Source organism: Castanea sativa, chromosome 10 (genome assembly GCF_040712315.1).
Source record: "Castanea sativa cultivar Marrone di Chiusa Pesio chromosome 10, ASM4071231v1".
NCBI classification, from domain to species: domain Eukaryota; kingdom Viridiplantae; phylum Streptophyta; class Magnoliopsida; order Fagales; family Fagaceae; genus Castanea; species Castanea sativa.
The window spans coordinates 13952820-14024908 of record NC_134022.1 but is presented as its reverse complement, the minus strand read 5'-3'; the positions used below and the strand labels follow the sequence as shown (position 1 = coordinate 14024908).

General features: G+C 37.2%; 1 long non-coding RNA gene across 2 annotated transcripts; it reads left to right on the top strand.

Annotated features, from left to right (window-relative positions):
- The first annotated feature begins 57702 nt into the window (after positions 1-57702).
- Positions 57703-71386, top strand: LOC142613072 (uncharacterized). 2 transcript variants are annotated; one of them, XR_012840229.1, is made up of 6 exons: positions 57703-58242; positions 58737-58850; positions 59957-60029; positions 61614-61719; positions 71001-71062; positions 71285-71386. It is a non-coding gene; the product is annotated as an uncharacterized LOC142613072 (long non-coding RNA). The 2 variants fall into 2 exon arrangements; XR_012840228.1 differs by lacking the exons at positions 71001-71062; positions 71285-71386 and adding an exon at positions 62219-62382.
- The last annotated feature ends 703 nt before the right edge of the window (positions 71387-72089 follow it).

Here is a 72089-nt window from a genome sequence, read left to right as displayed (position 1 = left end):
AAGTTTTGCTGAGTTGCCGAGTTGTTAGTAATACAAGTTTTCTTCTTGTTAAAGCTTAAACTTATTTCAAGGTGCAAGTGCAAATTGTCTTCTCACATGGATTCCGAGTTCATTAAGAGACTCCAATGTATAAGCTTGACAGCTGAGGAGGGAGAAATAATAAAGGTCTGATCAGATAATAGAGCGAAAATACTCGAGGAATGTTCCCTGAGCTTGATGGGGTGATTTCATACAAGTAAACCACTCAACACTAGAGTGGCAAAAAATCTTCTCCGATCGGTTTGGAAATTTGGCCAAGACCTAAGGATCACTAAAGTTGGTGATGGCCTTTTTCAGTTTAAGTTTTCCATGGAAAGCCAACTGAATTAGGTCATGAAAACTAGCCCTTGGAGCTTTGATAATCATATTTTGTTACTAAGAAGATGGGAGAAAGGGATGACAGCTTATACAATGAAGTTCCCATGTATACCTCTATGGGTGCAGGTGTGGGGATTACCCTTCGACCTGATTAATAAGGAGACTAGGAAGGACATCGAAAAGAGTATTGGTAAGGTTATGGAGGTCAATTACAAGGCTATTGTAGTAAACCAAGCACGATTCTTATGAATCCGTGTGGAATTGCCACTGGGAAAGCCAATCAAGCGAGGCACTCCAGTCCTTAGTCTAGAAGGTGATAAAGTTTGGATCGCTTTCAAGTACAAGCGATTCGTTGGTTTATTCTTCAACTGTGGCTTGATTGGAAATGAAGCTAAGGACTGCCCTCAACCAATATCATCTGTCAATGGAACTAAGCCATATGGGGATTGGTTGCGGGCTGGACAGAGATTGGCAAAGGAACTAAAGGGAGGAAAATCGACTAGCCCACCACAGCGGAACACGAAGGAGATGAACAATCGGGCTAGGGATCAGCCACAACCAAACCGAGAGCAGTAGGGAGATGAGCCGATGAACATAGGTGACAACCTAGAAGCCGTTACAAGTGCTGAAGCCGAGGCAATTGATTTCACGAGGGAAGAAGTAATTGCATCGGTTACAAATATGGATAGCATGAATCACGCTCCTAATTACTCAGTGATGGTAATGGATAATTCAATAGGGGAGTACGTTACCGATAGTATGGGAGAAAAATTAGTGAGTGTGCCGATTACATTTATGGATAAGGATAACGCAGGTCTCATTGATTCATTAAACAATGAAACCCTAGCAGCTAGTGAACCTATTAATGAGTCACGTGGGTCTTCACATGAGAGTAAGGGAAAGCAAGCATGCAATACACGCATGTGGAAAAGAAAAGAAAGAGTCGTGAAACAAAAAATAAAAAAACAAGGGACATGTAGTGAATTGGGAAAGGAGGCAAAGGGGAAAAAACGTAGGGGGCTGATTGAGGGAACGAATGGAAACAATGGGGAAAGAAAAAAAATAAAAAGTTCAACCAGAATCTCAATGCACAACGATAGAGGCTAATATCCAGCCCCGCTGAGCACAATGAAAATCACGAATTGGAACTGCAAGGGGCATAGGAACCTCCGTGCACGTGTAGTCCTCTCTCACTTAGTGAGGAAAAAGCTCACAAAGTTTTGTTCCTCATGGAAACAAAACAGACGGTTGATGAGATGAAAAAGATTAAGACGGATTTACAATATGACAATTGCTTTGCTATTCCTTGTATTCGTAGGGCAGGTGGATTAGCCATGCTTTAGAAGGATGAGGTTAATTTAGATGTCCAAACCTACTTCTTGAACCACATCGATGCTCGTATCATGACTGAACCAAACCAACCATGGAGACTTACAGGGTTCTATGGCAGACCAGAGGAACAAAGAAAGCAAGAATCATGGCAGTTTTTGAAACACCTTCACTCTCGTGATGATGTGATGTGGGTATGTATTGGAGACTTTGATGAAATCCTAAGTGCTTCGGAGAAACAAGGACGCCTTCCAAGGCATCCTCGGTTTATGGAGGAGTTTCGGAGTACACTATTGCATTGCGGATTAGTGGACATGGGATATCAAGGTAATATGTTTACATGGTGGAATGGCAGTCCAGGTGCAGATTTTGTTCAAGAGAGGCTTGATAGGGCTTGTGCAATGATTGAATGGAGGGAATTATTTCCACAGGCCATGATGAGGCACCTTTAGGCATCATACTCAAACCATGATCTGATCTTACTCACTTTACAAAGGGATACACATAATGGCAGAAGGAAAAAATTTCCAAGGAGGTTTGAAGAACGATGGGCGACACATATGGAGTGTGAACATATTATACAAGAAGCTTGGACAAGGGAAGCTCCTAGGGGCAGCCCAATGTTTCGACTTTTATCAAAGATTAGAGCATGCAGATTGGCCCTTGTAGCATGAAGTCGAAATATAGGGATCTTTACATCTCGGCTTGCAGAAAAGGAAAGGATGCTAGAGCAACTCATGGCAATGAATGATGTAGACAATTTGGAGCAATACAGGTTGTCAAAGGGGAGATTAATGCAATACTATACTAGGAGGAGCTATTTTGGAGACAGAGATCGCGTGCCATTTGGTTGCTTGCAGGTGATAAGAACATGAAATACTTCCATCAAAGGGCCAGCCAATGCAGGAGGAAAAATCACATTGCTGGCTTTATGGATGAAAGGGGCCGATGGTGCACAACAAATGAAGAGAAGGAGAGGGTGGCTAAGGAATATTTTCAGCAGCTTTATACCACCACAAATCTGATTGAGATGGGGGATATTTTGGACAAGGTAGATTGGGTTTTCACTCCTGATATGAACCAAATTCTCCTCCAACCATATACACCTGATGAGATCAAAAAAGCACTCTTCCAAATGCACCCTTCAAAATCAATAGGCCCGGATGGTATATCCCCTTTCTTTTAAAAAAAATATTGGAATATAGTAGAAAGAGATGTAACTGAAGTTGTATTGTCTATATTGCATTCAGGTCATTTTTTGCAAAAAATGAATTACACCCATATTGTCCTAATCCCCAAAATAAATGAGCCTAAAACAGTAGCTAATTTTAGACCGATTAGCCTCACAAATGTCATCTCTAGATTGCTCTCAAAAGTGATAGCAAACAGGCTAAAGTTAATTCTGCCAAACGTTATCTCGGACTCACAAAGTGCTTTTGTTCCTAACTGGTTAATTAATTACTGATAATACTATAGTAGCTTTTGAAGTTTTGCTCAAACTTGGTTATTTTTTGGTTTAATTGTTTCATTTCAAGATTACCATTGTTTTTATTACCTCTATGTACAATTTGTATTTTATCAAAGAATAATTTTTTAAAAAATTTCTATATTGCACATTTGTATTCTAAAGTTAGTATGTGGATGCTATATTGTGTATTTGCCAAAACCTTTTTTCAGTCATGGGCAATTGTAGGGTGACAAGCAAAAATGGACTAAAATTTCTGAAACAAAAAATATTGTGTATAAAGAAGTTTTTACCAAAATCTGAGTTAAAGAACAAACTAATAGAGGTAACATAATTTATATTGTAAAAGTCACTCATAATTTCTTTGCATTTATATTATTTATATTTGTGTTTATCTCCTTCTCCAAATTGATTTAGCCACTTTGTTTGGAGTAGTTTCTATTTAGGTCTTTAAGTTATGTTTTTCTCTTTGCTTTTTGGTTTGTGCATTAAATATGATCAAGTTTTTTGATATTTGTGTGGATTGGTTTCAGTTTAGGTCTTTAGGTTATATTTGTTTTTGATTAAGGTATTTGAGTAAAATTGGTTTTAGTTTGGTTATTTTTGTTAATTTGTTCGTATTTATCTATCTATGGTGACTGGGTTAAAACACAGAGGAGCAAATTTAAAGAACTTAAGAGAGTCTTAGTCTCTTTCGGGCACTTTGAATATCGAAATAAAGCAAGAGTTTATTCTAGACAAACTTATAAGCAATTCAAATTAGGTGGGAATGAAAAAGTAAATTAGGCATTGTCCCTTAATCTATATAAGTAGTAACATGAATCTCTGTGGAGGGAAGGCTTTTCAATTCCTTTAATAGGTTCTGGCTTTCTTTTAAGATTTTTTGTGTTGGCCTATAATGACTTTTTCGCGAAGGATATTTGCCTATATATATATTTTTAATTATCAATATATATTTTTTGCTTCAATTTCGGAGTTTGGTGGGCTTAGACATCATCAACTATAGATTTAGATGCTCTAAAAAACACTTTTATGGTGACATGCTTTTGGGGATATTACACAAAGTAATAATGGAAGAACAAGATTAACATAAAATGTTAAGGACATATTTTATGTCGTTGGCTAATCCTTTGACAAAACGCACTTTACTTGTATTTGGATTGATCTAGGATGTGTTTAATACTTCAAAGAACATGTTGTTCAAGTCTAGTATTAAAGTCACGAAGATTGGACCGAGAAACAAGTGAAGAAAAGGTGTTTACTAAAACTGGACACCTGCTGAACACCTACGGATAGCTGCTGGACACCTGGTGGACAGCTGCTCGACAGATAGCTATCTATCGAGGTTTAATGAGGCTCGACAAATGCTATCTATCGAGGCTATCTATTGAGGTTACGGAAATCAAAATTTTCAGATCTGATTTTTGGGCCAAGCTTTTGTATTTGTGTAGGGTTTCTTTTCTCACAACCCTAGGCATATATAAGGCTTATTTTAGAGGTCGTCATATAAGAGAATACAAGGAGAACATATGCAAAAGGTGACCGAAGTCTTATTCTCTCAAAAAGAAGCTATTACGTCTTTGCGCCTTAGGGTTTTGTAATCAAGTGCTTCTTGATCTTCATTGTTGATGAAGTGAAGAACTTTGCAACCAACATCTTCTTCTCTAGTTGGTGATTAAAGTCGCGTACTAGGATCCGCACAATTGGTTAGTCACGTATTGATATTCGTGCATTAAAGGGTGGCATTCATATATTGAAGAGTTCAGAGGTTCTGAAACGGTAGAAGGTTTCTGCTGTGAGTTCATCTACAGGGATTGTAGAGTCTAGGGACAAAGGTTTTGTACTAGATCTGAAACTTCTTTTTACTATAGTGGATTGCTTTTCGGGAAAGTTTCCCCCTAGGTTTTTTACTGTGAAACTAGTTGGTTTCATTGGTTGTCCTGAGTCATCATATCTTGTCTTATTTATTTTTCCGCTACACTTAGTTTTGACATGATATTGATGTTTGTTTGTTTGTTTGTTTTAACATGTTTTATGCATAATAGATCTAATTAATAACTTGGATTTAAAAACTTGTTAATTCTATCAACCGGGGTCTAAATTTCCCAACAGGTGGTATCAGAGAAGGTACACTCTGATTGGATTAATTTCCTGAGTGTGATCCTTGACCCCCGTTGTCATGGATCGTGGACAATCTCTTTTGATTCCTCCTTTATTTGATGGCACTAATTATGCGTACTGGAAAGTCCGTATGAAAGTGTTTTTGCAAGCTCTAGATGAACAGGTATGGAAAGCTGTTGAAGTTGGCTGGATTAAGCCAAAGAAATCGCTGGTGGATTGGGATGATGCAACAATCATAGCTGTAAATTTCAACAGTAGGGCCTTGAATGCTTTGTTTTGTGAGGTGACTAATGAGGAATTCAAGAAAATTTCATCCACGGAAGTTGCCAAGGAAGCATGGACCATTCTTGAGACCACCTATGAAGGTATCATGGCAGTAAAGACTGTAAAGCTTCAAAGACTCACTAGTAGTTTTGAAGAAATAAGGATGGAGGAGGATGATACCTTTGATGAGTTCTATGCTAAACTCATGGATATTGTGAATTCTACCTTCAACCTTGGAGACTGTATAGCAGAATCCAAAATTGTTAGAAAAATCCTTAGGTCCTTACCTGAAAGATTCCAGGCCAAGATCACTATCATTGAAGAAGCAAAGGACATTGATCAAATTCCTTTGACTGAGCTTGTAGGGAACCTTCAAACCTATGAGATGGGATTAGGCTCAATGGGAAAAGGTGGAAAAAGCAAAAAATTGGCTCTTAAGGGTATAGAGGAATATATAGAGGACTCTGAAGATGAAGATAATGATGAGGATGAGGATCTAACCTTCATAACTGATGAGATTATCAAGCTTCTTCAGTTTAGGAAAAAGAATAAGGGCAAACCTCCTAGGAAATCTAAATCCTCTAGGAATGGTAAGAATGAGAAGCCCATCATCCAATGCCATGAGTGCAAGGGTTTTGGTCATATGAGGATAAAGTGACCAAACTACCTTATGAGGGAAAAAGCCAAGTCAGAAGATAAAGGGTTGGTTGCTACTTGGAGTGACACTAAGAATGACCCTTTTGATGAGTATGTTGATGAATATAGTCATGTTATGGCCTTTGCTGCCTCAACCGATAAGGTAATTGTGGAGAGTGCTAGTGACAGTGATGATTCTTTTGATGATGAAGTGTCCAAGAAGATGACCCTTCAAGAAGCCTATGATAAGCTATGCATTGAATTCATAAAATCTTAAAAGACTTCTCATCTTTGTAGAAAAGAGCTTAATGAGGTAAAAATTGAAAAGCTGAATTATTAGTCAAACTAGATGAGACTACAAGGTTAGTTGAGACTCTCATTGTGGAGAACACCTCATTAGAAGAGAAGCTCAAGAATCTCGAGGTTGAACATAGTCAAGCTAGAACTCAAATAGAGAGGATGTCTAGTGCAAAGCTTGAAGAGGTCTTGAGTGCTCAAAAGCCTAGTTCTGATAACACTGGCTTAGGATATGTTGTCTCCTCCGGCCCCTCCTCTTCCACAGCTTCTGGATCAAGGACTATCATTGTGCCTCAATCTGAGAAAGGTAATAAAGGTATGAAATCCAAAACTTTTTTGGCTAATTCTAAATCCTTTGTTAGATCTCATGTTTGTCACCATTGTGGTGTTTCTGGACACATTCGTCCTAATTGCTTTAAGTTGTATCCTCAAAAGCAAGTGTCTAAACGGTCATAGGTTTCCTCTCAAGAACCTACACCTTTGTTTGGAGATTTATTAAAAGTCTTGAGCTTTTTAACTCAATTTCAGGAGAATCTTAATTCTTCTATGTCCTTTAATAGACATACTAGGACACGTGCATTTTCATATTCACGGCCAAAGACTCGTGTTGTGTGGGTGAGAAAGGAGCCTAAGACTTAATTGTCTTTTCTGTTTGTGCTCTGCTTTAATTCTTTCTATCTGTAGTAGGACTCTCTTTGCTTGATTTCTCTTCTGTCTTTGGAATCATGTTTTCATGCATTTGCATTTTTCTATCATGCTTTCATGCATATGCATCTTTCTTTCATGCTTTCATGATTGTTTTTCTATTTTTTTTTTATTTTTTAGTTTTTATTTTGTTTTGTTTTCAAAAAAAAAAAAATACAAAAACAGTGTGTTTGTGTACATCGGTTCTTGTGAACTTTAAAATGGCCTTTGAAACAGAGTTTTCTAAACTTTGTGTCTCTTGTAGCTTAGATGAGTATTTTTATGCACAACTAAGCAAGTGAGCTTTGTAGCTCTTTGTTTGTGATAAGTAAGGTTAAGTGATCTCTTGAACTTGACACTCGAATCACTCTTTTTGACGGGTAGAACTAGAAAATCCTAAGAGAAAGGCATAAATAACCATCTCACCACTGTTACTCGCCAATCATGATATGACATCTGTATGCTTCGGCATAGCAAAAGTGCAATGTCAAAAGTTTAACATAATTAGGTATTTCTTTTCTCTCCTTTGTATACCCAGGCATGGTTTGCTTAATAAAAAGAAAATATGCAAAGAAAATAAAAGCAAAAAGATTAAAAAAATACTTTAAAAATGATTGCAAGCGTGTTTTCTAGGAGATGTGGAAGTTATAGAATGTACCTCAAAGGTGATAGTCCCTATCAAACAAGTTATGATTGTGTGTGAGTTAAAGTGATTTTCTCATATCTCAAATCGTCATAACTTAGAGACACTTATGCAATCTTGTGATGTTTTACACACACAACACACAATATTCTTTGCTACTTTTGATACATGTGCAGGTACAATGTGATTTGGCCATCACAAAGTTTACATGTGTTGATGTATACTCTCTAAACTGTCCTGACTTGTTTTTGAAATATAAAATCGGTTAGACTTGTTTAGTGTGTGTATGTGTGTTTTGGATCAAATTGCATGACATTTTTCTTGTTGAGAGATGTTTTTGAGAGGTTAAAATGTTGATTAGATCATTGGCTGAGTTGCATGTTTGATTGCATTCATATCTGTGTTTTTCTTCGCTTTGAAAAACTGGTTTTAAGCCATCTCGACACCTCTCAATACTTGGCTTATCTGTCGAGCTCTTTTGTTACATCTTATCATAATCTCGACACCTCTCAATAGCTAGGTGGATCGATCGAGAAAGTTTATGTCCCCTCGGCAGCTTCTCGATAGCTATTCAATCCATCGAGGTATGTTCGATAGCTCCTCGATACCTCTCGATCCATCGAGATCCTCTACATGCATTTTTTTTACATGTTTTGCATGTTTCTTTTATCTTGTCATCCATAGCATCTTGTTTCATTACATTCATGCATTTTTATGGATTCTTTGTGCCCCCTTGATCATTTTTTATCATCTTTATGTTTCTCGAGTGAAGCTTTATAGCTTCCTGTACCATCGGTCAATCGTGACAAAAAGGGGGAGAAATTGGAGAATTTGTGGTTTCTTTTTAAGATTCTACAAGTTAGGGAGAGAAATACATGACCTTGTAAGGGAGAGATGTGTTTTATCTTGTTAGGGGGAATGTTTACCTCCTTTTTGTTGTAGGAGCTACTTTTAGCTTCTTCTTCTTGTACCTAAGTCTTGTGACCATGTTTACATACATTATGCTCATCTTTGTTATATATGTGATGATGTATGTTTTCTTCACCTATCTCTACATGTGTTATTTCTTTTCTATCTTTATACACATGTTTCTTTATTTGTATGCAATCTATTGTTTCTGTCTTACCCTAAGATGCCTTGATGAGTTTTGTTTAAAGTGTTTCAGAAATACAGGTTGTCAAAGTCTTCCATGCCATGAACTCTCTTCTTGCAAAGTTTTTCAAGAGTTTGTGTTAGGATAGATTTTATTGTATTCAACAAGTGACTATGAGTTGAGTGATTTATGATTTCTCTCATATGTTCATTTGTTTGTTGTGGTTTTGTTACGGATTGCCAAAGGGGGAGATTGTTAAGGACATATTTTATGTAGTTGGCTAATCCTTTGACAAAACGCACTTTACTTGTATTTGGATTGATCTAGGATGTGTTTAATACTTCAAAGAATATGTTGTTCAAGTCTAGTATTAAAGCCATGAAGATTGGACCAAGAAACAAGTGAAGAAAAGGTGTTTACTAAAGCTGGACACCTGCTGACACCTGCGGATAGCTGCTGGACACCTGGTGGATAGCTACTCGATAGATAGCTATCTATCGAGGTTTAATGAGGCTCGATAGATGTCTATCGAGGCTATCTATCGAGGTTACGGAAATCAGAATTTTCAGATCTGATTTTTGGGCCAAGCTTTTGTATTTGTGTAGGGTTTCTTTTCTCACAACCTTAGGCATATATAAGGCTTATTTTAGAGGCCGTCACGTAAGAGAATACAAGGAGAACATATGCAAAAGGTGACCGAAGCCTTATTCTCTCAAAAAGAAGCAATTGGGTCTTTGCGCCTAGGGTTTTGTAACCAAATGCTTCTTGATCTTCATTGTTTATGAAGTGAAGAACTTTGCAACCAACATCTTCTTCTCTAGTTGGTGATTAAAGTCACGTACTGGGATCCGCGCAATTGGTTAGTCACGTACTGGGATTCGTGCATTAAAGGGTGGCATTCATATATTAAAGAGGTCAGGGTTCTGAAGCGGTAGAAGGTTTCTGCTGTGAGTTCATCTACGGGGATTGTAGAATCTAGGGACAAAGGTTTTGTACTAGATCTGAAACTTCTCTTTACTATAGTGGATTGCTTTTCGGGAAGGTTTCCCCCCAGGTTTTTTATTATGAAGCTGGTTGGTTTCATTGGTTTTCCTGGGTCATCATATCTTGTCTTATTTATTTTTTCGCTGCACTTACTTTTGACATGATATTGATGTTTGTTTATTTTAACAAATTTTATGCATAATAGATCTAATTAATAACATGGATTAAAAAATTTGTTAATTCTATCAACCGGAGTCTAAATTTTCCAACATAAAAGACAAACAGAAAATAGATAACTTGGAGGCACAATATCATTTTTCTTAGACAATATTTGCTCTCCACACTTTTGTTGCTGAAGGGTTATCACAAATTTGTCTCCAGGATACAACCAAGATGTTGGGTTCTATAGATAGCAATTCTGGAGAATGACATAAGATTTCTTGTTATTTTTTCAAGTGAACATAAGCCTTTATTTATATTCATATGGTTATGTTTCACGAAAAGACACATATGGAGAGTTAGTTATTTTTTCAAGTGAACATAAGCCTCTATTTATACCCATAGGGTTATGTTTCATCAAAAGGCACGTATGAAGAGTTAAAATATTTCATTAAACGGTTAACAAAGATTAAAACATCTTCAATCTTTCTGAACAATCACTAGAAAATTTCAAAAAATTATGATTTTCGAATTTTCACTTAGAAAATTCCAAAACTTGAATCTTCACTTTATGAAACCATATTCTCCAAACTCAAACATCATTATTACAACCTATCCTTGTATATACCTATATATACAACACATGCTACACAATATTTAACAATGCTATTACTTGGTTCTCTTTTAGTATAACATTTTGTTATTGCCTATTGGCTTTTCATTCATATATGGATGTTAGAGGCAATTTTGTGATGCCATCTCTAATCACCTATCCTCTAGATCATATGAAACCATATACAGTTAAAATATTTCATTGCGAATCCCTATAGTTTTTTTTTTTGGATAAGTCGCAATAGGTTTTAAATGCTTATATTGTGATTGAGTTATATAATTTCTTGTATGTATGCAATAAATCTTTTATTTGATCATGTAAAGTTTTAGATCCCTTAAAACTAGATTGTTTAACCTAATTAATTAACCAAGTAAATACTTAGGTTTATTATTCAGATCTAGGTTAACACAATAAAGTCATATCATGTCAAGCAGCGGAAAATAAATAACACAAAGATCTGGTGTCCCAGGAAAACCAAACTGATAAAAAACCTAGAGAGGATTTAACTTAGCTATCCTCAAGGTAAAAAACAAATCTACTATAAAAGAATTGAAGTTTGTACAATAGAACTTAGACCACTAACATCCTATTGCTACCTCGAGTAGAAAACTTACTACCATGACCACGTGACAGCTCCAAGTCCACGGACTACTTCTTTCCTTGATCTGCAGCAACCACAAGTTCACCTACTTGTGACTTTGAGACACTAGTCAAAGGTTTAAAATCTTCTTGAAAGTTATTTATGCAGCAACTGAAATAAAAATCAAGTTCTTGATGCAAATCTTGATCTTCATAGCTCTATGTGTGTGTATGAAGATAAACACCTCTAGATCTCACAAAAGATTCAACACACAACTTAACAAAGACTCTAGAGAGCTTTTGGGTACAAAACCCTAGATCTACAAAAGAGTCACACTCTTCTCTCTCTGAAAAGCCTTTTAAAAACATGTTTATGGCTTCCTTTATATACTAGAAGAAGTAGATATGAAACACTAATCCTTTTTAGGCTTGAACTGTTGTTGGGCCAAACTTAAAATTCTGCAAACCCGTATTTCAATCGATCGAGCCTGTCTTTCGATCGATCAAACCAGGTAGATTCTGAACTCTTCTTTTTGCAGCTTGTACATTCTTGAATCTTGACTTGTATCACCTTGAGCATTGTCTAATAATACCTATAGACTCTAGGATCTATATCTAGACAAGTTTGTGTTCACGATTTGCCAATTGTTCTGAACTTTTAGAACCTAACAAATCATATTGTCACACCATTCTTGAATATTGAAGAAAAAAAATTAAAGCTCTCTATAGTTTCTTTAAATTGGTTTCTAAAAAACTTTTACTCTTGAGGAAATTTTCTTGATGATGGGCTGTAATTGTTATAGTTGTTATTGTCTTATCAAAGTTGGTGCTAAATTTGATGTCTAAACTTCTTTACTGTTTAGATGAAGAAGTATTAAAACAAAGAACATGGAACTGACTACAGCCATGATTCTCTACCAAATTGCTTCCAAGGATATTCTCATCATTTACTGTTTTCTAGCTTTGACAAGCTAATTACTTTTCGGTATCTTTGTTGTACTACTTTGTTTTGTTTGGGTTCAATTTTTTTGTGTTACATTTGCAGAGTAGTATTTATTCTATGGAGTATCTAAATGAAAGTTTGAATTATTATATAGAAAAACAAAAAGAAAATTAGAAAGTCATGATCAAAGTATCAAGGATGTGGGATGCAATCAACACAAAAAATAATGAAATTATTAGTTTAGATATGATTTTAATTGATGAGCAAGTTTGTTTTTCATTTATAGTTTTTAATATTGTTCGATTATTATATTAACTTATGTCTTGCAAAATAATGACTATAATCTCAAGTATGGATGGGAATTCTTCAGGAGGTGCACTCTTTATCTCTCAAGGAAGTAATTGAATTCATTTTTGATTAAAGTAGATGATGCAGAAACTTAGTGTTAGTTGCATTGTGATAATTGGTAGCTGTTGGCATTGTACTAGGAATTGATGCAAAGTTTAGGATGTCTTGGTAGATATTTGGCAAATTCTTAAAAAAGGACTTAGTGAATAGTGAGAAATATTAATACGGGTTTTGTTTCCTTGCTTCATGTTAATAGAAAGTTGCAGGTTTATTCAAATGTTAATAAGATAAATTGACCATCCCACATTATGAAATCAGAAGGCAATAAAATTTTACATATTAAATGTAGGAGAGTATAACTTATCATCAACAAGTTGAACAAGAATTCATATTGATTTGGAAATTCCTAAGACTGCTAATTTCAAAGATTAGTAAGTGCTTTGTTTTGGATTCATGCTTTTTATGTATTTCAGTATTTACAATCTCTAAAATCCTATATCTAATATCTTTATGTAATATAACGGGCTGGTGGAAAGTAACCAACCAATAGTACAAATGCCAAAACAATTTAAATCGTAAGTGACAATTCAAGAAGAGATGAACATCAACAAAAGAACCATAAGTGAAATAACCAAAATTATGTGGAACTCTGATAATGAGGTAAGAAGAAAGAAAACCTTGAACAATCATATTGTGTACTTAACATTGCTTTATGTACTTTAGACCTGCTTTTACAAAATTTAACTATAATGTTAACGCTCGACCCAAAACGGAGAACCGTGGGCCTTCGTTCGACCACCCGCCGTGGCAACACTCCCGCACATGCAAGGCCTGTTGGAGGCCCCTCTTAATAATGGTGTGGTTCGCACGAAGCTTTGGGTGCTCTCTCTTTCTTGATGGAGGAAGGTATTTGTCTACCTTTAGAAGTATGGCAAGAATCTTGGCCAAATTTTAGGTGATTACCAAAGGTAAGTGAAGTTGCCACCAATCATTGGGTTTTTATAAGGTGTGATTGGTCACCTGTTTCTAGTTGATTTTATTACCAATCCTACGCTAAGAAAAATGACATTTTTCCTAATCTAATGTGAATAGCAAAAAATCTTAATTCTTGGGTTCGAAAGTTTGGTTACATGTGGGGAAGGTGTTTGGCACCCCACAACGCCTGTCCAAGGACAGTCCTTTGTTTTGATAAAACCTTAATTTTCAAAGATTGGCAGTTTAAAACATGATTTTTGGCATTGGCTTTTAGGGCCTTGCATGTGTGGGGGGCTTTGAGGTTTGGCTTTTGAATATGTGTGGTCTTAATCTATGCTTTCCAAAGGCATTCGGGCAAAGTACCAAATTTCCATGGTGAAAATCCAACGACATGTCACCTTACTTTCATGGTAGAATCAGGCATCGCTTTGCGTTAGGTGACATGGACTATGACAATCACGCCGGAAGGGGGCGAGCAGGTATATATATATACACATCATGCACAATGCAAGCACACAGAGTTGGAAAGTAAATGCCTACATCCCTAAAGCATGGCCCAAAATATAGGTGCAGGAAAGTAAACAGGGGTCGCCATACTTTAGAGATGAGGATGAATGGTAGATGGCATGATATACCTAATACAACCCATCTAAGAGAGAAAGGAGTGAGGAAGGAAGGGGGCTTAATAGAGTACATAATCAAATGGGAAAGACTAAACCCCTAAATCTATTGAACATAGTCGCTTGGCTTATATCCACATGCTCGCATCCTCACCCTTTTTGCTTGCGCTTGGGAGACCGTGTCGTAGCTTCATGCATCCTTGCTCTATGTGTGTACATGCAAAGGTAAAGACAAGAAACCAGTAGACAAGCAATGGAAGGAGAAGATTCAAAGAGCATATGAAAAAGGCATAAAGCAGATAAGCATGATAGACATGGCAAGCAAAGAAACAAGAAAGCAAGCAAACAAAGGGTAGTGTCTGCGAGGGACAAATGTAGGTTTGGATCGAATGCCATAATTTCATTGTGTTAAAGCATGGACGACACACTAGCAAGCAAGACTCATGCATGGACAAGTAAGCAAGCGTGTAAAGATGCATAGAAAGCCAACGGGTGGCATAAACAAGCATGGTAAGCATAGCATCACGCGGAGCAGAAAAGGGAAGGGTACGCACGGAGCAACTTGGCATCCGGAGATGCCTCCCTAATGGTTACATCCGAATAAGGCCTCAAGGGCATCGGATGTAACCACACAAGATCAAGCCCGCGGAGGGCGCCAAACATGGCAAATTCTAGAACTAGAGGCTAACACAAGCATAAAGCATAGAAGCAAGCAAGCATAGACATGCAAATAGGATGATCCAAACCCTTTGATGGGGGCCTTGGTGTATGGACGATGAGAAAGACCATAGGGTCTAGATTGGGTCCTAACCATTAGGCCAAAACATAAGAAAATGCGATAAAAGGAACAAAAGGGCTGCAATAGCACATGGCATGACAAACAAGGTCTAAGCCTAAGCACATAAACGTGGTGTGAAGCACGTAAGCCCATAGATGATGGCATAAAGCAAGTAGAGAACATTTATCTAAGCATGTAAACACACTGATCTACACATATAAGTATGGAAATGCGCATGTAAGCATGTGGATATACATCTAAGCATGTAGATATAAACATAAAGGCATGGGAGAATGCAAACCCAAGCATACAAACATGTGACCAACATGGACATAGGCATAAGAGCATAGAACATGCATACAAAATGTTGATCTAAGCAAGGCATTGCCGGAGACATAATATCAAGCATGTGAGCATGTAGACCCAAACATCAACACATGGGAAAGAAAAGATCTAAGCATCTAAATCATGACATAAAGCATAAAGCATGAAGAAAAGGCAACTAGCATATGAACAAACATGGAAGCATATGGAAATAAGCTAAAAAAGCATGCTAAAAGAAAGATAAAGCAAGAATCGTGCTAGATAAAGCAATAAATCATGTTATTAAGGCAAAAAGAGCAAGATATAAGCTAGATGAAGTTTTAAAGAAAAAGGGGTATGGATAGTAGCTAAAAAGCTACATCCATACCCCTTAAACCTTAAATCCAAGATATGGAACCAAGGAGATGAAGATGGAGGGTATGAACACTACCTTATATTTTTGGTGAAGAGAAGAATCAAAAGGCTTTAATGTGTTTTTTGTGTTTGGAAGAGAGGAGAAAAGCTCAGAAATCGTCCAAGCAGAGAGCAGGCAGCCAAGAAGTCTCTTCTCTTTTGGTCTAGAGGTGCCTGGGGCCTTTTTATAACCTCGGCATGCTTTACGAGGCAGCGGCCCTTGTAGGGCCGCTGTAGGGCCGCTGGCGCACCTTCAAGGGCTGGCACCTGCAAATTGTCTCGGATCGGGTTGATCTTGACACCCCTGAAACTATCTTGATTTTTTTTCTAAAAAGGTATGGAACTTGAAAATCTAACGATTAGATCAAAAGTTATGGCTCCCGGAAGGTAGCAGTGCATCAATCGGTGCGTTAGCCCAGTTTTCTTGATATCTCAGCCGTTCTAACTCCTATTTCGACCCATGAATAGTCGTTGGACTGAGAATTTGATAATCTTCGCAATGGCATTGATTTCAACCCGTTTTGACGACTAGATCAAAATTAGTGTTTCTAGACCTGTTGGGAGTCAACTTTAGGTCAAACTTGGTCAAAGTTGCCAAAAGTCTCCGAAAAGCTCGGGTTTGATGTAAAACTATGAGAGGTGTTGTTTTGAGGGGATTTGGACTTTATTTGACTTTTGGTCAACTTAGGGTTGACTAGGGGCATTTTGTTCATTTTAGCTAAAAAAGGCACTTTGAGTGCTTCGGTATTTGAACGGGTTGTGTCACGTCATTCTGAATGTTCTCGCAGCCCCATGAAGAGAAATTAATTTTTTTGGATTTTTCGAGATCCGACATGCAGATTGAGGGCGGACAAAATACGGTATCCACATATAAAATTGTGAATTGATTGATATTCATTAATTAAACGGAAAATCTAAGTGGAAAAGAATTTGTTTTCCAAATAAACTAAATGGCTATAATCTCAAGTATGGATGGGAATTCTTCACCTTGAAGAAAGTTTTTGAATCTTTTGAAGAAACTGACAAAGCAATTCAGCTTGATAAAAAGGCAAAAGTAGGTATTCTTTAATATAGCAAAATTACAAATTTGATTTTTAACTTTTATATTTTGTAATCGATTTCTCATCCTGTTCTATTGCCAGGCTACATTAGTAACACTTCAAATGAATGTAACAACAACTTATCAAGTAATGTGCAACTCACATCAACATCTGTAATCAAGGAAAACAAAAGGACATATTTAGTAACTACTACGAAGCAACAAAGGAAGAAGATACAAAAAACACATTAAAGTTTTCTTTCAATTTATTTGAAATATTGATTAAGTAGTTCTTTAAATTTGTGTTTCATTCATTTAATGGATAATTGAGGATGCAAAGGATTTGACTCTTCATTTTAATTTAAACTTAAGTTTGATTTCTATATTTCATTATGGAACTTATTGTTTCATATCAAAGATAGGAAACTACGAAACTAGTATCCAAATGTACAATCAATGAGGAAGAGAAAAATAGTAATTTACATCTTTATACATAATAGTTTTTCCATGCATCACACGGATTAGCGACTAGTTATTATTATTATGAAATTGCTTTTATTAACAACAATAACGGCCTTGCCCTAGGTCCGAAAGCTTTTGAATTTAACATTCTCTGACATTACACGCGCTCACGTCAAAAAATATATTTTTCTCAAACTGTCAAAATTATATTAGGCTTAACTATATCAAACTTCAACTTCGCGCTCTCTTGAAATTTGTGATTAAGGTAACAACCAAGTCATTGTCCTCTACAATGTCACCGTGTATTCTCCAATGACCCTTCGGTTATATTAGTTTTTTCATTTTAAGAGAAAGATGTCTAAAGTCAAATTCATGTACTCCCACTTCAAATATCAAAAAAATTATGACAATAATATAATTAAGAGAATTCATATCAGCTTGTACAAAAAATTGTCTATTTTAATATAAGAACTTACTTTTTTATTTTTTATCAACAAAAAAAAAAACTTATTTTTTCTATTTTACATACTTAGGGCCCGTTTGGTAGAGGAGTTTGAGTAATGTTGTTTGTAGTTTTTTGAAATATGTGTGGGTGAAAAAGTTTGTAATATTGTTTAAAAACTGAAAATGAGTTGTTTAACAACTCCACCAAACGGGGTCTTACTTTTCAAAACACCCTCACATCACATTATCTATTTTACACTACATTTCATTAAATATCAATTTTTCTTTATTTTTTTAATTGTTTCTCTCTCTTCACACACAACAAATACCATTCACTTTCTTCTTTTATCTTTAAGATACATAAAAAAATATAAACCACTAAATATAAATTAAATAGTGTTAGTGTAAATTTATATGATTATTGTAGCAAACTTGTAAATTTGCACCATTATATACAAACTGATGTAGATTATTTTTAAGTAAAATTGTGTAAATTCTACATATTTTTCTATTATACATGGATGTGAATGTTGTCTACAAAGGAGAGCAAGATTCAGATCCTCTAGATTTCTTAGGATACTCTACCAATAAATTTCATTAAATCCTAACCACTCTTTAATTATTTAATGGTCTAGATTTTGCCATATCAGCATTCCACTAATAATATTCTTAAAATAATTAAGTAATGTAGCAAACAAAACAATTAAATTATTATTAGTGGAATGCTAACATGACAGAATCTAGACTATTATTAAATCATTAAATCTAAGGAAATATATTTGGTAAAGTACTCTAGGAAATTTAGAAGATCTAAATCCGAGCAATGAAGGATAGTGTTGTATTGTATCATTCTTCACTTTGCTCTTTTCTCCTGGTGATTAGAGCTCATAAATAAAAATGGATTTCTTGAGCGGTAGAATATGTCTTTCCCTCACCTGGCTCTTAATCCAAGCCTTGCATATAATTTTTAGAAGCAAAGCAACCCCCAAAAAACTTCCGCCAGGTCCAAAACCTTTTCCATTGATTGGAAACCTCTTAGAGGTTGGTGACAAACCCCACAAGTCCCTAACAAAACTTTCCAAGGTCCATGGCCCCATAATGAGCGTAAAACTTGGCCAAGTAACCACAATAGTCATTTCTTCAACAGCTATGGCCAAAGAATTCCTTCAAATACATGACCAACAATTGTCCAATCGAACCATCTCAGAAGCACTCCGAGCCCACAGACACGACGAGTTTAGCTTGGCAAGTATACTTGTTTCATTCCAGAGGAGAAACCTTCGCAGAATATGCATGGAACAACTATTTGCCAACAAGACACTTGATGCCAACCAAGCTATAAGGCACGAGAAGGTGCAAGACCTCCTAGCTGATACTCATCAAAGCAGCCTAAACGGTGAAGCAGTAATATTGGAAGAGCTGCTTTCAAGACCACGCTTAATCTATTATCAAACACCATTTTTCGGTGGATTTGGCTGACTCCAATTCTGGCCCGATTAGAGAGTACAAGGAGATCGTTTGGAATATCATGAAAGAGGTTGGGAGACCAAACTTGGCAGATCATTTTCCTGTGTTAAAAAGATGGACCCGAAACGCGTAAGGCAACGTATGGAAGTTCACTTTGGAAAGATGTTAGGCCTCTTTGACCGCATGATTACCCAACGGATCCACTTGAGAAAAGTGTGTGTTTCTAACACAAGCAAGGATATGTTAGACACCCTTCTCAACATCAGTGAACAAAACAGTGAGGAGATGGACAAAACTAAGATAGAGCGATTGTTCCTGGTTAGTATTATTTATTATACACAAACTGTTTTACATAATTTAATACATACTCCAAAAGTAACTGAAATTGTGACTTAAAGTCACAATTTTCAACTTCAAGGTGTGTACAAAACTATGTAAAACAATTTGTGTACAACAAATTTTACTCTTATTTGTTACCCTTTTTGCTTTGTCTTGAATTTCTTTCATTTTTGCTTTCTTTGGAAGAAATAGAAATTTTATTCAAATTCAAAGAACAGTACCTGCTGCAGCAAGTAGAGAGTTTTGCTCTAGAGCACCTTCACACTCTCATATACTATAAGAACTTTTGTCTCATTTTTTGTGTTCAATGTTATGCCCTATCACATTTTTAGATTTCGGTTCGCAAACCATGAGTAAAAGTGTCATATTTTGTGCTTTGAGAGTGTTTGGGATTGGAGTGACAAATGTCCTCTAGAAGCAAGGATGCCAGTGCAGTAGATATTCTCCTCCGGATATGTTGCTGACAAGAGATAAATATGTTGTGGAAAAAGGAGAAGAACATCATGCAATAGTGACAGTTGTGATCTTAAGGCAATAGATACGGCAAAACTATTATAGGGAAAGGAAGAAAGTCCACATTAGTGGCTTTGTTGAAAAGTCCACAATAGTGGCTTCTGACACTTTTTTTTTTTTTTGAATATATATTTATATATAACTATCTTTAGTCGTCCCACCCATCTCTTCCTTGGAACCATTCTTCATCAACATCTGCATCTAGATCATGATTATGATAGTAAGGGTCATCATAGCCAATTAAAGGATTAGGCATCTCCCAATGGTCTGCATTTGGGTCGGCTGGTACTATGTCTGGGAAGATTCTCTGATTGAGAGATTCTGCCATTGTGAGGGAATAGTGACAAGATATCCAAGACACGTCCACATGTGTGTGAAGAGTACCATCAGCATTAGTCACCCAATGTATATCTGTAGGGTGGAGGATTCCTTCTGCCCAAACATCATTTTTGGAATTTAGCTTGGCTACTATACATGCAGAATTAATTTTGTGACCAAAACGGGGGTGTTCTATTTTGGGATACTTGAACCCATCATGAGCATCATTTTTCAAAATTTCAGACTAGAATTTGTGAAAATATTTATTTTCACGAGGGAAAATGTATGAGTAAAATTCTTGTTCGAAATGGAGGCACAAGTAGTACTCATTGAGTAAGTACCTCATGTAGAGGTAGTGTACAACAGTCCAATTTGTTAGCCAAAAGGCAAATGGAGTTTTCCATGGTTGTTCAATATCTGGGAAAATGGCAAGGAAATGACGTTGGTGTTCTTTGAGGTAATCATGGAGGACTCTAATGATTCTTTTGGATCTAGCTTGAAAGGTCAAGGTCTTTATTTGGTCTTTTATTTCTGGGGGAAGTGTTTCTATCATATTAAGGATATCATTAGGGGCTGCAGTAGAAGGGCCTGAGGATGAGGATGGATCTGTTATTGGATATACACATAAAGGTGGAGGAATTATTATGGTATGAAGGACTGGAGGCTTTCTAGAAAGGTAATCAGTGATAAGGTTATCTGTACCTTTGATGTGTTTGACTTGGAAAGACCATTGTGAAAACCAATTTGGCCATCTGAGTAACTGAGGATGTGGGAGCATTTTTCTTTTAAATTGGAGCATTTTAGGAAAAGAGGACATGTCCATTTCTACAAGAAAGTTGTGGCCAAGGAGGTGAAACTGAAACTTTTCAATTCCATGTTTGACTGCTAGGATTTCTTTGAAAGTAGAATGGTAATGAAGCTCTGAAGGCTTGAATGCACCGTTTTTATATCCACAAATATTTCTTTTGCCATCAATTTCTTCAAAGAGAGCTGCTGCCCAATACTCATCACTTGCATCTGTCTGTAGAACTCATTTGCTTGTTCCTGGAATCTGCAAAGAGGGAAGTTTTCCTGCTTATTTTTTCAATTGTTGGACTACTTCTGTATGAACTGGATTCCATTCGGGGGGAGATTTTTTCAACAATTTAGACAAACAATCCCTGTGTCTGGAGATTTTTGGGATGAAGTCTGACATGTAATTAACAATTCCAAAAAACTGCTGGATAAGTTTGGTGCTGGTGAGTGTATCTGGAAATTCACTAAGAGAAACTGCTATGTGGGGCTGCAAAGTGTACTTTCCATCTGAAATGTTTATGCCCAAGAAGTCAATAGAAGATACTCCTATAACCATTTTCTTTTCTGAAAGCATTATCCCTTGAGCTTTTACTAAATTGTAAAATTCAGTAAGCAATTGTTCATGGGATGCTGCATCTTTTGAAAATAGAAGAATATCATCTACATAGATCAATGCATTTGACAAAAGCAGTTGGAACAGCGTTACCATTGCTTTTTGGACTTGAGATGGAGCATTTTTAAGGCCAAAAGGCATTACAGTCCATTGATAATGGTGGTCTGGGATGCAAAATGCTGTCTTGTATCTTTCTTCTGGATGGGGATTCCTAATTGCCAGAATCCTGCTTTGAGATCAAACTTTGAAAACAGTTTGGCATGGGAAAGATGTTGGAAAAGGGCACTTTTGTTTGGCCAAAGGAACTTGTCATCGGCAAGGAAATGATTAAGATCTTGGTAATTAAAGTGTTGGCAAGATTTCTACCTAGGTGCTGAAGTTTATTGTGCAAATCGAAGTTGTTTGATACCTGCTCACTCGATTGAAAAGGCCTGAATTTGACAAATCGATCCTAAACTCGATCAATCAAATCTTAGGTCTAATGAATTGTGATTTCAACTCATTAAGTGATTAGGGTGTCGTGCAAACAAGTCAAATGCATTTAAGCAAACCCTAATGCACGTTAAAAATACTTTTGGAGCTGCTCTCATATAGATTTAAAGACTGTGTGCCTCTTGCTCTCAAAATCCTCTACCTATTCTTGGAGTCATGAACTGGATGTTCATGTTGCAACATCTCTATAATTGAGGAACTTTGTAGACTCGAAGCTATATTGGGTAATTTTAGTAAGTTTTACTTGGAATGTGATTATTTGTTATTGTAAATGTACGTTTTTAGATCCCTTAAAACAACCAGATTAACCTAATTATTTAGCCAAGTTATTAACTTAGATAACTTATGCAAATTTAGGTTAACACAAAACAATCATATCATGCAAAACAGCGGAAATATAAAGAATACAATGATATGATGACCTAGGAAAACTAAACTGGTAAAAAACCTGGGGAGGATTTAACCTAGCTATCCTCAAGGTAAAACTGAATCCACTATGAAGAAATTGAAGTTTATACAATAGCGACTTAGATCACTAACATCCTATTGCTACCTCGAGTAGGAAACTTACTACCACGACCACGTGACAAGTTCGAGTCCACAGACTACTTCCTTCTTGGATTCCCAGCAAGCACAAGCACTCCCGCTTGTATATCTTTAAGCTCTGAAATCTGCAACTGAAACGATCATCAAGTTCTTGACATAATCTTGATCCTTGATAACCCTAAGTATGTGTGAAGGCAAACACCTCTAGATCTCACAGAAGATTCACACACATAACATCAACAACTTCTGAAAAAACGTGGCTAGGGTTTTCCCTTTTATACCTAGGGCAAAACATAAAACCCTACACACAAAACGGGCTTAGGCTAAGCTGGAAAATTCTGCAGAACAATAATCTGCACGACTTTCGATCGGTCAAGTCTAATTCTCAATTGATCTAGTCAGGCAGAATTGCACAATAAATTCTGCAACAACTCAATTCCAACTTTACATAAAAGACACATACTTTGAGTAGTCTAAATAAGACTTAAACATTTTGATCATGGTTTGCCAACATTACACATTAGTGTTCTAATACATTTAAACCTAAAGGTCTTAGAACCTAACAGTAAAACTTCTAATTAGTTAGTGGATTTGGTTTACCTTAGGATTAATAGGTTACATTCGTCTTGGGTTTTTACTGTGGAATTTCAATTCCATTGGTATTTCTGGTCATCATATATTATCGTCTCCTATGTTTCTGCAACTTTACTATATGCTCAATATTGGTAATTGTTTGATTAACCAAGGTTGTTCATAATTTATTTAATTAACAACTTGGCCTAAAACTTGGTTAATAACTATTTTAACATGGTCTAAAAACCAATCACATTCCACCAATCACAACTTAAAATATATAGTTTTTTTCTTGTTTACTTCCCACCCGATAAACCATTCCTTCTTCTTTACAAAAAATAGATAAATAAACAAATAAAAACCTTTGTTTAGATGCGTCAAAGTTGTTCGCTCTACCTCGCTCAATTCTCAAAACCCCACAACCATAACCCATGGGAGCTCTCTTACTCCCAGCAATGGCAGAGAGAGAAAGCAAGATCTAAGGGCCATTGCCATATTAAAAAATATTCCCCACCTTCATCCTAGCCTCTTGCCACCATCAAACACTGCTAGAACTGCTACTAGTGCATGTATTTTTAAACAAGAAAATTGGTATTAAATATAATTTAAGTTTTTTTGTTTTGGGTTGATTGTTAATTGTCTTAGATTTAAGTTTTTGGGTTATTGATTTGATTGTCTTTAATTTAGGTATTTTGGTTATTGGTTTTGATGAAGGTCGAACAATTTGACTTGATGAATTCGAATCATACAAATACATAATTCAATATGGGATGTTCATTAACAATTCTTGGGCCTAAACTGAATAAATTTTATAAGTGTCATATAGGAATAACCGAGTAAGGATTTTCATCAGGTATATACAATTTGTTAACTCTGACAAACTTGCCAAGTTTTGGAAATCCTATCACATTTTTAGTAGTAATAAATAAACAATTAAGTTCTTTAGCAATATCCCTCTTTAATTAATTTATTTAGATTTTTATTTTTTGGGGTGTGTTATTGATGGTTGATATACCAAGCGATTTGTTTGCTCTATTAGCTACTCATCCAATAACACCCTTGGTTTTCCTACCTCAAGAGGAGCAAAAACAACACAAGAGAGCTTGTCAAGCTTTAACTTTTAGAGTTTTTTCCTTTCCAATCGAGCCTAAAATTTTTACAATTATGCTTAGGTTTGTTAATTTTGCTTCAAACAATCTCTCTCTATATATGCTCTTGCTTTTTTATTCTTCATTTTGTGAATTGATAATATTTTTATTTCACTCATTTTTCAATCAGTATCAAGTTCTGTTTTTCAAAACTTGGAAATAATAGGTAGTTGATGCAACTTGATTGAATTTTAAAGCATTTATTAGAATAAAGTTATTTTCCATTTCTACGCAGTAGTTTAAACTACTTTGTGATTTTTGTCACTAAAGGCACCAAATATATATGAGCAAAATCTATATTCGCTGTATAGCATATTAGTATTGGCACAAATCCTTATGATGTTATATTTTTATAAAATAAAATAAAAAACCATTTAGCACATGACTATTGGAGTAAAATATTTTGTATATGTATTATAGTATATTTCTATAAAAATCTACATTTGTCTATATTACACTAGATTAATGAGAATTTTACTATTAGTACTGATAGTAATGATTTCATTTTTTTAGTTTCTGGTAATATTTGAGCTTTATGGTTCTTTTTAAATAAGGCTGCTTTTGAATCAATTTGTATCTATGCTAATGGTGTATATACTGAGAATTTTAATACTATTGGCAGTGAAGCTTTTGATAAAATCATGACACTAACTTTATTTGGGGACGGCAAAAGTAGAAAATAAAATTTTTAGAAATGTATAGGTTATCTATTTATCTTAATTATTGAGAGCAAGGAGTAGTGCATCTCACAAACAAAGATGGAGTGATTCTACTTTTGTCTACAAAGTTTTGCAAGGCAAGAAGGTTATGATGGGAGAGCTATAGTTGTAGAGCCAGATAGAAGAACGAAGCAATCCGAGAGAGGCTCTTTGGTATACAGTGTAGAGTCCGCATCGATATGTTTGCACTTGTTTTCTCATATTAAGTATGATAACTTAAGCAAAAGTATTATGAAGAAGGTTATTTGTATTTGTAAAATATAGTTACTGAAGTTGCCTCAAACCAATTTGATAAGATTTTGTTGAGTTGATATTATGATTATTGGTTATTAGTGTATGTCTCATATTTTTACTTTTTGTTAGTGTTTCTTTTAGATGTGATATGTCATCTTTGGATTTGAATTATTAATCTTTTTATTTTGTAGGCAATAACCAATACTCTTAGAGCATCAAAAACATTATTTGTTATGTAAGCAATAACTAATTTTGGAGCATAAATTATTTGTTATGGATATAAATTAAATTATTGCATTTGGCTTCTAATAAATTCTTTTGAAAGCACTATTAGAGCATTCCCATTGGGACTGCCAAATGGGATATGTAGGGATGATTTAGCATTAAAGCCCAAAAATCACCCAACATCAGGACTTGTAAAAGCTTAGAATTGCAACAACAACAAAAATTGCAATTGTGCTACAGTGCCATTCCAAATGTAGAATTGCACTGTAGCACAATTGTAAACAAAAATACTATATTTTATTGATTTCCCCTTTTGATTTCTCTCATTCTGACTCTCACTTCCTCACTCTATCTCTCACAGCTCCTCCCTCCTCACTAGTCCTGCTCATCTTCTGTGATAATGGAGAGTTATGAAACTAAATAAATTGTCTTCATTTAATGTATCTTAATGTGTCATAATGCCACTGGTCAATTAAAAATTTTCCACTTTTTTTGTGTTATTCTCTCATTTTTTGGTATGCTCCCATGCACATTTAGTTGATGCCTTTAGCAACTTTCTGTGTAGATTTGCTCCTTACTCCATCTCTCACATCTCTCTCGTTCAAAGCTTGCACCGATGCCGGGTTTTGGATTTTGGATTTTGGATCGACATGGATCAACTGGCTGGGTTTGGATCAGTGGGCTGGGATCGGTTAAAGGTGGGTTTGTAATACTAAAAATTTTCTTATGTATCGCACAAATTAGCAACTAGTTTTACATAAATATGAGTTTTATATGTGAAACTCACAAATAAAGTCAATTTTTATATAAAAAGAAGATGCTTTTAATAAAGTAAACTGATATTAAACAAATTTGAATTAAATTAGGTTTGATTTTTTCTAAACAAAATCTAGTTAAATACTTAAATTAGGTATATTCTTTTTGAACAATTCTCTAATTAACTTTTTATTATTAACATTTATTGAATATATATTTGTCATATATAAATATATATTTTTGGTTGAACTTGATGGGTACGGGTGGTCACAAAACTCACAACCTTTTTTTTTTGGATAGGAGACAAGACTCAACATATTTTGGGGGTGTCTATTGTAAACAGACAAATTCAATTCAACCACTATTTTAAGTGGAGCAAACCTTTAAGAATTCGAAAAACCTCCAAAAAAAAAATTATATATATATATATATATATATATATATATATATATATATATATATATATATATATATATATATATATATATCATTAGAAAAAAATACTTCTAAACTTTATCAGAGTAATATTTTTTTGAGAAAGTTTATGAGAATAATATAATACGTCTAAAGTAGGGGTGTCCACGGGTTGGTCCAGGTCGGGTTTGTGCCCAACCCGGAACCAACCCGATGACATCGGGTTTCCGACGAGAAAACCCGCCGCCGACCGCAAAAACCAACGGGTCAGGTCGGATCGGAGTTGTTTGATCGACGGTCGAATCGATTGAAGCTGACGATGATGTTGCCGGAGATTCCATTTTGATGGCAATTTGTGTTTTTCACCGGATCTTCGTTGGATTTGTGCAAAAATCACTAGATCTAAGAAAAAAAACATCAAATCGTCACCTGATTTTTGCAAAACTCATGAGATCTGAGCAAAAATACACCAAATCGTTGCCGGATTGGAGCAAAAACCATCAAAGTTTTGCCGGATTTGAGCAAAAACCATCGGAGGATTTGAGCAAAACCCATCATATTTTCAACGAATCTAAGCCTTATTTGAGTAAAACCCACTTAGATTGTAGCTGGATCTGAGCGTAAACGATGAGATCTCGCCAAGTCCGGTGGAGATTTCATAGATCTAGCTGAAATATCGCCGGAAAATGCTATATATCTCGGTCAATTCGACTTTCTTCGAGTTTTGGGGAGAAGATCCGAGACTGATCTAACCAGATCGGATTCTGGAGAAGAAAACCCGTCGCCGACTGCCGAAGGAGTTGGGTCAGACGGCGGTCGGCCCGGGTCCGGTTGGATTTACCAGGTGGGTCAGGCCACCGGTTGAGTTGGACACCCGTAGTCTAAAGTCCAAACTTCCTATAAAATAATATTGCACACGTCTCTTTTTCTTTTTTTTTTCTTTTTTTTTTTTTTGGTAAACCATATCGCACGCTGCTCACATTACTTACATAGTCACATGAATAGATTTTGGATTTTCAGTATATTATCATTTAGATTCTTTCTACTAGGGCTGTAAACTAGCCGAGCTTTGTCGAGTAATGCATTTTCGAGCTTGGCTCGTCAGGAAAAATCAAAAGCTTGAGTTTGGCTTGAGCTTGAGCTTGGCTTGAGCTTGAGCTTGTGATAAGCCTAAAAATAATGTTTGAGCTTGAACTCGTTGGAAAGTCAAAAAGTTTGAGTTTGGCTTGGCTTGGCTTGGTTAATTAGTCAAGCCAAACTCAAGCTTAATATCAAGTTCAAACTCAAGCTCAGGTCAAGTTTTTGAGCTTGAGATTTAAAAAAAATTACAATTTAAATGCTTAAATCTCTAAAATTAAGAAGAAGAAAAAAAGTATACTCATTTTATCATGCATCTAGTTTTACTTATGATTAGCCATTATTCACATTAATAATTTACATAATTAAATTCATTCATTTATCATTCCTTGTCTACAGCTTCAGCAATTATTCAAAATAAAATTTTTACATTCACGTTAGATGGTAAAGGACTAGAAAAATACCTACTTGTAACCATAATGAATGAGAAAATACTACCATGTTTCATAACTTTACTTTAGATGATTGATAGGGAATGATCATATGTGGCCTACTTAATTATTTATTTATTTTTAAATGTAACTATAGCCTAAAGTGGTTCTTGATCAGTTTAAAGGGAATGAAAAAATTAAGGTAATATAGATAGTGGTCTCATGCTGGTCATGTTATTATTAAAATATGTGAAATAAGTATATTTAGCTAACACATATAAACTTAGAAATGAGTCTATGCTTGAATTGTTGTGTATCAAGCCTAATAGCTCATGAGCTTGTTCGTTAACAAATTGTTTTGCTTGGATTCGGCTTGTTTATTAAACGAGCCTAAAACTAAGGCTCAAACTTGACTTATTTATAAACAAACAAATATGAACAAGCTTTTTATCGAGCCAAGCCTAAGTTGTTCACGATCAGCTTGGTTCATTTACAGCCCTACTCTCCACAACCCTACTGAATGGGTTAGTGAATCACGTGGATTTGGATTGAGATCACCTAATGCTATTGTTCTAAATGTGGCTAAGTTTTTTTTTTTTTTTTTTGTTAGAACTGAATATACAAGAAGATTAGGAATTAATAGTGATAGTAAATTAAAAATCTGACCAACTCTAGTTCATCCAAAGGAGGCGTCCAGAAGAGAAGGGACATCCCACATAGGAAGGTCGTCCATGTAAGGATGACCGTCCGTGAGGAGGTCGTCCATATAAGGACGACCTTCCGTGTGAACAAGTTACGCTCGTCAGGAAGGCTCCTGGACGAGCCCTCGACACTTTGGAAAATTCCCAAGCGTGAACTTGCTTACATGCTAGTGTTCCAGGACATGAGTGAAATCCAGGTTCAGTGCTACAACTTCTTATCACATGCATAACTTCCAAGGACAGTTATATGAAAAAGTGTAACTCCTAAACAGTTGTGGAAGTTATCCCTGAACCCTCAGACCTCTTCAAATATAGGAGAAGTTACAAAACTGATAACCGTTCCTAGGGCGCACTATATAAACTCCCATTCAAACCAGAAAAATGTACGTTTCTACAATTCCTGAAAAGTTGGAACTCCAAAATTTAAGAGAGAAAACTAACTTTGGCATCAAAGGGTTCTTGGCCGGCAATCTCGGTCACTTTTGATCATCGTTCTTTTTTTTTCAGGCCATCAAGACAGTCATTAGACCTTTGAAATCTGAAGCATCCAGCCTACTAATTTTCTTTGCATCATCAGTTGGCGCCATCTGTGAGAATTGTTCTTTTCGTTCGATTATTTGTTTTCAGCGATTCGCATTTCCCAGACAAAAGGCTATATGGTTCGGACGAGATCAAGGGCTACCAGCCCAGGCCGCCAGGAGAGTAGGGATGCTTCTAGTAATCCCCACCGTGATCGTCAGTCAGCGCCTGTCATGCAATGCTTGCTCACTCCCAAGTGCAGGAGATCGTAGCAATATAATTCTCGAAGTACAGAGGTCGAACCACAAGGAGCAAGGTAAATCCAAAGACAATATAATTAAATAACAATTTGGGTGAAGAAGAAAAATACTTTTGCTTGGTGATAGTTAACAAAAATAATAATAAAAATTGATTTAAATCAATAATGTAAATACTAGGGCATCGTGGTGTTTCTCTATATCGATATGAGATTCTTTGTGATCTAAGAAAATATCTATTTCATAATTGATTGTTCTTATATAATTAAAAACTTATGATTCGGTTGAACTGAGACACTTCAAGAACGCATGATAACCTCGATTAATAATGTGGTTAGAAAAGTTTTTCAGAAAAACCCATTCACTTCAAAATCTGATCTCTATTTGAAACTATTAGAAATTTATCTAAACAATAAGAAAAACATGATTGAACTTATTGAAAGCATGGAAGAACTAATACATCAAAAGAAATCTAATTGAACAATCAAATATGTTGTTGATAAAATCTTAGAAAAAAATCACATTGAATATTCATACCGTATAGAAGAAACATAACCCCTAGCCCTAGCAAAGAGTTTAGGCTGCCATTAGAGAAAGGAAAATACAAGGTTCTCTCTGCCAAAATTTGTTCTTTCAACCTCCCTTCAAAACCCTAATATAAAAGTGTCCAAAAAATAAAACTTTTATTATTTTAATTTCCGTCCAGGTTTACAGCGGTAACTTGTGGTTAATTTCGGCCTTCAAAACTTGTGAATTTCGAAAAACTCAAAACTGGAAAGTTGTAGATAATTAAGTCATGGTCCCAACACATCCGGCCTTGTTCAATTGGATTTTTTATGAGTGAGATATGCCCAAAATACTGATCAGTACTCAAATCAGATTTTTCCTTTTCAGATTCTGCCTCTTTGGTTTCTTTTCTTATTTGAAGCTTCCAATTAGAGTAGACGATCCAAGCACTCCAGCTACCCCTCCTTAGACATTTAAGCATGGTCCTTTAGCTCCACTTAATTCTAGTTTGGCCTCCATTCTCTCACAAATTCCTATAAACTCATCTTTCTCACATGATTTCCTAAAAGTAGAAAATTACACACAATAAATGGCATCTTATTTTAAGAAATTATGTAAAGATAAATAATAGGGACTAATGCAAATCATGGCTTAATTATACAAATTAAGCATAGTAATAAGGAGATAACACCCACATAAATATATAACAGGTATACATTTTAAGGCGTTATCATGCAACCGCCTTCCATTCAACATATACAGTCCATGGCTGCCGCTATGGCAGAACTAACCCGTCAAAACCAAGAGTTGAATAGGGAGATCAATTTAAGGAGGCAGCACCATGAAAGACATGCGGAAGGGCAAGCCCAGAGTCAAGAAGGTAGAGGAGAAAACGTTGAGTCCGAGAATCAGTCAAGAGGTACTGCTTCAAGAAGAGTGCCACACTTGGAGAGGGAGATGGACCAAATGAGAAAAGCTATGGATGAAATGAAGAAGAATATGAGACGGGCGAACCCCGTGGATGACTTAGTCCACCGAATGGACTCCCCTTTTTCGGCTTCCATCAATAGTCATCCTCTACCCCCGAAGTTCAAAATGCCTTCCTTAAATTCATATGATAGAACTCGTGACCCGTGTGATCACATCGCTACCTTCAAGACTACCATGCACCTTCAAGGGGTTCCGAACGAGATTATGTGTAGGGCATTCCCTACTACCCTTAAGGGACCAGCGCGAGTGTGGTTCAGCAAGATACCCCCAAACACGGTGGGCTCATTTGAGGAGTTGAGTAAGTTGTTCGTCAATATTTTATTGGAGGACAAAGCCACAAGTGTTCCTCTTCTAGTTTGCTAACTATAAAGTAAAGGAAAAATAAGAGTTTGTAGTCCTTCATTACCCAGTTCAACAGAGAAGCCTTGACGGTGGATGAGATGGACGACAAGTTGTTATTGGCCGCCTTTCATAATGGGGTCAACTCTGACTTATTCATTCATAAGCTTTACGAGCAAGAAACATAATGGTCGAACTCGTCCATTCGGCCCAAAATTTCATGAATGCTGAGGACGCGATCATAGCCAAGAAGAGGAAGAGAGCAGACCGTTCAGAAGCGGGTTAGCTACGTCATCCAGATCAGGGTCCTCGTCCAAAGAAGGCTCGAGCAGAAGAGAAAAAAGATAGAGACAGTAAGAAGGCGAGTTCTTCAGCGAGAAATCAGCAATACACTCCCTTGAATACGCCACTAGAGCAAGTGCTTATGCAAATCAAGGACGATATGTCCTTGAAGTGGCCAGAGAAAATGAAAGGAAATCCTAACAAGCACAATAGGAACAAGTATTGTCACTTTCACAGAGACCATGGGCACGACACGGACGAGTGTTTTGATTTAAAGCAGCAGATAGAGAATCTTATCAGGAAAGGGAAGTTGAGAAATTTCCTTGGATGAGACCACAAGGACGAGAAGCTGAAGGCTAAGGTGGAAAAATCATCACAGCCCCCACTTGGAGAAATAAGAGTTATTATAGGAGGAACCTCAGCAGCTCAGTCATCCAAATCAAGGAAGACATACCTAAAGGTAGTGCACAATGTCCAGGTGTCTGGACGATCTCCCAGGACGAGGTAAGCTGCTGAGCAAGCCATCACGTTCACGGACGAGCATGCTGAAAGAGTTCACCACCCACACGATGACGCGATCGTCATTACCCTGCTCATCACCAATTATACAACCAAAAAGGTACTGATAGAAAATGGAAATTCAGCAGACATCCTGCATTACCCCGCCTTCCAACAAATGAGGTTAGGACGAGATCAACTCCGTCCAGTGAATTCACCCTTGGTGGGATTTGGAGGGATGAAAGTGCAACTTGTGGGCACCATTACATTACCTATGGTAGTCGGGGCGTACCCACAACAGATAACCAAAGAGTTGGAAGGCGATGACTTCTACCTACCATTTTTTTGTCAAGTTTCCGACTGAGTATGGAGTGGGACAAGTACAAGGAGATCAACTAGCTGCCAAAGAATGCTATTTAGCCATGCTGGCTATGGACGAGCATGTGCAGACGATGAATATAAACGAGAGAAGAATTACTGCAGAGCCCACCGAGGTACTGGAGGATATTCCTTTGGACTAGAGCAATCCCGAGAAATTTACTAGAATTGGGACGAGTATGGAAGAGAAGACAGACTTTGGTCCAATTTTTGAAGAAAAACCTTGACGTGTTCGCATGGAGTCACGAGGACATGCCGGCTATTGACCTAAATGTCATTACCCATCGTTTAAACATATATCCTTACTCCAAGCCTGTACGTCAGAAGAAAAGGGTCTTTTCTCCTGAGCGAGACAATGCCATCAAAGAAGAAGTCCAGAAGCTGATCACGGCAGAGTTTATCTGGGAAGTCTATTATCCAGATTGGTTGGCGAATGTGGTCATGGTAAAGAAGGCCAACGGCAAGTGGTGGATGTGCGTGGACTTTACTGACTTAAACAAGGCTTGCCCCAAGGACTGTTATCCATTGCCACGCATTGATTAGCTGGTGGACTCAATGGCAGGTCACAAACTGCTGAGTTTCATGGATGCCTTTTTAGGCTACAACTAAATAAAGATGGAAAAGACGGATCAAGAGAAGACTTCCTTCATTACTAGCCAAGAATTATTTTGCTACAAGGTAATGTCTTTCGGTTTAAAGAACGTAGGGGCGACTTACCAAAGACTGGTTAACCACATGTTCCCTCCTCAAATCAGATAGAATGTGGAGGTTTACGTAGATGATATGCTAGTAAAGAGTTTGGACGAGGAGAAGCATCTCGATGACCTTTAAGAAACCTTTGATACACTTAAACAGTATAACATGAAATTGAATCCAAGCAAGTGTGCTTTTGGAGTTTCATCAGGGAAGTTCTTGGGGCTCATGGTTTCACATAGAGGAATTGAGGCGAATCCCAACAAAATCTAGGCGATACTAAATATGGAACCACTGAAGAATATCAAAGAAGTATAGTCTCTTACCGGACGAGTTGCCACCCTTAATAGGTTTGTTTCAAAAACTACTGAGAAGTGTTCACCATTCTTTAGAGTCCTTAGGAAGGCATTTGAGTGGACGAACAAGTGTCAGAAGGCCTTCCAAGGCCTAAAGGCTTACCTCATGACGGCACCATTTCTAAGCATGTCTGTACCTGGTGAGGAATTATATTTGTATTTGGCAGTGTCCCCTCACGCAGTGAGCTCGGCATTGGTTAGAGAAGAAGGGCGGATTAAGAAATCAGTTTACTATACGAGCCAGGCACTAAGAGGAGTGGAAGGATGATATCCGATGATGGAGAAGCTAACCTTTGCTTTGATCACGTCTTCTAAGAAGCTGAGGCATTATTTTCAAGCTCATGTTATCAACGTCTTAACAAATCATCCCCTAAAGAAGGCAATGAACAAGTTGGAAGCTGTAGGACGACTAATCCAATGGGCAGTGGAGCTTAGTGAGTTTAATGTTAGATACTAGCCAAGGAGTGCGATAAAGGCATAGGCGTTGGCAGATTTCATTGCGAAGTTCACCCCTAGCTAGGACGAGCTGGACAAAGAGGTAGAAGTTGAAAGGTGGGTTATCAATGTAAACGGATCATCCACACTATACGCGGGAGGGATTGGAGTCATACTAAAGTCCCTAGAGGGTGATAAGTTGGAGTACGTAGCCCATTTACAATACCAAATCACCAACAACGAAGCTGAGTATGAAGCTCTACTCAAAGGGCTGGAATTGGCTAAGTCTTTAGGGGCGGAATCAGTAATAGTCAAGGGAGACTCTCAACTAGTCATCAATCAAATGAATGGAATGTGTGAAGTTAAGGAAGATCAAATGAAGAAATACCTCAACAAGGTGAAGCGGTTCGTCCAGAAGTTTAAAGAAGCGAGTTTTGTTCAACTCCTGAGGGAGGAAAATATGGAAGCAGATGCCTTGGCAAGAGCAGCTTCGGTAGGAGGAGTTATGGACGAGTATGACAAAATCCAATACATGCCGAGCATAGACCTTCCAGATATACAGCAAATAGGAGGAGGCGAAAATTAGATGAGTCCAATAATAGTCTATCTTAAGGATGGAAGGCTTCTAGAAGACAAGGACGAGGCTAGGAAGCTGAGGGTCAGGGCTGTTAAGTACATCCTTATAAATGAAGTGCTATACAAGCGAGGCTTTTCTCAGCCCTACCTAAGGTGCCTAGCTCCGGACGAGTCAAAATATGTGTTGAGGGAGGTCCATGAAAGAGCATGTGGGAATCACTCGAAAGCAAGATCGCTCATCCATAAGGTCGTCTGTGCAGGCTACTACTGGCCTACTATTCAAGCAGATGCTAAGGCTTATGTCAAGGTGTGTGACCAGTGTTAGCGCTTCAGCAATGTTCCTAGACAGCCATTGAAGTACTAGACCCCAATGATGGCCTCATGGCCCTTTGCACAATGGGAACTGGATATCCTAGGTCCTTTCCCCCTAGGAACCAGACAGATGAAATTTTTGGTAGTAGGGATTGACTACTTTACCAAGTGGGTGGAGGCCGAACCTCTTGCAAAAATTGCTTAGCAAAATGTTAAGAACTTTGTTTGGAAGAACATTCTATGTAGGTTCGGAGTACCTAGAGTACTAATATCTGATAATGGACGATAGTTTGACAACGCATCTTTTAGGGACTTTTGTGAATAGTTCAGAATCAAGAATCATTATTCCTCACCCTCTCACCCACAGGCGAATGGACAAGCAAAAGTAGCAAACCGATCCCTGCTGAAAATTATCAAGACTCGGCTCGAGGGGGCAAAGGGGGTATGGCCAGATGAGTTGCCAAGTGTTCTTTGGGCCTACAAGACGACTGTGAGGACACCAACAGGAGAAACCCCCTTCAAGCTAGCCTATGGAAGTGAAGTAGTCATACCCGCGGAAGTTCATATGGCTAATCATCGAGTGATGAAGTATCAGGAGAAAGAAAATGAGGAACAATTTCGTCTTGATCTCGATCTCATTGATGAGATAAGGATGGATGCAGAGCAAAGAACAGCAAGATACAAAAATATTATGGCTAGGTAGTATGATGCCATGGTAAAACCCAGACGTTTCAACATTGGGGGCCTCATTCTTAAAAGGGTGTCCTTAGCAACCACGAACCCAGCTCATGGAAAATTAGAACCCAATTGGGAAGGACCTTATAGGGTAATCAACTGCAAGAGGCAGAGGTCGTACTACTTGGAAGCTCTGGACGGACGGAAGTTAGAACATCCTTGGAACGTGGAGCATCTGAGGAGGTACTATCAATGATGAAGCTTGGACGAGAATTACCAGGGACGAGAGCTATGGACGAGGTTACAACTATGGTCTACGTGTTTACTCATGTTTAATGTTAAAGTTTTAATTACTATTATGTGTTTTAAAAATAAAAAGTGCACTAGTTCCTAAACTTTTGCACCGTCTATAGACAAATTTGTAAAAGACGAGTTTGTGTACTTTATATAAGTATTTTAATTTCCTAAGGCACTAACTTCTAAGCATGCGCCATATTTGTGGACGATGTTTATATAATAAATATGGTTTGGATTTCCAATGTATTTAATGCATGAATCTAATTTCCATAATAGTACCCACAAGAAGGCTAAAGCCTAAGACTAATGAAAATCACTGGATGCAGGGATGTAACGTTCATAAGTTTTTCTTGAAATGAGGATAAAGCAAAGAAAAATAAGCTAAGGCATACTCGTCTAATAAACAGACAAAATAACTTATACTCATCCAAAGAAAAGGATGAGAAGGAACTGTAAGCATAACACCCAAGTAGTGGACAAGAAAAAGCATACAATGAGCATTAGAGTCCATGGACGAGCGTCTAGTCAAGACGCTCCCGTGTTCTGGACAAGTGAAAAACTAGAAATGTCTTGACGAAAGATGAATGCCAATTGTCTAGCCCATGAGCAAGAAAAAGAACTGGTAGAATCATCATTGCCACTTCTAGGACGAGTTATACTCATGAAAATTTAAATGGCGAACAAGTCGTCCATGCATAAGCCGGTCGTCCATAAGAAAAACGAGTGGATGACCCTCTAAACACTTAGGAGTGGGCAGGCCACTTAAAAGCCAATAACATTAATGACAAAAACAAAGGATGGACTCGTCCATACAATAACATTCAACGATGGGTAAAAATAAACATTTATCAAAGTTTAAAAATGGTAGACGACCATCGTCCAAAAACCCTTACAAAGTAAGCCTTAAAAGGCAATTGCTAATAAACTCGTCCAAAGCACTCTGGACGAGTGAAATGTACTCAAATAAATCTTAAAATGGTCCTAAAACAACGGACCTCATAAAAATAAATAAATAAAAATTTTTAAAAAAAAGAGAGAAAAGTAATAAGCGGGTCAAATTTTCATGCTTTGGCAAAAGAATCTTCTCTGGTCTTAGACTCGTCCTGGGCTAGCTTGGTTGTGGTGTTGTCTTCAATGTTGACATCTTTGGAACTCGTCTGAAGGAAAGAGCTAGCAGCGCCACCAAGTTGAAGCAAAATAGAGCTAAAGTCAACATCAGGAAACTTCTCCTTAGCGTCCATACGAAAGTCTTCAAACCCAACTACATAGTTGGCATCCATCAAGTCAGTCAATTGCTTGGAAGTTTTGAACTCCTCCATTGCACCTTCTTTGGCCTTTCCAAGAGAACTGATCAGCTCTTCGGTTTTCTTCTGGAGGTGATCAAGACGAGTGTCTTTCTCTACAATATCAGCTTTCAACTCCTCGATGAGGTTTCGCAGCCCCTTAATCTCGTCCTTAGCCTTGGCTGCTATTTCAACCCAGCCCTTGCAGTCCTCCTTGACTTCATTGATCCTTTTTTCTAATAAGATCCTCGTCTTATCCTGCTCCGTAGCCTGTCTGGACATGGCAATGAATTTTGACATAGCCTGCACGAGTAGTCAGAAATTTGTGTTAAAACAAATAAATAAAGCATATGACGATGTGATAACATGGACGAGGTAAGCAAGAAGGGAAAGAAGTTTGTTTTAATTACCTTGAAAAGATCATGAACACCTGAGTGCTCAAATTCTCTCAAGGACATGTCGTAGCATGTGGCCACGTCCTCGCCAATGACGGCCTTTTCAAATCTCTCCCAAGCCAAATCCTCGTTCTCGACAATGTTCGTAGCAACCTTCTGAGGAGGTTGAGACGAGGTAGGCGCGGTGGTTTTGGACGATGGGGTGTAAGTAGGCTCAGACGACTTTACATCATGGATCCGGATGGATGGCTGTTGAGATGAAGGTAGAATAGGAAGACCAAGAGTAACAACCCCAACCCTGGACGACCTGTGTTTTGCCTTCTTCTCCTTACAACGACTTGGGAGATTCTCCAAGTCAACGGCTTTTGATAGATTTCTCTTATCACCAACAGCTGGACAAGGTTGATTTCCAACCTCCTGTTTGTTTCCCTCGTCCACTACCTCTTTGCCTTTGTTCTCTTTCATGGTTGCCATCCCTGAAGAAAAAGACTTAGTCATCCAAGAGATAATAAAAGTATGAACCTTTAAAAAATAAAAAAATATATAAAAAATAAATAAATAAAAAAAAGGAAAGAAGAAGAAGAGAGAGGATGAGGAACTTACGCTTGCGAACAGTGAGTTCGTGCGATAAAGCTTCTTTGGACGGTTCGGGACCAAGTCCCCAAATGGCAAGACGTTCAAGACTTACTAAAGAATGGAAAGCCCTGTCAGTGTATAGACGAGCCTTATGAACGTGGTTAAGATAAAACTTGTTTAGAGATGGACGTTTGACACCTAAAACAAAGAGGGAAGAATTGTCAGATGACTGGAAGAATGAAATAAAAGAATATTGATGATAAGATAAATACATAGAAGGCATACCTTCAAGACGAAGGTTCCCTAACTCTCCAGTATAGGGTCAAAAGGATCCCTGCCAACCTCGAAGGGATGCCCGGCCCAAAAACCAGAGACGAAAAAAAACTCCATCTTCTAGTTCCTATTTAAGGTAAGCAAAGATTTAATTAACCTACAACCTCTCCCTCTGGCTGTGAATTGGTAAAAATCAAGGGATTGGCTAATTTTCGAGGGTTTATAACAGTAAAGGAACTCGTCCATAGTAAGAGGACGATTCCCTTCAAACACTTCCCTCCACAAAATTTGCATAGCGATGATAAGGGCATTAGGGTTAAACTGGCAAACTCCTAAGCAGTCAGTAATTCTCTAGCAAAGGCAATCAAAGGTAACCTAAGACCCCCTAGAAGATAGGCCTCATAAATGCCAACTCCAAAATGAGGCTGGCAGCACCATTCCCCATGGACAGCTAACCTAGGGTTGAGCTCGCCAGGGATTTTGTATTAACTCCTAAGGGCAGTTAATCTCTTCTCATTCGTCTTGGAAGGGATACCTACAACACAGCTATATATGGTCTCTACCTCGACTACAGGTTCGGACGGAGGAACACTTGTTGAGGTGCCAGCTAGAGACCCAAAGGCTGCCCTCATCCTAAGGTGTTCTTGAAAGACCTCTAAAGGAATACCAGGGACCCTAGATACGTATTCCTCACTATCCCCACTACTACTACTGCTACTATCACTACTAAAACCACTGTAGCTAGAGTCACGATACTCGTCTATAGCTTTCTCTACACTATCGCTAGACGAGGAAACAACAACCTCAAACATACTGAAATTTGAAGAACCTAAGAAAGGGGATTAGGAAATTACCTGGCTCTAGACGAGTGAATACTAAGGACACTAGAATACTTCTAGATGAGGCGATGGACGAGGGATGTCAAAGAAGAAAATTCCAAAAATGCAAAGCGTACGAGAGGAATTCCACTATTTATAGGCGTTGAAAAATGGTATCTAGAACGACTTGACCAACCATGAAGCGCCACGTGGCATTTTCCTCAAAAACTTGAATCGACATGACAAATCGCCAATTAAATTGTGACGTGTGGCGCAATCTGAAACCATAGGATTCAACCATTAAGATTGTCAGACCTAGAGTAATATATGATCACTAACATGGAGAAACGCGTCCAAATAACAACAGTAGATCTTCCAGTGCTTTGGACGACCTTTGGACAAAGGGGCAACTGATGGTGAATTAAAAATCTGATCAACTCCAGCTCGTCCAAAGGAGGCGTCCAAAAGAGAAGGGACATCCCACACGGGAAGGTCGTCCATGTAGGGATGACCGTCCGTGAGGAGGTCGTCCATATAAGGATGACCATCTGTGGGAACAAGTTACGCTCGTCAGGAAGGCTCCTAGACGAGCCTCTGACACTTTGGAAAATTCCCAAGCGTGAACTTGCTTACATGCCAGTGTTCCAGGACATGAGTGAAATCCAGGTTCAGTGCTACAACTCCTTATCACATGCATAACCTCCAAGGACAGTTTTATGAAAAAGTGTAACTCCTAAACAGTTGTGGAAGTTATCCTTAAACCCTCAGACCTCTTCAAATATAGGAGAAGTTACAAAACTAATAACCGTTCCGAAATATTCTGTCTACTGATTTTCTTCGCATCATCAAATAGGTCTATTACAAAACGCATTAGCCTTATCAAAGGTTAATAAAGTATCCACCACAAGTGGTGGTTCAACAAAAACAACAAAAGAAAAGCCACAGCTTGATCTCATCCTATTTAGTGTGAATTGATTGACTTCACGGTATGTGTGCTTTAAAAAAACAACTTCTAATTTTAACCATTAAATAAATAAAGTTAAAAAATTAGAAATTAAATATTAGTAGAAAATGGTAATAAAAAATTTTGAGTAGAAAGAGATAATTGCAGTGCAATCCAAGTCCGATTTGGATTGTCTGCAACTTTGGATTATAAACCAAATTGCCAAGTCCACAATAAAAGTGACTGCCTCCATAATTTTAATTAAATAAGATTGCCCCCAAAAGAAAGGAAAATGACTTTGTGATTCTGATGGAGCCGTTATCCTTTTATTGGACAAGTACGAGCTCATCCACGTCTTCTACTTTCTATATTGTGTGGGTATTGGTGTATTGTTTCATCATTTTCACGGCATAAAATTACTCGAGGATATCAAAAGGGGTTGTTAATCTAAGTGGTTTTCCAGTTTGAGTGTTATGCCAATCCGGTGAAGCTGTCCGTGGGGCACTTGTTTAATAAGGCTTTAAGAAACCTGTGCTGTTGGTTCCAAATATACGTGCGATTGTATTAACTTTGTTTTCAAAATTTGAACCGTTTGAGTCTAAAACGATTAAAAACAAAAGATATAGACAAAAGGAGAGAACAGAAACAAAGGAAAATATGTGGTTTGTTCTGAATACAAATCTTCTATCTTACTTTTTGTTTTGTTATTTGTTCCACCAATTACAACTTATAATGTATTTATTTGACTTCATATCTTTATAAAATAACCAAAATCTAAGATAGAAAAAAAAAAATTTTGAAAGACAAAAAAAAATTACATGATTTAGTCTAATAACGTACAATCATAAGCTCTTACTGACTATATCTTTATTATTCAAAATTATCATATTAGATATTACAATGAAATTATAGTGTATGTTGGAGAGATAATGTGAAAATTTTCAATATAGTAGTTAATACTTAATAACTTAATATAATATATAGGAGCACTGCTTAATGCATAGGTAGGTGTGGAATTGATTCTGATCGTAGCATTTTTTCAGAATGTCACTAGTCCTTTGTTTGTGGTATATTTTGTGGATTGTCCTACGTTGACTAGTTCTTTTTTTATAGTCTAAATTTTCTGTCCCACTTTTTCTGCTTTATTTTATACTTCGTCAATAAAAATTATTCAAGTATTCACCTAATTAATTTAATACTATCATTATTAACTTATTAATACTACCGTTATTAATTAATAATAGTATTTAATTAATTAGATAAACACGTGATAAATTTTTATTGATAGAGGATAAAATAGTGCAAGAAACAGAAGATTTAGACTCCTTCTTCCAACCCCTATCTACAATCCTTCGTATTACACTTTTGAAAGCAAGTGGTAAAATTTGACTGCCCTTCCATTGACCTTTCGAACGATCAAAACAGGACTACTTCTCAATTAAGGATAGATAGATCTAGGATTGAAGAACTTGTGCCTGGGGTGTTTTAATGAAGCCAGTCTCATGAGTATATTGAACCCTAATTAAAAAGCCCATATAAGGGGCCTCTATCCATGACTTCAAGATCATGGTTTTGAAACCCGGACCGGATCGGACCGTACGATCCGACTGAAAAAACCTCAAACCTCTGAGTTTTGCAGTTTTTTTCTTTAAGAACCGCTCTAGAGAAAAAAGCAGGGACCCGTGCAAACCGTGGTCAGACCGTACGGTTCTGAGAACCGTAACCGGTTTTTGAGGTTCGAACGGTTTCTTTTTGCTTCAGCTTGCCGGTGAATTTTGGCCAATACACTGACCTGAAGAACCAGAGAAGAAGAAAAAAATGAAGAAGAAGAAGAAGAAGAACAGTTCCTCAAAAAAAAAAAAAAAAAAAAGAAGAAGAAGAACACAACGAAGCAGGGTCAGCGCCAAAACAAATTGAAAACCTATGAAGCACGGGTGCGGGTGCGGGTACGGGTACGGGTGCGGGTGCGGGTGCGGGACTCGGCAATTTTTGAAAAAGGTGGGTGCGGGTGCGGCGGGACTCGGCAATTAAAAAATTATTAAAAATATTTTTATTTATATTTTATATATATTTTTACTATTAAAATATTCTTAAAAAACATATTACTAATTTACTATGCCTTGATTCACAAAACAAAGAAAGAAAAAAGCAAGAAACACAAAACACAACACAAAACCAAAAAGAAAACACAAAAAAAGCAATAAATATTCAAAATAAAATTAAGGAATGATAGATTTAGGGTTTTTGGGTCTCATTTAGAGCTGTTTTCGGCTGTTGCAGCATGATTAGAGGCCTGTTTCGGCCTGTTTCGGGCCTGTTTCGGCCTATTTCGGCCTATTTCGGCCTGTTTCGGGCCTGTTTCGGCCTGTTTCGGCCGTTTCGGGCCTGTTTCGGCCGTTTCGGCCGTTTCGGTCGCCGGCCGATACGTCCCGATACGGCCGAAACATACCGATTCTGGCCGATTCTGGCCGAATCGGCCCGAATCTGCTCGAATCGGCGCCGCGTCGGCGCGATTCAAGCCGCGTCGGCGCGAGTCGGCTGGAAAAAAAAGGACAACACGTGGCCGACGCGGCCCGACGCGGCACCGACGCGCGAGCAGCGGCGTCCCTCGCGCGTCGCCGCGTCGCGCCGCGTCGGACGCGGGTGCGGCACCTCCGGCGCCGCGTCCGTGCTTCCTAGTTGAAAACAAACTCCACACTTGCTCAGCAAATAAACAGTAAACACAAACTACATCAGATCAAATGAAAAAAAAAAAAAAGACACACACACTCAAATTACAGTAACACGTATTTTCGTCTTCTGCCAACACAGTCGCCGATCATGCCTTCGTCTTCTGCTGCTGCTTCTTCTTTCTTCTTTTTTTTCTTCTTCTCTTTCTTTTTCCGTTGATGCTCTGTAAGTTCCACTTTTTGGCTGAACTGTGTTTTTCTCTTTCTTTCTTTAGACTTTTTGTTACTTTTTAGTCTTCTTTACTCATTGTCAATTCCTAAGTCCCTGACTCCCTGTCCCTCATGTGGCTAGCTTGGAAATGATGAAAGGTTCAAAAATTTTAATAAAAGCTAACAAATTTCAGCCGTTAGATTTAGATATTTTTTTCAGCTGCCCAAGATGTAACATTCATTTGATACGTGCATTAAATATTTTAAATATTTTTAAGAGTAAAGTAGTGTCATAATATTTTATACAATTTTTTGCTATAATTTGACACGTAGCAAAGCGTGAATAATGAAAAAAAAAATTATGAGTTTACATTTTTACCGTTCACATTTCGTTACGTGGTAAATTATGGCAAAATTTGTATAAAATGTTATGGTACTGTTATTACTCTAACATTATTATTATTATTATTATTACAAGTTTAACTAATCAATATATAAATAAATAAATAGATATTATAATTAATTTGCTTATGATTTGATATTTCTTATTTGTCTGGTAAAAGTTATGATATGAAAATATTAATTTGAAATATAGATATTTATATTTAATTGGATTATTTTAGTTAAATTTTTTATTTACACTAATTTAATATATTTATTTATATTTAAATAATTATTAAATTAATTATGACATCATCACGGTTCGACCTCAGTCTGACTTTAAAAATCTTGAACCTCTTTCTTTTATGGTTCATTGAACGGTTCGGGTCTGAAAACCATGTTCAAGAGTTGTTACGAAGCGAACTTTTTAGAGTTATTCAGGGAGAACATCAAAGCCTCCACCTTCTAACATGTGAGTTCACAGAGCAAATAGGAAAAAAAAAATGTTCCACGATGTTGCTACTGCCATAGTAAGGATCAAAGCAAAAATTATTGGCCTAATACGTCACTACAGTAAATCAAATATTTAAGAGGTCCTAAGTGTTAGTCTGTAAAGTTATGATTTACAACTATATTTTATGTTGGCTTTATTTTATGATAAAAGTGTTGTAATTACTTTAATTTTGTTCCTTGTATTTTGTGGAATTTTATTGTATTGGGTTTAGTATTAAGTTGGTGAAGAATCGAGTATAAAATGAAGAATCAGTGGATTTCGCGAGTGTCTCGCTAGAAGCTAACCCGCGAAAGAGCCACGTGAGAAACACATGCTAGAAGTTGAAGAGTTGTGCCAGCCTGGAGGATTTCGCGAGTGTCTCACGAGTAAGGCATTCTCACGAGATACCCGCGAAACTCTCTGCTTTGAGGATTTTTAAGTGTGACTTTCTTACCCTTCACTCATACTATATATACCCTCATTACCCACAAAAGTAAAAAAGGTCATTCGGAAAGAAAAACTCTAGATAGGTTTTCAACAACGCACACCCATCTTTTAAAGAGAGAGCTACTCATCCTTAGTGAGATTTCATTCTAGCTTCTTCTCCTTCCCTCTCCCATTGTCATACCTTGAGAGGAGATTTATGCCCAAATACAACCCACACCTTTTCAGAGTATAGAGAGTGTTTTGGAGCTTGGGAAGCTTTGGAGATTTGCCAAAAGAAGCTGGTGAGGCTTGGCGGATGCAATCGGCCGAATTGCTGGATCCGGAAAGCTAGACAAGACATGATTCCGAGAAGCCTTATTGGAGTAGAAGCTTGGAGAGCTTAGGTACATTAAGTAGATTAGGCTTGGAGGGTCTCTTGCTATTCGTGTATCCCAACTTATTGTCTAATGGATCGATTTACTGCTTGGAGGGCGGTGGAGAGGTTTTTCGCCGAGTTTTTCGGTTTCCTCTTCGATAACACATCGGCGTGTTATCTTGTGGTTGCATCTCTCTTCCCTTACTCTTGTACTTTACTTTTGTTGTTTGTTTTTAATGTTTATGCACTAGAGTAGTTTTCAGTGATTGCGCTTCATTTACTCTTGTTCCGCACTTAGATAAGTTAGAGTAAAACCAACCGAGCCGTAATATTTTAATTTGGGGGTCCAAACAGCTCTTGTGTTTTTAACACAAATCTGAGCTTTCATAGTCAATGGTTTCAGTCATGAAGCGTTGGTGCATCACCTATGAAGGCATCCATATATTGAAGATTTCATAGGTTTTGGAGTAATAGATGGATTTAACTATAACTTCATCTACCAAGTAAAGTCTAGGTATAAAGGTTTCATAGTATTTTGTGAAATTTCTCTTATTATAGTAAATTGAATTGTTGTATAAGGTTTCCCTCATAGTAATTTTTTCTTTGGACTGTTCTCCATTGCTTTTCTACCTTGTAAACGTATGCTTGTTTTCTTCACTTTATTGTTATTGCTTTAAATATGGTGATTATTAATCTATAGTAATTAGCATATGCTAATCGATCATACATAATTGGTTAACTTAAGAAGTTGATAAATTCTTAAATTAACCACGAGCAAGAGGTTGACATTTATTTTTCATACAACATTTTCAAGAACATGATAAGAAATAGAAAAATCAAACAGTTTTTTGTGGAAATAAATTTCACCCATGTCTATGAGCAGTATGATAATTGGAGACTCTTAATCTCCACGAGGACCACGACAATGATATCATGCAACCTCATGCATACATAATCTGCTGTAGCATGTGTTCGTGTCTCTTCCTAGTCGAGTGGTTCTTTGTCTAACCACTTAGCTTCGAACATCGTATTACAGTATTCTTCAATATATTTTATTATTATTAGAAGTATGTATACACTACAAAAAACGCAGTTTTAAGCTGCGTTTACAAAAACGCAGCTATAGAGTGGTTTTGAGCTATGTTTTTGGAAAATGCAGTTGCATCTAGCCGCGCTTTTAAGGCACAACTCCAGATCAGCTTGAAAGCCGCGTTTCTTGATGTTAAAACGCGGCTATAGACTAATTTCATATATATATATATATATATATATATATATATATATATATATATATATATAGTTACTGTAACTTACCCCCATAAGTTGGGAATTGGTTCTAACTCCCTGAAGTTGAACACCTAAATCTCTCCTAGACGTAGGAAATGGTGATCTTAGAGGTCTAGTTGAGCTACACTGGGACGCAGTTCTATCTCTAAGGTAGATAGGTGACTGCCTATGGGGCTGCTGTAGATCGATTGGAGATCTAAACCGGGATGTGTCCAGAGGTTGCCTACACTCATAGTCTAGAGGAGTGCTAAGCCTAGATCTGTCGAAACTTAACCTAACCGTACCGTTGGCTAGTTGTTGGACAAATTCTAGATCTGGGTTCTGGGCTGGGTTTTGGATCTGTAGAGTATGGTTCTCATTCTCTAAGGTCCAATTGGCTGGGAAAGTGATTTCAGACCATTTAAGGGTTCTAGGAATCCTGATTTTGGCGCTAGGGTCAGTGGTCTGGATGAGGGTTGTCTCACCTTTTTGTCTCCTATCAAGTGCTCCAACATTCATGTTCGTTCTCATGCACTTGTAGTAAACTCTGTATATCAAGGCTATCTGACTGGTTCCCTGTGTCATAAGGGTTCCATGGGTCTTGATATTGAGTGTGAGAGCTTTGATAACTGTGCTGTCATGGAGAAAGATGCTAAAATCTGGGAAACAGTTAAAATGGATGGGTCCGTTACTAAGACTGGTTTCTATGGTTCCTAGGAGGCTGTCATCGAATCTGATGTGACGAGCGTCTCCAATGCAACCAAGGAAGTTGTAAGGTCTAGTCATCCACCCCTAGAAGCCATAACCTTCAACCATCGCCGGACTGAGATAATAGCCTCTCCCTTCAAGGCCACCATAGATAGACATCAGCTTGTTGACAAGGTTATTGAGCAAAACAACTATACCAACCAGTGTCTAAATATCATAGGAAAACAGCTTGACAGAATAGAAGATAGGATCGAGAACAAAGTTATCCTCCAACCAGGAAGCTCTAGTAAGCCGATCCAAACCTTAGAAAAGCCTTTAGTCAAGTTACCCACAACCAGACACACCAGTCTCAGTTATCCTAAGGATAAAACAGCCTTAGAGATTGTCACCCAAAAGCTTGATGAACTTGTAAAAAAGGAACCTTCATCAGTTAATGCTCTTGACATCCAATCAGCCTCTAGCAGTTCTAGCCAAACCTCTGACCAGGAGTTTGAACAATTAGAAAACCAGTTTCAGGATTTAGAGGTAAAACGGCTTTACCATCCCAATTCCCAACTCACCACACCTTGCTACACAGCCAAACAGGATTCGATTGTCAATGAGGAAGACGATCGTGAGCAATCCCCCCCATCCCCATCTGGAACTGATATGGAACAGCCTCCAGATCAGCAAGAGGAATCTCTGAATATCTTAGTGTTAAATAGAGAATTCGTTCCTGACCTAGAAGATTTAGGTAAGGAGTTTAGTTCTGAGGAAAACAAGACTAAAAGAGGAGCCTACAAAGCCAATTATACCAGAGATCAAAAGGAAAAAGTATTTGAAGCATGGACGACATTCATGAGGGAAATATCCAGTAATGTCCCCTTTTTCATATACTTCGAAAGGTATTTTGGCCAGCACAAGCAGTTTTGTGTCCTCACCAAAACCTGGACCATAAAGGAACCCAACCCAGTTAAGGATATGGTTAGCAATCCAATTCTTAAGCAGCCCCTAGTCAAGTCTCCTGCAACCAACTTTAGTTACCCTAAGGACAAATCAGCCTTAGAAATAGTTGCCCAAAAACTTGAAGAGCTAGCAAAGAAACCAGCCGTTTCTCCGCCAAGATCCATAAGTCAGCTTAAGGTGTTAAAAATTCATACAACCTCTAGCAGTTCTGAATCAGAAGATGAACCTCTAGATGCCAAGTGGAAACGGTTAAAAATGAAAAGGCTTGAAAACCGTACCAGCAAAACCCATCGGCCTATTTCCAAAGCTTACAAAAGATCTAAGAAGCATGTCCTTCCTAAGCCTGGAAAATGTTATGGTTGTGATAAGCGTGACCATCTCAAGAGAGATTGTGGTACCAAATCCTCTCACCTAAAAATAGGTGACCCCAAGCCACAGGAGCCTAGCCCAACCCAACAGCCTTCGGTAGATGAAACTAGTAGAATCGAATCCAGTAACCATCAACCCAAGAAGGAAGTTAAGATCAACGACCTTCAAAAAGAGACCAAGGAAACCAAGTGTGAAATTAAGACCTTAAAGCAGAATCTTAAAGCCCTCCAGGAAACTCAACCCTTAGAAAGCACTTCTCATCAAGACAACAAGGAGAATTCCTCAGATGATGAAGTTGGTCACATAGTTAACCCTACAGCTGATCTCATCTATGAACCCAGCAACAAATTATTCTTAGATGCTATCACTAGGATTAACTTCCATAAATGGCATTCCAAAGTCAGGATTGTCATTAGCAAAGGTTTTGAATTCGAGGTCATAGCCTTAATTGATTCTGGCGCTGATCTCAACTGCATCCAAGAAGGAATCATTCCCTCAAAATACTTTAAAAAATCCAGGGAACGGTTAACATCCGCAAGTGGCGGAAAAATGCAGATTGAATTCAAACTGCCTAAAGCCCATGTTTGCCAAGATAACATGTGTTTTAAAACCACATTTGTTCTGGTCAAAAACATGACTGACAAGGTCATCTTGGGAAATCCCTTCCTTTGCATCCTTTACCCTTTCACAGTAGATAGTAAAGGAATCACTACCCAACCTTTTGGCCAAACCGTTAAGTTTAAATTTGTCAGTGGACCTGTGCCTAGAAACATTAGCACCATCCAAGCTGGCATCATCTCCAAAATCTTAAACCTAATTAGTGCCAAGACCATACATCTTAAGTACCTCCAAGAAGAAACCAGATACAAGAAAGTTGAGGACCAACTAGCTTGTAAAACCCTCCAAGAAGAGATCAGAAAGTTTGAAGAAAAACTTAGGCAGGAAGTCTGCTCTGATCTACCCACAGCTTTTTGGCATAGAAAGAGACACGAGGTAGCTCTCCCATATGTCAAAGATTTCAATGAAAAGGATATCCCTACCAAAGCTCGACCTATCCAAATGAACCAGGAACTTATGAATACCTGTAAAGCTGAGATAGAGGACCTCCTTAAAAAGGAAATTATCAGGAAATCTAGATCACCATGGTCTTGTCCAGCCTTTTATGTGCAGAAAAATGCTGAGATAGAGAGAGGTGTCCCTAGGTTAGTTATCAACTACAAGCCCCTCAACAAAGTCTTAGAATGGGTAAGGTACCCAATTCCCAACAAAAAAGACTTAGTTAACAGGCTTAGCAAAGCAGTTGTTTTCAGCAAGTTTGATATGAAGAGTGGATTTTGGCAAATACAAATCAGAGAGCCTGATAGGTATAAAACAGCCTTCACCACACCCTTTGGCCATTACGAATGGAATGTGATGCCCTTTGGTCTCAAAAATGCACCGTCTGAATTCCAAAATATCATGAATGAGATTTTTAATCCATTCTCCAGCCATGCCATTGTGTACATTGATGATGTACTCATTTTTTCAGAATCTTTGGAACAACATCAGAAGCACTTAAGAGCATTCCTCCATACCATCAAACTCAATGGTCTTGTTGTTTCAGCACCCAAGATCAAACTTTTCCAAACTAGAGTTCGTTTCTTAGGTTTTGAGATTCATCATGGTGTTATCAAACCTATAGACAGAGCTATCCAGTTTGCTGATAAGTTTCCAGATGAAATCCTAGATAAAACCCAGCTTCAGAGATTTCTAGGTTCTCTCAATTACATTTCTGATTTCTATCAAAATCTCAGGCAACAATGCAAACTCCTTTTTGATAGACTTCGAACCAATCCCTCCCCATGGACTCCAGCTCATACCATAGTGGTTCAGCATATCAAACAATATGTCAGAACCCTTCCTTGTTTAGGAATTCCTTCTGACAACTCATTCAAGATTGTCCAGAGTGATGCCTCAAACATAGGTTATGGTGGCATCCTCCTCCAGCGTATTAATCCCAATTCCCCTGAACAAATAGTTTGTTTCCATTCGGGAATATGGACTCCTGCTCAAATTAACTATAGTACTATCAAAAAAGAAATATTATCTATAGTACTATGCATTTCAAAGTTCCAAAGTGATCTTTTAAATCAAAAATTTTTAATCAGAATTGATTGTAAATCAGCAAAACATGTTTTGGAAAAAGATGTTCAAAACATTGCATCAAAACAGATTTTTGCACGATGGCAAGCCATCCTTTCGGTTTTTGACTTTGATTTAGAATTCATTGAAGGAAGCCAGAACAGCATCCCTGATTTCCTAACCCGTGAATTTTTGCAGAGTCACAGCCAAGATGTCCGGGAAGAAACCCGTACAACTGTCCCAACCCCCTAAGATCTCTAAACAGCAAAACCCTGTTGGTTCTAGCCAATCACAAACCACAGGAAAGATTGTCCCAATCACCCCCAGCCAAATTGTCCCAACATCCCAAGCAAGAAACCCCAGACAGGATAACCCTGCTTCACCATCAAACATTGCCAATCGATATTTGGTTTCAACAATTCCAAAACCAAATTATGAAAGGCCGCCTTATGGTCAGCCCAGTTACAGCTCAGCCCTAGCCTCCCCAGCACCCAAAACAATCAATCCTTATCAGATAGAAGAACATTTTAGCCCTATCCAAACTCAAAAGCCTTCTTTCTATCCAACCCAAAGAGGAGGACAATCCTCTTATGTCAAGAAGACCTTTACCCAGCATATCTCTTATATTGAACCTCACTTAGTTCATATAACAGATCCCCTAGCCTTAGCCATGGAAGTATTGCCACCAAACTGGCATTTCCTACCCAAGCATCCGGAGAAAAATATCCAGTTCTATAAGAGCATCCTCTCTCAGGAAAAATCTGCTCAAATAGAAAACATCTACAGCAAAGGGGACCCCCCAATAGTCCTCTATCACAAGTTCATCATCACCGATTTTATTAGTAGTAAAGAATGGGGACAGCATCCTTCCCTGTTAAGGATCCTCAAAAACTACAGATCTCCATCAGGCTCAGTACTCCATTACAGCTATTATGATTACATGGATGCTTTTGAAAAAGTACTCTTCTTCCAGAACCAGAAATTTAATCATTCATGGTTCTTAATGTTCAGCAAAGATTTTGATAGCCAAACCCCCTCCTGGTTCCTTAAATGGTGGGAAATGTTTGGATCCATCCCTCAAATCTTCCCAGAACCATTACAAGATGCTTTGAGATACTTTGATTCAAGGTGCAGCTCCTCTAAGCACAGATCCCAGTTCCCAATAATCCTGGTCTTCTCCCAGAGGTACAAGGTCCATTGGATCAGCATGTGGAAATACACAATTGACAACAACCTCTTAAACCGAGAATTCTCAGTTAAATGGTGGGACAGTCTCAGGATTAATCCAATCATCAGCCAGGTTTACAAAGATTATCCTCCCCCAGTTCAGAGACCCATTGCCCACAGGACAAGATCTCAGTCTAGCCTAGATTCCGTCCAGCTTGCCGGAAAGTCTAGCAAAGAGTTAAAAGAATTAGCCCAGCAACTCATAGCTCATTCCCAGCAGCTAGAGTCAGAAGAACAGATCTCTCCTACTGCCTCTGAAGGATCAGTCAACCACAGTCCAATTGACCCTTTTCAAGATTCCCAAGATCCCTACAGCGGGTATAATCTGGACAGCGATTAAAAGCATCCTGACTCAGCAACTCAGGATAAAAGATCACAATCCGGTTACTATTCAAAATCAGCACCAGCCACTGATATGAACAGTACCCGCATCATAAACAGTATCCGCACCCAGCAGATTCCCCGACAGATTACTATTTCAATAGTGTCCGAATCCAGAAAAGCAAGGGGACAAAGCACTGTAGCATGAACAGTGAAAGTTTTACTGTTCACAGACACAATCATTCCGAATTACTATTGCTTTCGGTGGAAACAGCTTTCACCTCAGTAAAAGCAATTTACCCTCCGGATTTTCAGCAATCATCCAGCAGCATCCAAGGCCTCCTCCAGCCTATATAAGGAAGCCATTTCTCCATTCTGAGGCAGGTCCAATTTTGTGAGAAAACAAGATCCAGTCTTGAGAGCAACTCCAAAATTCCCTCCTCTTCCAGCCAAGAGTTTAATTTTCAGTTGTAATCCAGTGACTCAGTCATTGTAATCAAATAGCCTCAGTCGGCTTTCATTTGTATTTTATCTTTTATCTTCCGCACACTGGCCTCAACCGGCCTTAGCCTGTAACTTACCCCCTTATGGTATCAGAGCCAAGTTTGGCCCGGTCGGATTGTAAGTTACTGTTTATCATAAAATCAAGTTGGTCGGCACTGCCGCCATAGTTATCCAGATTATTTTGGCATTATAATTATTTTGAATTATTTTCATGGATATATCTCCCATACCCCATATTTTGTTTTACATTTATTTTGAATTATTTTCATGTATTTTATCTTTTATCTTCCGCACACTGGCCTCAACCGGCCTTAGCCTGTAACTTACCCCCTTATGGTATCAGAGCTGCGTTTATGAGTAAAAACGCAGCTTTAAGTGTTGTCCTAGAGCCGCGTTTGGCAAACACGGCCATAGAAGTACCTAAAGCCGCGTTTGGGAAACACGGCCATAGAATATTGTAGAGCTACGTTTTTATGTAAAAACTCGGCTTTAGGCCTTGGTATATATATTGAAGAAAAAATCCCTAATCCCTAATCAAATCGATCTATCACTCTCACTCTCAAACAAACCTTCGCTCTCTATCACTCTCAACACCACGCCGCCACCACCGCCTCTGATCAACGCCACTGCTGCCACCGAGAACCTCGTTCTCATAGCTCTCTTTCTCTCAACCATCATAGGTCAGTACCTCTCTTTTCCTCTTGCGATCTCTCTCTCAGTTGTGTCGCATGTGTGCGTTTGTTTATGGTTGTTTGGCCATGGGTTTGGGTATTGCTATTCTTCTGGGTATGTGGCCATGTATGTATGTAGATGTGAACGAGTGTAATGTAGCCTCTGTTTGTATGTTTTTGATTTGGGATTTTGGGTTTATTGTTTCATATTGCGGAGGCTGTGCAAATGGGTTTGCAAGAAATAGGGCTTGCCATAGTTACAGTTTCCTTTTTTTTTTTTTTTAGTGTTCTATCTCTTTTCAGCTATGTTTGGATTCAGCGTTTTGGCGTCTGCGTTTAGCCCAAGCGCGTTTTGCTGTTTTTTTTTTTTTCCCAGCTGCACTTGTTGACTTTCCTGCGTTTCACTTTTTTTTTTTTTTTTTGTTGCTGCAGCACGCTTTTCAGGGGACAAACGGCTACTGTTTATGAACAGTAGCAGTATATTTCTGACTTTTCAGCCACTTTCTTCTGTGAACAGTGCATTCATGCACTGTTCACGGACCCACAAATTTCATTTTCAGCTTTTTTTTTAATTAAAAATGAGACCCGCAGCACATATTTAAAAATTATTTTGCTACAGTGTTTTCAGTTTTCCACTTTCAGCTGTATCCAAACGGACCTTTCATCTCATAAATCTCGGGTTTGTGGACTTATTTGTGCCATTTGATTTCTGTAGTTTTGGATCGTGGTTTGTGTTTTGGGTTTTGATTTCTCTGTGTGTTCTTTTGTTTGATTTCTGATGGGTATGAGTTGGTTTTGACTTCTCTGTGTTCTTTGGGTTGATTTCTCATGGGTATGGGTTGCAAGTAATTCGATTTTAAGAAATGTTTAAAACGTTTAGAATTAGAATGTGCCAAAAAGTTGTACTTGTCTTATTGTTTGTTGTCTTATTGTTTTTCTAGCAGAATATCAGATATTGCTGGTAGTAGTGGACCTAGTGTTCAGGCAGTGATTTTCCCTTTTTATTATGGCCTCGTAATTTTTTTTATAATAAGAATACTTCTGGGATTATTGTTTCAGATTTATTGTCATTATTATTTTAATGTTAGTTTACATTATAAGTTGACATATTGAATTGAAAATCTGGTATTGTTATTAAAAATAGGCTCTAGGAATTGTTTGGGACATCTACAGGTTCTGCATTAGATTATGCATCCATAATTTGAAAACACTACGTGCAAGACTAGCCTCAGATATTGGCAAACTTGCCATGTGCTGAATTGAACAGGCTAGGGGCTCAATTCCTCTAGAAAGTCGCCCAAAATTATAATTTTAGCATTGCAAATCAGTCATTTTCATTTTTTTTTTAATTGATGATCATTATTTAATAAAGTATTAGGACGATTTATTTAGTTATAATGACCTCCATTGTCAATGAATTTTTTGTGTTAGCATATTATGGCCCAAGTGGCCCAAACCAATTGTAGGTTCATGTACTTGTAGAACAAGCATATTAACTTTTAAGTTAGTTTATGGTTAGTTCATGTACTTGCCAAGGGCTTTCTTACTATAGACATAAGCAGTTAGACTGAACCACATAAACCTTTATGTGTGCTCTCTATTTTATACTTCTACTTACCATTCATTTATCATACACAATTACATAGCAACTTCAACATTTTGGAAAGACTTCATTGACAATAGTCTTTGGAGAAGTAACCTAACACACCAATTCACTGCCTGTAATTCTTTGAGGAGACTGCAATCGCATTAGGTAGCCTGCACCTCAATCAGGAATAAGACACAATTCTTGGCCCACTTGGGCAAACAATGGAACTCTCAAGCTCACATCATGTTATGCAAAATGCAAAAAATTAAGAAAAATTAAAAACAGATGTCTACAACAGCAATATCAGCTGGAGTAAGACATGCAGCGACTGCCATAGTCAAGGGCACATTAGGATGAATTTGTGTGCATGCAGTGCTTGGGCTGGTTCGATTGATAAGCAAGCAATTTAAGGTGGGATGCGTGGTATAGAGTGAACTACATATCATCGTATGTGATTACTAAGCCTGTGACATGCCATGCTCTTGAGATCGATGGATGTTGTTTCTTGCATATGATGATTCACTGGGCATAACCTAGTGGTGGTGCATTATGGCTTCTATTCTCTGTTTATTAACTTTTGGTGATAGTGAACACTTTTTGCTTCCATTCTCTATGTATGTTAAACTATGATTCAAGATCAGTTTTACCACTTAATGTTAGACTAACATAACTAAATTTTCTTCTACTCCTACAATTCATGTAATTGCACTCATTGTATACATTTCAACCCTGTGTGTGTTCTAGACTTCTAGTGAGTAGAGTTTACCACCATACTCATAAAATTAAAAATTGTAGTCACAGATAGGTTTTAGAACTAAATAGTAAATATACCAAATATCAAAATGTTGTAGTCCCTTTAAATCTTGAAGAGGCTAAATAACAATTAAGAGTATTGTAGCTTAATGTAATAGGATGCTCTCTTTTAAGAAAAGAACCAAAATTTGAATTCTTTCTCTTTCATTGTTGTAACTATTAAATAATAATTATTATAAAAAATAAAATAAATAAAAAATAAAGAGAAGGAGATTGACATATCAAAGCTAAGAAAAAGAGAAGCACAATATGAGTTTCAAAGGAGTGACAATCAATACAAAAAACATAAGACAGCTAGGGTTGCTATCAAAATCCTGCACTATAATAGAATTAAGATTAAATGATTGTGTTGGGAAAAATAGACCCCGGTTGATAGAATTAACAAGTTTTAAACTCAAGTTGTTAATTAGATTTATTATAAATAAAACTTGTTAAAACAAACAAACATCAATATCATAAATAATGCAGAGGAAAAATAAATAAGACAAAATATGATGACTCAGAAAAACCAATGAAACCAACTAGTTTCACAGTAAAAAACCTAAGAGGAAACCTTTTTGAAAAAAAATCCACTATCATAAAAAGAAGTTTCAGATCTAGTACAAAACCTTTGTCCCTAGACTCTACAATCTCCGTAGATGAACTTACAACAGAAACCTTCTACTGCTTCAGAACCTCTGAACTCTTAAATATATGAACGTCACCCTTTTGATGCACGGATCCCAGTACGTGACTAACTCCTTTGCACGATCCCAGTACGTGACTAACTCCTTTGCACGAATCCCAGTACGTGACTTACTCACCAACTTGAGAAAGAAGAATGTTGGCTGCAAAGTTCTTCACTTCATCAACAATGAAGATCAAGAAGCACTTGGTTACAAAACCCTAAGGCGCAAAGACGCAGTAGCTTCTTTTAGAGAGAATAAGGCTTCGGTCACCTTTTGCATATGTTCTCTATGTATTCTCTTATGTGACAGTCTTTAAAATAAGCCTTATATATGTCTAGGGTTGTAAGAAAAGAAACCCTACACAAATACATAAGCATGGGCCGAAAATCAGATCTGAAAATTCTGATTTTCGTAACCTCGATAGATACCTCGATAGATAGCTACCTGTCGAGCAGCTGTCGAGCTATCTGTCCGCAGGTGTCGAACAACTTTTCTTCACTTGTTTCATGGTCCAATCTTCATGGCTTTAATACTAGACTTGAACAACATTTCTTGAGATATTAAGCACATCCTAGATCTACTTAATTACAAGTAAAGTGCATTTTATTAAAGGATTAACCAACTACATAAAATATGTCCTTAACAAATTGAATTCACAATTTTTAATAATTTTAATGTTTTGATGTATAATTGTTAATATCGTGGTCTAGGCCTAAACAAAGATTTGTTTTTAAGCACATGATTCTTTTAGGCCAGTCCTCCTGAGTTCCGTTCTATCTTATCCTCTTTTTTGTGTGTATGTGTGTGCGTGTTTTTTTTTTTCTCTTCAATCAGTTTAGCTCGTCAGTGTGCACAACTTTGGTTGAATACCAGGGCGTCTCTTGGACATCCACTGGGTGTTGCTTCTGACCCTGTTCATGTTGTGTGTCCTAAAGAGCTTTTGGATACAGTCGTCAAGAAGGTTAGTTTGCATATGCAGCTGACTTGAGCTTCTCTCATTGTTTGTAGTATTGATATAGCAGTTTTCTTAAGGTTAATTTAGCTTTCATTTTTCATTGATTTATTATCATTTTAATTATATGTATGAATGATGAAGCCTACATGAATAGACTCATATTATTTTGGGATTTACTGTTACACACTACAAAACACGCAGGTCTTAGGCCGCGTTTTTTTTAGCCGCGTTTGAAAAAATGCGGCCTAAGACCCTAGTTAAGCTGCGTTTCCCTAAAACGCACCCACAGCACCAGATTTATGGCCACGTGTGTTGAACGCAGCCTAAGACCAGGTCTATAGCCGCGTTTGTTGGTTCTACAGCTGCGTTTTTCTTGAATGGACTGAAGCCACGTTTATAAAACATGGCTATAGGTCTGTCCTAAAGCCGCGTTTATTAAAAACGCGGCCATAGTCAACCTGAAGCTGCGTTTTGGTAAACGTGGCCTAAAGCATCCCTGAAGCTGCGTTTGAAAAAACGGGGCTACAGCCCCTACTATAAATTGGAAAGAAAAAAAACCCCTAAGGCATTGATCTAAGCCCTTCGAACCTTTCTCTGTCTAAATTCAACCCTAGCCTCTTCAATCGCACATCAGCCTCTACCTCTCAAGCCCGATCTCAACCCTCGCCCTCTAAACCTCCATCTCTCAACCTTCATCCTCCATCTCCGATCTCAACCCTCTGGCTTTGATAAGAGAGATTATATATGATTTTTATATATCCAGGTAGAGGGGTGTATATGGAAATTTCGGGGTGAGTGGTAGGAGAGCATATACAGGTTCTTTTCTGAGGAGCAGTGCGCTTCACGATCTGGTGGTGGTGGTGAGGGTTGCTGACAGTGCCAGACGTGCCGCCGTGTGGGGAGACGGAGATGGATCTGTTGGGAGAGATCGAGCGGTCGTGGTCGATGGAGAATCGCATCGAAGGAGACAACAGAGGGGAGACGTTGTACATGTTGACGCGTGGCGGTGAGGCGGAGCGGTGGTGGTTGTTGAAGAAGGTCGTCGATCTGGACGAGATGTTGAGATCGGTGGGGCTTTGTCACCGGAGAGAGATCTGACCTGATTCATCAAATAGCCTAAGACTGTTCAGCTTCAGAGGAAGAAGCGGATCCTCAAGCAGAGGCTCAAGGTCCCCCCAACTCTCAACCAGTTCACCAAAACCCTCGACAATAACCTTGGTATGTATACTATTTGATTCTTACATTTTTTGTTTTTTTTTTTACTACTCCAATTATTTGAGATTTAAGGAATCATATTGTTGTAACGTGATGGAGGTTTTATGTTTGGTTTGGCCACTTTGAATTAATTCATGTGATTTATGAGTTATTATATCATTGATTGGAGTTCTTCAATGTCTCTGTTTAAAATGGGCTTATTTTTAAGTGCTTCATAAGTACTATAGATTAGTTTAAATAATTTGGGTCATATATATATCCGTTCATATATTGTATGAGGGTTTTGGGGTTTGCTTTAATAGTTCACTGAGTCTGAGTTTTGAGGTCTTGCAAAAGGTGTATATTTTATCATGGAGAGAAGCTCATTTCTTTTGTTTTTTGTTTTTGTTTTTGTTTTCTAACTGCATATGGTCATCCATGAAGAGTTACAGTAGTCAACAGAAGTGGCTTCCAATCATTTAATGACTATTTAACTATCCTTTGTTGTGGTTGACTAGTTTAGAGTAGCACTCCATGTACTTGTGGTTTTTATGGAGGGGCCTCCACATGCTCTAACCATGCAAGTAATCAAGGAGGTGATTAACTCTACCGTAGTTGAATATGTAGAAAAGGTAGGTATGGTATTTTATTTTATTTATATATTTATTTAAATCACATGATTTTTTACTTATTTTTCTTTTGTCTCCTTCATCTAGACAATGCTCTCTATTTACTTCAATACGTTAGCTTCATTAATGTGCTTGATAATAGTAGGTGAATGCTTTCAAATGCCTGCATTTCATGGTAGGAAATTGAAATCATGGTTTCAAATGCTCTCTTATTTTTCCCAACAAATAAATTATTTGTTGTCCAAATCAGATTTTGGCAGTGCTGGTGGTGGCAGGAGTGGATAGATAGCTTATTGGGTGGTTGGAATTCAATGGGTAGTTTGATAGTCTTGTTGCGTTGAGAACCAAAATATGGGATAGTCTTGTTGGATTTTGTGATTTTGTATGATTTTATTTGGTTGTTTGTAATGGTGGTGGCTTGCTCTTTTAATGGGTGGCTCTGTTTTGGGTTTAAAAGGAATGTACGCCAGGTGCTTGAGAAAACTTCTCAATGAATTTCAAATAGGTGCTGCTATCAACCTCTTGGAGCCAACCAGCCAACTGAAGGGAGCTGATTGTTGTGCTACCTGATTTTTGTTTTTAAGTTTCTCATTAATATTAGAAGTCTCTTGGTGAAATTTAATTGAAGCAATCAAGTAAATATGCCATGTATCATTTTTTTTTTGGTGAGATTTATTTTTACTTTATGTTATATACATACATACATACATATATATATATTTTTTTTTTCCTTTGGCTGAGTCAATGTTGGCATTAAACTTCAGGTAATAAGAATTTACGCTTTTTTTTTAGGGGTAGGAGTTTACTCTTCTTTTTTTAGGGGATTATGCTACTTGGTTTCCCAATTTAAATCAAACACAAACTCTTTGATAACAAACCACTATTATCTTTACGCTTCTTCTTTTTTTAGACGTAGGAATTTATTCTTTTTTTTTAATGATTTAAGGAGAGAATTAGAGAGGTTTACTAGAGAGAAATCGTATTGGAAGCGATATATTTACTTATTGTCCATTTTGCTGTTTGAGAATTTGGATTGAAATTCACTTAATTGGATTTCATATTGTTAAACTTTGTTGCTGATTGTTTGCCTTTGGCCTTTTGTTTTATAGGATTAGTTATGCCCTGCCATATACGAAGAGCTTGACGGCCCAAAGACATGGAGCACACAAGAGAGGCGTATGGGTAAGTTTGTGATTCTTCAGAACTTCTTTTTGTGTTTGGTAAAGTTGATGTACTGCATTAAGAGTTAGGAGTGTAGCTTAACCCCCCATTATCATCTAAGGAGGCTCTCTTTGTTACTCATTTCACTATTCTGAATGAATTCAGTTGAATATTTAACTTGTAAGTCTTACTTATAGTAACCATACGGTGTTTCATTATTTTGCATGTTGGTATTGTCCTGAGGACATTGTTTTTTTCTCTAATTCTTGTTATATATTTATTTTGACTTTGCCGTTGTCTTGTTATTTTGAACGTTTGCAAAATCTTGTGCGCATTGTAGAAGGAATGTTCTAGATTCAAAGAATTTTAGTTATACTGTTAGCACAAGATGACAAAAGCCAATGCTTATAACAAATTAATTATCAAAAAGAAAACAAAAATCTCATAGTTCTTTTGAATTTTTCTAGCTCACACCAAAAAATCTGCTAATGCTTTGGTGAAAACAATAAAGATGCCATTTGGAGAGGCACCATTGGCTCTTTTGGTTGCAATGGCAAGTGACTAGATATGGCTCTACATTAGAATTTTCTATTAACTGCATTGGTGACTCAATTCGGTCCATTGGGTTCATTTTGTCTATTCGGACCATTTCAGCCACTTTGGTCCAATTTAGAATATTTGGTCCATTTTGGCTTATTCAGTACTCAAATTTCTATTATGCAGAGTGGTTTTGTCTTGATAGAGATAGAGTTGAGTAAATGTTGGTTATTTTCTGCTTCTTTAGTAAATACTTAAGCTTGCATCTGGATTAGCTTTTTAGTTCCATTGCTTATGCACAACTTTTTGAAATCTTGTTTTTTTCCTTGATACAACTGTACTTTTACCCACTTTCAGCAAACCAATAAAAAACTTGTTGTTTATCCTTCAAAAGAATTAATCAGCTTGGTAGTTTGTTATGTCCAATGACACTGGTTTCTATTTTGTAGGATGTTTACTTTTAAGTTGGTCTTGTAATACAGAAATAAATTTAGTTTTGTTGTTGAGGTAAAACTTAAAATATTATCAAGGTGTATAATTTATAGATGACATCAATTTTTTTTACTTGTCTCTTTTAGGTTTGGACTCTCTAGTTTTTGGAAGTATTTAAATTAAGTGCACTTGAAACAAGGGAAGAATGGGATAACTTTATGACCTTTTGAAAAAGAAGAAACAAGCACCTGAAACTACATGTGCTATAAAGAAAGGTGTCAAATATAAAAGCCGTGCTTTATATTTCTCAGATTTTAGTTTGTAACTTGGTATAATTCAAAATGATTTTTGCATTCTTTATTTGAATGTTGTATTATAATTGGTGGGATAACTTGTAAATTCTTTAGTAGTTTTCATGGATCTTGTAAATCTTAGATTGTAATTCTTTTGGAAACCATTTCAGAGTTCTTTTAATGAAATTCATTATTACTTATAAAAAAATATATAAAAAGAAAAAAACTCTTCTCCACGAATCAGATATGCCTTATATCACTGGGTTTTATTCTTGGGGAACATATAACTACATAGAGAGCATATTTTTCTTTTTGATTGGCTGAAAAATCATTCTTGGTGTAGGAGAGCAGGTTTATCCATACGCATTCTTGGACTCTCATTTATTTTACAGCTTGGGTACACCAAAAAGCAAGAGGAAAGACATTTTTGTGGAGTCATCACTTTGGAGGTAAGGATAATAGTTGATACTGTTATACTGTCAGATCTATGATTATTGGCTTTCAGTGCTGATTGGAATTACCTTTATATTTGTTGGAATTACCTTAAATATCACTTGTCTTATTGTTGAGATAGATGCCAAAGTGATTGTGGATGTCTTCCAAAATCCTGCCTATAAAAATAATAATAGATACAAAAGAACTCAAGTTGCCTCTCATATAAAGTTGATGAGTTATGCTAGGTTTGGCACATTGGGAGGCTGTTTGCCTTCACAAAAATAGCATTATTTTTGTGATGTAGGCAAATAAATTTTTGGAATTTCAGTGTATAGATGCTTTGTGGAAACTAGAAAGTCTCTATGTTTTGAAATATTGTTGTTATTATGATTGTTATATCCTGCTGTTTGAACTCTGGGCATCAATTTTGTGTTTCATTGCTGAGAAAGTGTAGGAAAGTCAAAGGAAAAAAATGTTCCTAGTGTAATTGTGTTCCTTTTGATCTTCTTGAAGGCAAGAGAGAAGCTGAGGGTGTAGAGTAGGCTGCTGTGAAGTATTCAGGGGTATAGCTGAAGGCAAGAGAGAAACTGAGGGTGTAGAGCAGCTATGAAGTATTCAGGGGTATAGCCGCGTTTTGAAAACGTGGCCATAGTGATGGGCTGAAGCCGCGTTTTTAAAACGCGGCTATAATCCTAGTCTAAAGCCGCGTTTTTGAAACGCGGCTTTAACCCACAACTATGGCCGCCTTTAAAAAAATGTGGCCATAGACCCCTCAAGCCTATAGTTACGCATTTTAGGCCACTGTTAAAAACGTGGCCTAAAAAAACGCGGCTATAGACCAAATCGTCCTATAGCCACGTTTTTCTGAGCTATAGCCACGTTTTAAAAACGCGGCTATAGAACCTTTTTTTTGTAGTGACATCCCTTTGTGTGGCATGCACTTGTTGATATGGTTTGATTACCAGGTGTACATAGGAGTCCTTGATTTTTTACCTATGCTTGTAGCTTTAAAGACATCATAAATTACGCATGGGAACTAAATGATCTAAGCAATTATATAATTGTATTTGTACACTCCTAGACATATAATAGTTAATAAGAGAGGTCACCTTCTTGAAGAGGAAAATACATCATTGTCTTAATTGACTTAGGTCTCAAGTCTATATAGTCCCCCTTATTCTTATAACTTGTTAAAGTCATCATGAAACCTTAGAATTTAAATTATTATACATAAAAGGATTAAATTAAACCCACTATCTCATTGGGGAAAAAGTTTAATATATAAATAAATGCATTTGTCTGATATTGGCCCTTTGTACCAGGCGTGATTGAATTAAAAAATCAAGACTTTATGAGTCCTAAGAGTGAAGGGTATAAGAACTTTTTAAATTTAATTTTAATTTTAATTATTATTTTTTTTTTGAATAAGGGTATAAGAACATGGGAGTGAGAATCTAATGAAGTGTAGTATTTCTATTTAATTTATAATAAAAAAAAATCATTTTTATATTATGCACGATCATTGTTTAAAGAGAGAGGCCTAAGATCAAATCACATAACTCCTTTGTGTGGTTCTTGTTGAAGAACCTCCCAACTCTGTTTCTGGTTAGCCTTTAATACAGTGATAAAGATAACTCAAGACGCACCATTTCACTAATGGTCTATGCGCATCATTTTACTTATGTCTTAAATGATGCGCACCGTTTTGACTTAAGTTGAGGAGTTTATTCCAAAAAAAAAAAAAAAGGGTGTCGTCTAGCTGTGAGTTCAAGTATCAGTTAGTGTTGGAGGGAATGTCAGTTGGAGAGGCAGTTATAGTTCCTAAAATCATGGGAATTGATCCGCATAGTTTGGATCCATTTAGTGATTGATCCGGATCTTAATCTATTCCATTTAGTGATAGATTGTACTATATAAATTGGATAGTTCTCACTCAGATGTATATTATTGAGCTTGTGATTCAGTCTTCTTGTTAATAACAGTCTTCTTCAACCTCTTGTTTCTCTCTCTCTCTTTCTCTATCTCTGTCTTCTTCTTTCTTGTTGAATTCTTCTAAAAATATTCACTGTATTCACAGAATATTGATTTTTCTTCATGGTATTAGAGCCAATTGTCACTGAAGCAATGGCAACAACAACTTCAACAAGCTCAACAATGGCCTCCTCTTCAACATCTTCATCAACTCCAAATTATTCAATGAATGTACTCAATCAGCCACTTCTTCTTCTCTCTAATATGACCAATATGATGACCATAAAATTGGATAATACAAACTATATATTTTGCAAGCATCAGATTACAATGGTGCTCGAAACCTACTCTTTATTTGAGTTGATTGAAGAACCACAATTGGTACCTGACAAATTTCTCAAAGATCTTTCTAGTTCATACACTGCTGTGATGAATCCAAATTTCTTGGTGTGGAAATTGAAAGAGAAGGCTTTATTAACATTCATGAGCTCAACCTTGACTCCTTCTATTCTAGCACTCACTGTAGGGTGCTCATCAGCCTTAGTTTGGAAGGTCTTGGAGAACAGATTCTCTTCAATTTGAAGGTCACATGTCATGAACCTTAAAGGTGAGCTTCACAATCTCAAGAAAGGTGCTGAGTCTGTGGATGTATATATGCAGAAAATCAAAGTGGTTAGAGATAAGTTGCTAGTTGTTGGAGTAATTGTGGATGATGAAGAATTGCTCCACATTACTCTCAAGGGACTCCCTAAGGAGTACAATGCATTCAAATCAGCTATAAGAACCAAGAGCACTCTTTTGAATTTTGATGAACTCTCCACCCTGCTCAATGTAGAAAAAGAGTCTTTAAATGAAGGTTCTGAGATAAAGGATACAATTTTTGCTATGACAGCAGTAGCAACTCCAAAGCCTAATAACAATGGCTTTAATCCATCTTCCAATAGAGGAAGTGGCAGAGGCCATTATAATAATAGAGGTGGCAAAGGTGGAAAATGATCACCTCACCAGTCTTCTCAATTCACTCAATTCAATCAGTTCCAGCAGGCTCAACCTAATTCTAATGAAGTTAGGTCAGAAAGACCAATCTGTCAGATATGTTGGAAGGTTGGTCACTCAGCACTTGATTGTTACCATAGGATAGATTATGCTTACCAGGGAAAGCATCCTTCTACCAAGCTTGCAACTATGGCCCCTGCATCAAATGCTTGTCTCACTCAAGATCAACCTTGGCTGGCTGATAATGCTGCTACAGATCATGTTACATCCATTCTGAATCATCTCAGTTTTCCTAAACCTTACCATGGTCAAGATCAGATTACTGTGGGCAATGGACAAAATCTTTCTATCACACACTTAGGTAGTGCTTCTCTTTCTTTTCCTCAATCCACACTTCATCTAAACAATGTGCTTAGAGTCCCTTCTATTGCATCCAATCTTGCCTCAGTTCATAAAATCCATCTTGACAATAAATGTTGGTGTTATTTTGATGAAAACATTATTTCCATTCAGGCTTTAGCCACAGGGAAAATACTTTACCAGGGCAGGAATGAGGATGGAGTTTATCCAATCTACCCTTACAAGGCTACATAGCTTTCTTTGTCTTCTAAAGCTTGTAATAGTGTGTCTAGTAGTACTGTTTTAAATAAAACTCTTTGGCACGTGAGGCTTGGTCATCCTTCTAATCAAGCTCTCAAACATTTGTTTCCTGATGCCAAATTTCATTTGAATAAGTGTACTGTTGTAGATAATACACATTGTTTGTATGGAAAGATGCACAATTTACCCTTTTCTAATTCACAGTTTACTGCATCAAGTCCATTTGAGCTTGTTCATTCTGATTCGTGGGGTCCTACTCCAATGTGTTCAATTAATGGTTTTAAATACTATGTGTTGTTCATTGATCATTACACCAGGTTTACCTGGATTAATTTGTTAAAATACAAGTTTGAGGTCTTTACCAAGTTTGTTCAATTCAAAGCTATGATTGAAAACCAATTTTCTGCTAAGATTAAAGTCTTTAGATCAGATGGTGGAGGTGAGTACACATCTACTGAGTTCAAGACATCTCTTGCAACATGGAATTATTCATCATCTTTCTTGTCCCTACACTCCACAGCAAAATGGTCTTGTTGAAAGGAAACATAGGCACCTTAATGAGACCATAATTACACTTTTATCACAAGCTAAAATGCCTTCCTCCTATTGGTCTTATGCTGTCCTCACTGTTGTCACATTAATCAATCTACTCCCTACACCTATTCTTAAGTTTCTTTCTCCTTGGTCTAAACTTTATGCTTCCCCACCTGATATTTCTCAATTAAAAGTGTTTGGGTGTGCATGTTATCCTAATCTCAAGTCTTATACCCCTCATAAACTTGCACCAAGAACCAAAGAATGTATTTTTCTTGGTTATCCAGTGGGTACTAAGGGCTATCTGTGTCTAGATTTTGAAACTAAACACTTGTATACCTCAAGACATATCCTTTTTTATGAATCTAAGTTTCCTTTCTCTTACACCAACACCTCTCAATCATCACCTACACCTTCTTCTTTGTCTCCTGATCTCACCTGGATGTCCAACCAATTGTTTCTTCACTCTACCAATCACTCTTCCATTCTAGGTCCTCATCCTGTCTCCACTAACTCCACATTAGCTCCTCATTCTACCCCTTCCACAAATGTTTCTCCATCCACTACTTCTCAAGTTGAACCTGTTATTCATAGTCCATAGTCTCCTACCTTGCCTCCTCTACCCTTTGGTGTCTCTACTGATGCACTGCCTTCCTCAATGCCTACCACTGCCTTCCTCAGTGCTTACCACTGCCTCTACCTCAAATTTACAGGTTGTACCATCTGTGCCTCTCAATCAACATCTTATGCAGACCAGATCTAAGAGTGGCATCTCTAAGCCTAAATCCAAATTGTGCTACAAGGCTGTCATGGTTTACACTTTTACTGAACCTCCAACCTATAAAATTGCTTCTCAATACCCCAAGTGGTGTGAAGCCATAGATGCTGAGTTCCAAGCTTTACAAAGGCAGCACACTTGGTCCTTGGTGCCAGCTCCTCCTCATGTCGATATTGTTGGTTGCAAATGGGTATTCAAACTAAAATTGAACAGTGATGGCTCTATTTCAAGATACAAAGCCAGATTGGTGGCTAAAGGATTTCATCAACAAGCTGGGATTGACTACCATAAGACCTTCAGTCCTGTTATCAAGCCTGCTACAGTGGGGCTTAATTTGGCTATTGCAATGAGTTGCAATTGGGTTTTGAGGCAACTTGATGTCTCTAATGCCTTCTTACATGGCATTCTTAAAGAGGATGTGTATACGAATCAACCCCCTGGTTATGTGGATCCTCATCATCCTTCCTATGTGTACAAGCTTCATAAATCCTTGTATGGTCTCAAACAAGCTCCTAGAGCTTGGTTTGAAAGGTTCACTTTCCATCTTCTACACTTGGGGTTCACTACTTCCATGGTTGACAGCTCTCTCTTCGTTTTTCATTCTTCTGGCACTATCATCTACCTTCTGTTATATGTGGATGATATTATAGTTACAGGAAACAATCCTTCTTAGATTTTCTCATTCATTACTGCTCTCAATCAAGTGTTTGCACTTAAAGATTTGGGGCCATTGAGCTACTTCTTGGGTATTCAAATTTCTCCCACTAAGTATGGCATCATTCTCACTCAGTCCAAATATGCCTATGATATTTTGCACGAGTTCAATATGTCCAATTCTAAACCTATCAAGACTCCTTGTTGTCCATCATCTCGTTTGGTCCCTCATTCTGGTGTTGCCATGTCTGATCCCACTAAGTATAGAAGCCTGGTAGGTGCTCTTCAGTACCTCACCTTTACCAGGCCTGATCTGGCCTTTAGTGTCCATCAACTTTGCCAGTTCATGAGCAAGCCTACTTTTGCTCACTTGGAGGCTGCTAAGCGTGTTCTCAGATATATAAGGGGGACTTTGAATCATGGTATTTGTTTCTCCCCAAGTCCCTTAACCCTCACTGCTTTCTCTAATGCAGATTGGGCAGGGGATCCTACTACTTGACACTCTACCACTAGCTTATTGGTCTTTCTTGGTCCTAATCCTATTTCATGGTCTGCAAAGCAACAGCCTACTATGTCTTGATCATCCACAAAGGCTGAGTACAGGGCATTGGCTACTTTTGCAGCTGAGTTTTCTTGGCTTCACATTTTATTCAAAGAGCTCAAGCTTTTTCTTCCTTATGTACCTGTTATCTGGTGTGATAATGTATCTGCCATTGCTCTCTATACAAATCTAGTTTTTCACTCCAGAACCAAGCATTTGGAAGTTGATTACCATTTTATTCGAGAGAAGATTCTTCGCAAAGATCTCTGTGTTGGTTTTATCTCAAGCAAGGATAATTTAGCAGATATGTTTAGTAAGCCCTTATCTGCTCCTCCATTCCTCTTGATCCGTTCCAAACTCCTAGTGGATTCCTCCCCTTGTCGTTTGAGGGGGGATGTTGAAGAACCTCCCAACTTTGTTTGGTTAGCCTTTAATACAGTGATAAAGATAACCCAACATGCACCGTTTCACTAATGGTCTATGTACATCGTTTCACTTATGTCTTAAATGATGCGCACTATTTTGACTTAAGCTGAGGAGTTTATTCCAGAATACAAAAAAAAAAAAAAATGGTGTCGTCTAGCTGTGAGTTCAAGTATCAGTTAGTGTTGGAGGGAATGTCAATTGGAGAGGCAGTTATAGTTCCTAAAATCACGGGAATTGATCCGCATAGTTTGGATCTTAATCTATTCCATTTAGTGATAGATTGTACTATATAAATAGGATAGTTCTCACTCAGATGTATATTATTGAGCTTGTAATTCAGTCTTGTTGTTAATAACAATCTTCTTCAACCTTTCATTTCTCTCTCTCTCTTTCTCTATCTCTGTCTTCTTCTTTCTTGTTGAATTCTTCTAAAAATCTTCACTGTATTCACAGAATATTGTTTTTCTTTAGTTCTGTCTCTTTGTTTATTAGTGTTTTTTTTTTCTTTTGTTTGTTTGTGAGATCTTTCACAAGCACATTATAGTATTCACAATTAATTTTATGTGTGACAGTGTGAGTACTATCCGAAAGCAATTTGAATGAAGATTTTTTTTTTTGTTTTTGTATGTTTTTGTTTTGTTTTTTTGATTGAAGAACAATTTAAAATCCAACTTATCAAGTAGAAACTTGTCAAAAGAAGTTAGTTAATAAGTGGAAGGATGCCAAAAACATACGGCCTAAATAGTATGTACACATTGGATCCCAAGGTTTGGTGGAGAAGGAGAAGTACTAGGGGTGTGCAGAAAACCCACCGACCTGCCAAATCCGACCCGACCCGACCCAACCTGTCGGGTTGGGTCGGTTTTTAGGGCTTGGTGGGTTGGGTTGGGTTATAAAAAAAAAAAAAAAAATTTGTAGCGGGTCGGGTTGGGTTTGGGTCATAAAATTATAGACCCGCCAAACCAGACCCGACCCACCCATATTTTAATATATATATTTAAAATATATTATATATTTAATAAATATTTTTTTAAAGTTAAAACCTAGTTGTAGAGCACTTTATCAACTCCTACAAACATATATAATATAAAATCCTATTACTTTCTTTAATATATATTTAAATACATTATATAATTAATAAAAAAATATGAGTTCAATTTAATAATAATAATAAAAAATTCTCAACCCATAAGTTCAACCCAACCCAACCCAACCCGATCTGCGTGGGTTGGGTTGGGTTGGACATATGTGATGGGTTGGGTCGAATTTTTTTAACCTACCATGGTGAGTTGGGTTAAAAAATTCTCTCAATCCGACCCAATTCGACCCATGCACACCCCTAAGGAGAACAGTCACTTAATGCCTAATGGTAGCTATAGGTACCTAAAGAGAAAAACAAGAAGTTGAGAACTGATGAATAAAACCTTTATTGAATCCTTTCATTAATTGAAGGTGATAGCAGCTTTTCAAAATGAAGAAGTTGTACAGATCAAAGGGGTACAGTGGCTGTGTATGACTCATAATTTTACAACGAATGAAGGAGAAAAGATATACGTGTACGTAACTCCTTTATATGTAAACAGTACAATCGTTACATGTATACTGTGCAGACTTATTTACTTTTTTTTTTTTTTTTTAATGAACTTATTGCAGCTTTTTTGATAACTAAATAAAAAATATAAAAAAATAAAAAAATAAAGAAAAAAGTAAGGAACTATTGAAGTTGGGATCTTCTATTTGATTGTAACTATAGTAAAACCTTATTCCTTGGACTTGCAGGAACAAAAGATCTGGATAACTTATAGTTGTGAACCCATCAAAAATGCTAATAAGCATGAGTTGAAAACATGAACTTATTACAGCTTTGCTAAACATTTATGGTTAGGTAATTGAGGAACAACCAACCTTTTTTTCCATTGAGTTAGTTTGAAACTTTGGATATGTTGATACTTGATGCTGACCAAAAAAAGTATGGCTAATCATCATTGAATCATAAACCAGATTTGGTTATTTTAAATGGAAAGCAATTGTGCCATGTCTTGATGCAAATGGAGGTTATGAAAATGAATTAGGATGCAACACTCAATATATTGGCATATCCCACATATAATTTTCTCACAGATAGATCTGAATCGAATCCAACTATTATTGACAATTTCATATATATTAATTAAATGCCTCTTTGTTTACCGACCTTTTTTTTCTAAGGATTTGTTGGCCAACTAATTAATCTAAGGTGAGTGCTGAAATGTCTATGTTTAGATGGAGAATTCAAAACTCCATTGGAGCATTAATTACACAACTTGCTATTGCATTTCTATCCATCAATTAGACGAAGGAATTGGGTTTTCTTTTTAATAATAATTACGTGTTATTTATAATTCAAAAGCAACAATGGAAGTGGAAAGATCTTAACCCTTAAATGTTTTCTTTTTTAATTTTTTTTTATTTATACATGGATAATTAGGAGCAGACAGATTTGAATTTTGAATCATGGATGTCTTCATTAGAAACACCAAATATTCCAGTTGAGCTTCAAGACTCTTGGTGAACCCTAAATATTATAACCACAAGCTCCAACTCCATTTAAAATAATTTAGATGTTGTTATAAAATTAAACTCATTTCTTAATAATATGGGACAATGTCCACAAGAACCAATATTCTTCAGAGTGGGGATGGCGTTCAATTTACCATTGACACCTTGTCATTGAAATTCTAGTTGGTAGATATTGCAAGACCATTAAATTTATGTGAGCTTTTTATCATTATAATTTTATTGGATTTGAATTTTAGGGTTTCGGAAAAAGACTACCGGAGGAGCATCCAGATTTTTGCTACGCTTTTTAGAATTTGTTGTAAGTATTCTACTCTATTCCTGACTTGTTTTCTTAATTCTTGTTTGTTTTAGGAATTTTTATTTGTAAATATGTTTTGGTATTATATTTACTATTAATATATCCAGATATCCACTTCTGCTTGTTCTTCCTCGTTCCATTTTTCCTCTCTGTGTTTTTTCCATCTCTCTCAGTTTGAGCAATCTTTTACTTATAGTTGTGTTGATACTTGAGACATTTCAGGTTGAAGGGTCACATACATATAAAAAGAAAGAGCCTTTGCAAAATAGGAAGAAAGATACCACTGAGATCCTTTCACCATTATTTTTTTATTTTTTATTGCTTTTGTGGTAATCCAGCAACAAAGACTTTCGTCTCTATTTTGGAGTGGTATTACTTTATTTATATTTTTTAAAAAGAGTGGGTGGGGAATGTGTTTAGTGATTTTCATATTAACACATAATGTTAGTCTTATTTCACCTGGTCTATCGGGGTAGCATCTGGTGTTCATGCCTAGGTTTTGGGCTCTTAGGAATGGTTTGATGCTTTGTATTAGTTTAATCCGTTTGGTTGTTGAGATAGAGATTGATACTAAAGGTGTGTTTGGCTGGGTTATTGAAGAATTACTAGTAATTTATATCTCGTTTCTCCTATCATGGATTAAGCCGCATTTAAAAAATAAATAAATTACAGGTTGAAGCGTCCATTAAGGCCCCTTTGTTTTAGTTTAAACTAAAACAAAGGGGCCTTAATGGACACTTCAACCTTGTTCTTTTTTTCTTTTCCTTAAGCTCCCTTCTCATTCAAGACTTCAAAGCTTCTCTTTTTCTTGTATAATACAAGTTGTCCCACAATAAACTCCAATTGCTAATTACCTTTATAATTATTTATGTTGTGATATTTACTTGTGAGTAGCATGGTTGATTAAGCATAGTAAAAGATTTAAACTAAAACAAAGGGGGCCTTAATAGACACTTCAACCTTGTTCTTTTTTTCGTTTCCTCAAGCTCCCTTCTAATTCAAGACGCAAAACTTCTCTTTTTTTGGT